Source organism: Electrophorus electricus, chromosome 9 (assembly GCF_013358815.1).
Source record: "Electrophorus electricus isolate fEleEle1 chromosome 9, fEleEle1.pri, whole genome shotgun sequence".
In the NCBI taxonomy this organism is placed as follows: domain Eukaryota; kingdom Metazoa; phylum Chordata; class Actinopteri; order Gymnotiformes; family Gymnotidae; genus Electrophorus; species Electrophorus electricus.
Window position 1 is genome coordinate 4863221 of NC_049543.1, and position 72089 is coordinate 4935309.

Genomic DNA, 72089 nt, shown 5'->3' on the forward strand with positions numbered 1-72089 from the left:
CACTTACACATACACGCTCTTTATCTGTCTCGGATGCTCCCCCTTTCTTTCTCCTAGCTTCAGTTCTTTAGCTTCCAGTCAGAGAAAGAGCAAGATAGTGAGAGGGTGAGAGAGAGAGAGAGAGGGGGGGGGGGGAGGGGAGGGAGACAAGAAGGAGGAGGAGGAGGAGAGAAGGAGAGAAGGAGGGGGTGTATATAAGAATGGTAGGTGGAAGTGGGGTCTGACCGCAAACTTCACCCTCCCTCTCTCTTTCACTCGCTCCCTCTCTCTCTTTCACTCGCTCCCTCTCTCTTTCACTCGCTCCCTCTCTCTCCGGCTGCAGCACCAGCAGGCATCCTGCCTCCGTGGAGCGTTGCTGCCGAGAGGAGAGAGACAGAGAAATGACACAACTGGCATCTGTCTGACGGAAACAAACAAACAAACAAACAAACAAGCAGCCAACACTCACAGGAAAGGAGACACAGACCTTCAAGAGATAACTTGGTGAAGTTTCCGACCATTTGCTGAGTGTCCCGTTTTGATCCTAGAGAAAGAAAACCTCATTCTCTCAGGCTGTGCTACGGGAGAGATTAGGCTGCTCCTCTAAAGGTAAGATCAGAGTTACTTAGCCATTTCCATCTACCTGTGAGAGTTTGCATGCTCGCATCCACTATTGCAGTCACATTCATTTGTCTCTCTGTGGTTGCCTGACTGTTTGACAGTCTCAAGCAAATTAGCATTCTGTGTTTAATTACATTCCTTGCAAAAATCCTAAATTAAATTAAGCTTTTTTTTCTGACTGAGCACACTGTATTTTACAGGTTTTTTTTCGTGGCGGAGTGGGTGATCTAGACTTTGCTAATCAGCTTTTCTAAATGATGAGTGCTCAGAGAGCACTCTCTCTCTCTCTCTCTCTCTCTCTCTCTCTCTCTCTCTCTCTCTCTCTCGCTGTCTTTTGCTGGCTGTCTCACAGTGAGAGACTTTCAGCGCTGCTCCTGATGATCTTCATTATGCCTTACTAAAGGCTGCCCATTATAGTTTATGAGGGAAGCTGTATGTGTGTGTGTATGTGTGGGAGTGTGTCTGTGTGTGAACATGAGTGCGTGCATGTGTGTGTATGTGCATGCATGCATGTGCATATATATAAGTGTGTGTGTACATGTGTATGTGTTTCCCTCTGGGTCCCTGGCAGTCCCTCTGCTCAGGGTCATGCACACCCCAGGCAGCTCCGGCCAGTGCGCTCTGCCGGCTCTGGGCTCACCCGGGTGCGCTGTCCTCCAAAGCGCCTGCTCTTGGCTCAGCCACACTCGCACTGCTCCTCACGCTTCCTCTGGCTCCAGGGGAACAGGCACTGCTGCGTGTCAGCTCTGTCACCTCACCTCACGCACTAGCTCCCACAAAGAGCATGCGTGGGTGTGTGCGTGTGTGTGTGTGTGAGAGAGAGAGAGAGAGAGAGAGAGAGAGAGAGAGAGAGAGAAAGAGAAAGAGAAATAGAGAAATAGATTTTGGGATGGATGCGGCTTTCTCTGACAGACACCCCCAGGATCTCCAGTTTCCTGGAGTTGAAGGGAGATTTCTTCTAAAGGGTATATTTGGAGTCCCTTGACATGAGATTAACATTAAAAACTATTTTGTTTTTAATGTCAGTCTCACATATACATTAAAATTAATTTAGTCACTTATTTCTGCACTGCGTTGCAGAATAGCAATTGTAATGACAGATGCCAACTGCTGAATTACATATTAATACATCTCTATTAATTTGCCATCATTTAGTGAGTGCTACCTTCACTGTTTTTACTGTCATTCATTCTGCTTGAACGATCAGTGGTACACTGTGGTACGATGGCATTGCCGAAGCACATGGTGTAAATAGTGTAAATGTTTTGTGGTGCGGCTCGTCCTCACTGACAGTGCCATTCAGAATAAAGATGAGCGGGAAAGCCGCCTTTGTTTGAACAGCTGTTAGCCTTAGCTGCTCCTGGATTAGTGATTCACTTGGAGCAGCTGTCCGCCTCAGAGTGGGCGGTTGAGGTGGCGTGGAGATTCCTGTCGTCTCCAAGCATGTACGTTTATCCAGGAGCCCCTGGAAAGCACCTGGCCCATGCCGGTAAAAGAGGAAAAGCCCCCTACTCCCTACCCACCCACATAATCACACTTACACACACACACACACATGCCTTTATAGGGATTTCAGCTCACTTGTTTTTATTAAAGCTATGTACTGCTATAGATAAATGTAGCCATAATCTGTAGTTAGTAAACGAAGAACTTTGATCTGTTGTTATTTTCTTTTATCCTTATAGGCTCCAGCAATGTGTTCATGATTTCAAAACTTTGGATTTCTTGCATTTATCATGGAGACAATGGGTAGCCACAAACAGAGAGTAAAAACACACACACAACCACCCACACACACCCACACACCCACACCCACACAAACCCACACACTCACCCAGACACGACACACACACACACACACACACACACACACACACACACACACACACACACGCATACACCACACACACACACACACACACACACACACACACACACACACACACGCATACACCACACACACACACACACACACACACACACACACACACACACACACACACACACACACACACACACACACACATAAAAAGGAGAAAAGCAATATAAAATACATTACCTGCTAAATAATTATAGCTCAAATAAATCTGATCTCACACAATCACAGAATTAAAAATGAAGAAAGCAAATGGATGAACAACAGAATTTGAAAATTAATAACCGTAAATTATATTTAACTATAATTAACTTCTTATCTATTTTTCTTTCCTAGTTCTTTAGGGATATTTAGTACAGTGAGATCAGTCCTTTTCCTCTTGTGCACTTTGCTTGCTGTCCTGTCATTCTGTGTCTGATCAGATGGACAGACATGCAGCTGGACATTAATATGCTCTATAAAGATGCTCTTTTTTTCCTACAGCATTGTGCACAGAGGCATTCCAAAGGTTTTGTGTGAAACAATGAACAAAGTTTTCCCCTAAAACTTCACTGTGTGAATGTCTCATAACTCCAGATGGTTTTAATGTCTATTTGATGCTAATGTAAGACGTCCGACGAGAGTTGCAGGATTCAGGGAGCCATTCTTAATACTGACAGTGTCTATGGCTGTGGCATCCAAGACATGAGCGCATGAGACTGAATCTGCAGTGATCAGATCAGCCGCATCAGCGTCCCCGTGAGCTACAGCGTGCATGGTCACCTGACCAGAGACGAGGAGGGCCTGTTGAGTCCAGCAGACAGTTTAGACTGGGTGAAAAGTCTAAATCAGAACCATAAAGCACGGTCCTGAAGTGTATGGTTCAAGGGTTTCGGTGGATGGCACCCTCCGCAGTGACTCACGCCATGCTCATCAGGCCTCTGCTGTAAAAAGCCAAAACAGATGTCCTTATATCACGGCCAACATTCCTGCTGCAGGAAAATGGGCCTTTATCCTGCCATAAATGAAGGCAATAGTGCTGATTTTGGACCACTGCTTTTTACAGAACTGTATTTCATATCTCAGTTGATGAAAGAAGGATGTCTTAAGATGTCCTTGAGCAACCTCGAAATTATCATATTGTAATGAACCTGATTAGCATAGGCATGCAAGATATGTGATAACTGAATCTTTAAAAAAAGCTAATTCAAGACTATACAGCAGCATGTGTTTTCCATCACTTTTTCAAGCTGTAACCTTTTTTGAGTTCAGTGTCATTCAGGAGGTCCAGTTTCTTCTTATTTTCTTGCCACTTTTGACACAGAATGTATGCTCCATTGTTCTGTATTCAGTAGGTTTCCACCCACGGTGGAGGCAGCTCGCTTTTACTGCAGTGCAGCTAGAATGAGTAGAACCAGGACCAAGGACAGGGAAAGTCCTACAGCTCAGAAATACACAGCCCACAGGTCTGGCCCCAGATCAGTAGGACATGCCATGATGTCCTTCCCCCTGACCACATCCCCATCACTCCCAGGCGGAGCAGAAATGCACCATTATCTTTAGCTGTCGAACAGTTGTTTCACAAACGAGAACTAATTCATCCATGTCCATCTGCCCTTGCATCAGGAGGGAACGATCAATAGCTCTTCACCATTTTGGTGAGAGTGGAGGCCAAGTGCGATGCAGAGGGAGAATTACTTCTGATATCCAGTTATTTGTATTTCCAGCAATTCTCTTGTGTCTGGAACTGCACATCTACATTATGCGTGACAGATAGAACACCACCATGCAAAATTTAAAAGACATTTTAGAGTTGGCCCAGCTGTGGGGTCATACTGATTCACAAAGAACGCATCTGGAATCTTTCCCTCCAGGTGTTCATTGCTCTCCAGGACAGCCATTCTAAACTCCAACTGCTGATCTCCTTGTAAAGAAAAAAAATTACAGAGAACCATAGTTTTTATATGCTCTCCAGGTTGTAAAAGCAAGGATGAGGCTGGGGAATGAGTACTATATGGGTTGTGTTGTTAGGAGCGAGGGCAGGAACAGGGGGTAAGTCGTGTTGTAAAGAAAACATCTGAGGCTGATATTCTCACTCCTCCAGACGTTAGGCTAATAAACATCAGGTCACTGGTGCTGACAGTGTAAAACCAGACTCCTGGTGCCTCAAAATGTTCTTCCTTAATTGTCCCATATGGAAAAATCATGCATAGAGGTGCATGAATCTCAAGTCAGAAAAAGGTTAGCATTGATTTCAGAGTCACAGCTGGTGTTGCATAGATACATTTAACCTAATGTCTAGTGATGACTAATGTCCAGTGATGATGGAGTGTTTGCAGTCACATTCCCTGAGTTAAAAAATTGCACTGCTTCAGCTGTGCCAGACTCAAATATATCCCCCATATCACTTTGGTCAGAATATTCAGATGAGAACTGAGCAGCATTTTATTGCCGTGGTTACAGAATGCTGGTGAAAACAACCAACCAGATTTCATTCCTGCCAAAACTGCATCAGCCCCAGATATTTCGATGAAACTCAAGGTATCTGGAATCAGTTTGGAAAAGGTCTTGAATAAGTACCATAGTGAAAATTGGTCCACATCAAGTCCGCATCTGTGCTATCCATGCCAGAGAAACGTGCCTCTAAACTCCACTTCCTCGGCAATGTCAATCTAATCTGGCTCCATTTAGCCTACTCTGGATGCTGCTATTGTAAGGTGCGGCGATGTCAGCAAGCCGGCGGGCCTCTCGGAGCTGTGTGAATGCTGCTATCTCTGCGCATTTGCCCATTTATCACCCTTTCACACACAAACCCTTCTATCAGTGCCATCTGAGCCCCCAGTATCATTAAAGCTGTATAAATGGGTCCTGGCTTAAAGGAAGGCCAGCATTCCCATGCCAAAATATAGCCTCTTCTGACTTTCAATTATGTGTCCATTTGTAATTTTGTTTTGAGTATGAAAAAGGAAAATACAATCCAGAGTTCTGGAATCATCTATCAAGTATGAAAATATATTTTTGAAATGTATTTGTATCTTGTTCCCTAGGTTTGTGTGTTTTACTAATTAGTAAAAGAGACTTGTCAACCACAGCATTATAACTGTGATTGTAATCACAGTTGAAACATGTTCTCTTTTCAGTAATTATTTTAGAATTGTATTATATAGAAAATTAATATGATGGACAAATATGTTTGCTTAAGCTCTGTTTGGTGTCAGTTTTCACTGCATTTTCACTGACAATATTTAAACCAGGTCCCTGGTTCTGTAGCATTTAAGAGCTCTGTGAGCTTCTCAGTGTGTTTATCATCTGTAGAGATATTAATTTGTTTGAATCTGGATGTTGGACCAAGTCGATGCCTCAAATAACAGGCTTTTGTAGTGTACACCGGCCAAGTAAAAGAAGGAGCCAAGGTGGAATTACTACTTGCTCTGGAAAAGGCTTGTGGGGAGCCAGTGGGCTGGAGCACACACAGACCATTCTGCAGTCAGTGGTCTTCTCTCTGCTTCTGTCATCCATTTAGAGTTAATTCATCAATATTTACCATTTTTCATAGTGATGAATTCAAACTATGTAAAGTAAGGGAGGGCACAGAAAATCCCAGAAAGAAAACTGTAAAAGTCAAGCCAGCCATAGCATCAATGCATCCATCACTCAGAGAGGTGATAACATCACAATTCATTTATGAACCAATAACAAGAGTGAGAACTGCATGTTAGGCCATCAATCCAGCCACTTACAGCTTCTGGTCTATACTGGAAATGTGTCTCTTTGTTTGATTGGAAGACGCAGTCATAGCGCTGGCCTTAGCAACACCTTGGCTGTCTGACAGTGAACTTGGAGTGCAGTTGATCAATAAAGACTGGCTTAGCCTAGGGAGATAAATAGATCTTTCATATCTTCAAGGGCATTTAATTATGATTTGTCCTTTTTTCTAAACATTTCAGTCACCAATCTATTGATTGGTTTTACCTCCAAAAGTTCACCTTGGCTAATACAGATAATGTTTTAGCCAATAGATTAATACAGCAATAATACAGCCAGTGCAGACTTTATTTCTCTCAGTCTTATTGATGTTCATCTCCTAGTGGGTATGTCTTTGGCATATACACTAGCTTTATGAAAAGCTTTTTTTTTTCATAGAATATTTTTTCCCTACTATTACAGTAGCTGTCAGTACATTTGTAAGGCATCTCTGAAGGTGAATCGAGTCTCTAGGCAATACCAGCTCATTCAACAATCTGTAACCCACATTAAGTCTGTGTCCCAGAGAATGCAGCAGCCTTTCTGTCATGGGTGACCTACAAAACTGAGCAAGCTTGATGATTTTATAGAAATAAACTCAAAGAGGGGGAGTGTGAATGTGTCCTGCTGTTCATCCGCCTCGTAGCTTATGGCCAGTGTTACACATATTGGAATGTTTATAATGTTTTGTACGGTAGAGTAGTAACATTACGTATGATTATTTTTGTTGCGTGTCAGTATGTACTTTGTAAGTATCCAAATGTGTCACTTTTGAAGACAACCCTGCAACACTTGTAGAGCTCACAGAGAACATCACAGCACCATAGTCACTAGAATAACATGCACAAAATGCATGAAATATTGCCTCCAATTAATGCTTATATCTTATTATTATTTATTTGTTCATTTATTAATTTATATGTTGTATAAGGAAATAGTTTTCATAGATACAGAAAGAGGGAGACCTCTGAGACCTCTGAATTTCTAGTTCTTGTCTGAGGTATGTGAAAGTGGAGCAAATTCATAATGTGTACTGTGCAAAACAGAGTGCTCTGAAACAAAGGCACTGGTAGAACAGTCACTGTGGGAATTTTTTTTTTTTTTTTCATTTCTGTTGGATATTGACTTGAAATATGTTATGGTGAAAATAATATTGTATCTTTACTACCTAACTTTTTTCATAAATCTTTTTCATCATACAAGGACATTACTGAAAATGTGGAACTTTTGTAGTATGATATGAAAGAAACTAACATTTGAAGGATGATATACACTTAGGAGGCAGACCGAAGTCTGGGTAGGACATGGTCAGTATCAGTTAATGGTAAAACTTGAGGAAGGAACAGAATGCCAGCTGGACCTGAAGTGAATTTACTGAACCAAAATGACACCAGCCTTTCATTTCTCATCAGCGAGTCAGCACACACGCTTAGCATCTGAGGAAGTTTCCGTCTGTCCTTTTCACAAGCTGCTGAGGCATTTCCAATCAAATTTAGAATAGCTATAGGGTCAACGATAATAAAACTGCAAGTGAGACTGATTTTATTTTATCCATGCATTATTGAGCTTGAGTGAAAATTACTCCATTATCTTGTTCTTAGAAAACTCCATTTAAAGTTTTAAACTATGAATCATTTCTCCATCCAAAGGCTACAAATACTAAACTGCTGGCATGTCAAGTGTTCAGTTATTACTTCAATAGAAAAGTTTATCACCATGTTTTCCACAAAATTAGTTTCCAAAAATTCAACAAACTGCAAGTTAAGCAAATCTTTTTATTACACATGGAGGTGGTCAACAGACTTGCATCTAATTAACTTTAATGGTTTGGCACAGACCTAATGACTTATTAAAGTATGTATTTAGTCTCTGTGTGAGGTAGCCTCTCCTTTCATTCAGCTGCTGTCGTCAACATTCATGAATAAGGCACAGCACCAGGCTAATTCAGATCGCTTGTGCTAAATATATTTGCCAGCAGGTTCACTACCTCGTCACCCCACCCTCACAGTCTGCTTGCCCTCACATTAGACACACGGCAGCCAACTGGCTCAGTTAAGTCAAAGCAGCAGTGTGTAAAAAGAGGTGGTTTGGAAAGATGCCTGTATATTGTTTTGCATCTATCTGGAAGTGCCACTAACCATTGACATTAGCATAGAACCCTGGACCCACTTCAGGGTTGATTGGGATCCAAAATGACTATCTTTGTCCACGTCTCTGGGATTGTTGTTGTTGTTGTTGAGGGGAGTGGGTTGGGGGAGGGGCATGACACTACTATTGGTCATCTGAAAATTTTCATGTATAACCACTGGACTGCTTTCCATATTCTAACTCCTTTCTGGCTCAGTGGAATGACTTATTGGCCCCCTTCTACCTGTGTGCTAGATGTCTTTGTTCTCACAGCCATTTTGCTTTTGTGCTATTCATCTGTCAATACAGGTCAACCTTGGGCAGAGGTTTCGGGTAACATTGCCTAATGTGCTCACAAAGAGTTCCTGGGTCCTTCAAAGTGTGTTTTTTCTTTCTGATTCTTGTGGCAACAAGCCAGGCATCAAAGTGAAAAAGCCAGCTATCCACCCAGAACTAAAACCCTCGTGGCAACTCAAAGCAATTTTCTGGCTATTTTGTTGATTTAATCCTTGGATTGATGGGGGTGTGTGGAGATGGGGAGGGAGATACTACCATCCCTGAGCGTCCAGACTGGGAGGTCCAGACCAATAGGACACTTTACCTCTCCATCACATGATCACTCATCCCTGTCTGTCTAATCAGGGTATGGGCGGCTCCAACTGCGGGATTCCTCTCACTCCGGTGCATCTGTCAGGCCTGCTTATCACACACTGAGACAGGTCTCTGCTCACCGCTCTGCCTCTCAGAACACATTACTTGCATGTGACTTCACTAAATGTAGACTGTCAGCCCTTTGCTCTCACTTGGTGACCTTTGAAAAATGATATTCTGTTAGACCGCACTATATCACACTTTTGTCATTGAAGGACATGTGCTACAGGGATGGTTTTAGTCATACAACTATGTGAAAGTATAGTTAGTAAGATGCGCTACAAGAAATAGGACTTTTAAGGGATGTGAAGACTACATATTGTATGTAGTTTCTTTATGATTTCTTTACGATAGAGACATTTGTAATAACTAGAAATTAGGCACATGCTAAAAAATTAGTTTTATAGGATAGTGTAAGAGCATAATAACAGACATTTTAGAATGTAGTTAAAATATGGATCTAATTGTGTTCATGGGACTCAAGCCTCTGAGAACATTTCCATAGAAAAATAGATTCCTGCAGCCTTGCTGGGGGCAAGACTGAAGCCAACCATATGGAGATATAATAAAAATTCTGGTTCATGTTCTCTTTTATAAAATTTGCAAAAAAAACAAATAAAAAACCCCAGACATGACCATTAAACCCCAGACATCTATAGTGTCCCAGACCCACACATTGTGTGGAGCATGAGCATTAAACCCCAGACATCTATAGTGTCCCAGACCCACACATTGTGTGGAGCATGAGCATTAAACCCCAGACATCTATAGTGTCCCAGACCCACACATTGTGTGGAGCATGAGCATTAAACCCCAGACATCTATAATGTCCCAGACCCACACATTGTGTAGAGCATGAGCATTAAAACCCAGACATCTATAATGTCCCAGACCCACACATTGTGTAGAGCATGAGCATTAAAACCCAGACATCTATAATGTCCCAGACCCACACATTGTGTGGAGCATGAGCATTAAAACCCAGACATCTATAGTGTCCCAGACCCACACATTGTGTGGAGCATGAGCATTAAACCCCAGACATCTATAGTGTCCCAGACCCACACATTGTGTGGAGCATGAGCATTAAAACCCAGACATCTATAATGTCCCAGACCCACACATTGTGTAGAGCATGAGCATTAAAACCCAGACATCTATAGTGTCCCAGACCCACACATTGTGTGGAGCATGTGCATTAAAACCCAGACATCTATAATGTCCCAGACCCACACATTGTGTGGAGCATGAGCATTAAAACCCAGACATCTATAATGTCCCAGACCCACACATTGTGTGGAGCATGAGCATTAAAACCCAGACATCTATAATGTCCCAGACCCACACATTGTGTGGAGCATGTGCCTTAAAACCCAGACATCTATAATGTCCCAGACCCACACATTGTGTGGAGCATGACCATTAAACCCCAGACATCTATAGTGTCCCAGACCCACACATTGTGTGGAGCATGAGCATTAAAACCCAGACATCTATAGTGTCCCAGACCCACACATTGTGTGGAGCATGAGCATTAAAACCCAGACATCTATAGTGTCCCAGACCCACACATTGTGTGGAGCATGAGCATTAAAACCCAGACATCTATAGTGTCCCAGACCCACACATTGTGTGGAGCATGAGCATTAAAACCCAGACATCTATAGTGTCCCAGACCCACACATTGTGTGGAGCATGAGCATTAAAACCCAGACATCTATAGTGTCCCAGACCCACACATTGTGTGGAGCATGAGCATTAAAACCCAGACATCTATAGTGTCCCAGACCCACACATTGTGTGGAGCATGTGCATTAAAACCCAGACATCTATAGTGTCCCAGACCCACACATTGTGTGGAGCATGAGCATTAAAACCCAGACATCTATAGTGTCCCAGACCCACACATTGTGTAGAGCATAAGCATTAAAAAATCAACCTTTTACAACCATCCCTATTTCTATACGTTTGTTTCTACCACACCATTGCTCTTAAAAAACATCATGCTTCCCCAGCCTTACAGAAATACACAACTCTGGTGTTTCTCTTTCTTTAATGAAGAAAGAATTACTGCATGAAATCAGACTGAGAGAGCACGTAGAGAATGATGGTTCTTCAGAGTTGCGTTAAGCCTAACTGGTCATGATATGGGCGAGAAGGGGCTGATTACAGATGTGGCCCCTATACCAGATATGAATCTGTCAGCTTGGGTTATGAGCTGCCATGTTAAAGGGTGCAGTAAATTTCCCAGATGCAGGTGTTGCCTGCTTTGTGATAATGGCAGACTGTCAGAGGGGACACTGTCACAGAATTATCACTCAAGCACAAGGTCACAGGTTCCTGCTCTGTTATTAATTAATTACCAGAGTCATTCCTTGGGGAAATATATGTATGAGAAAGTCCAAGGTTGTCTGCAGAGAATCCGTCTCTCCTACTGTGAACCTTGTGGCTGATGAGGCTTTTGGCAACCTGATAATTTATAGAGCTATCCTCTTCTTATAGGCAGTTTTTAAGGTTAATTGCTTTTGTTGGCTGTTTTGATGTTTTGCTATTGTTCTGGTGGGCATGTTGCCTGATTAGCTTAGTTGTCTTTGTTGGAGTTTGAACTCTAGATATTGACAACAGCAAAAACATTTTTTTTTAAATCTTTGCATTTCAGTACCAGTATGTTCAGCCTTGAATCATGAAATGTGTGCTTACGCACAGAAGCATGTCTTTGGTACCTGAGGACTTATGTTCTCTCTTATCTTTCTTTACAGGATTAAAGCTGATACAATACAATAGAAAAGTAAATTCTCCTGCTCGGCGCCAGTGTAAGCCCGAAGGCTTATTGAACACGTGTCACCATGGGGATGCAAGGCCTGCTATTGGCCTGTGTGGCTTTGGCAATTTTGCTGGATCTCACCAGCGCTGGCCTGGTAAAGAAAATAATCAGACACCGACGGGAATCCTTGACACCGCCAAAGGCTGAGAACCTGACGCTCCCTAATCCAGACCAGCCAGTCGTCTTCAACCACGTCTACAACATCAATGTCCCATCTGGATCCCTGTGTTCAGTGGACCTAGACTCACCCAGAGGGTCTCAACTAAAGCCCAAGCCTGTCCCATTAGATCAGCACACTGAGCACACTGTAGATGGGGAAAACCAAATTGTCTTCACCCACAGGATCAATATCCCCAAGCAGGCCTGTGGATGTGACAAGAATCTGCCAGATCTGAAGGATCTCCTGAACAGGCTGGAGATGCTGGAGGCTGAGGTGTCCAGCCTTAGGGAGCAGTGCATTAGTGGGGCTGGCTGTTGTGGGGCCCAAGTTACAGGTGAGTAGGAATGTGAAGCAGATTTTGCAGTCGTACTGGCATTCCCTTTGATCCTGACAGAGGAGCCAGGGTTTTACACTTACACTCTTTGATCTTGACCTCTCACTCTATATCATCCTGTCTGAACTTTCTGTTTGTAGTAAGGCTAATTTGTAGAGCCTGTGGTTGTGATTTTATGACCCCTGTGTTTTTCAGGCGAGGTTGCAACAAAGCCATATTGCAGCGGTCATGGCAACTACAGCACTGAAACTTGTAGTTGTGTGTGTGAGCTTGGCTGGAAGGGGTCCAACTGCTCAGAATCGGAGTGCCCCAATTTCTGCCAGGACCAAGGGCACTGCGTGGACGGCAAGTGTGTATGCTTTGAGGGCTTCGGAGGAGAGGACTGTGGAATTGAGATATGCCCGGTGGACTGCGGAGAGAATGGAGATTGCATCGATGGCTCCTGCATCTGTGAAGAAGGCTTCACAGGCGAGGATTGCTCCATGACCAACTGCCTGAACAATTGCTTGGGCAGGGGGCGCTGTGTAGACAGTGAGTGCATGTGCGATGAGCCCTGGACAGGCTTCGATTGCTCCGAGCTCATCTGCCCCAATGACTGCTTCGACCGCGGCCGCTGTGACAACGGGACCTGCTACTGCGATGAAGGCTTCACTGGGGAGGACTGTGGTGAGCTCACCTGCCCAGACAACTGTAACAACAAAGGCCTCTGTGTTAACGGTCAGTGTGTGTGCAATTTGGGCTACAGTGGTGAAGATTGCTCCAAGCTGACATGCCCCAATGATTGCAGTCGGAGGGGCCACTGCTTCAATGGGAGATGCATCTGTGACCCTGGCTTTGAAGGTGAGGACTGTAGTATCCCATCCTGCCCTGACAACTGCAACAACAGGGGTAAATGTGTGAATGGAGAGTGTATTTGTGACACTGGATACCAGGGTGATAATTGCTCTGAGCTCTCCTGCTCCAATGGCTGCCATAACAATGGACGCTGCATTGATGGAAAGTGCATTTGCAGGGAGGGCTTTGCAGGGGAAGACTGCTCTAACAAGACATGTCCTAATAACTGCCATGACCATGGTGAGTGTGTGGATGGAAAATGCATTTGCAGGGAAGGCTATGCCGGTGTAGACTGCAGCATCAAGACCTGCCCTAATGACTGCCATGGACATGGTAAATGTGTGGATGGAAAATGCATTTGCAGGGAAGGCTATGCCGGTGTAGACTGCTCCATCAAGACCTGCCCTAATGACTGCCATGGACATGGTAAATGTGTGGATGGGAAATGCATTTGCAGGGAAGGCTATGCCGGTGTAGACTGCAGCATCAAGACCTGCCCTAATGACTGCCATGGACATGGTAAATGTGTGGATGGGAAATGCATTTGCAGGGAAGGCTATGCCGGTGTAGACTGCAGCATCAAGACCTGCCCTAATGACTGCCATGGACATGGTAAATGTGTGGATGGGAATTGCATTTGCAGGGAAGGCTATGCCGGTGTAGACTGCAGCATCAAGACCTGCCCTAATGACTGCCATGGACATGGTAAATGTGTGGATGGGAATTGCATTTGCAGGGAAGGCTATGCCGGTGTAGACTGCAGCATCAAGACCTGCCCTAATGACTGCTATGGGCACGGTGAGTGTGTGGATGGCAAGTGCATTTGCAAGCAGGGATTTACAAGTGAAGACTGCTCCATCAAGACCTGCCCTAATGACTGCCATGACCATGGTGTGTGTGTGGATGGAAAGTGTGTCTGTCATGCTGGTTTTACAGGCAAGGACTGCACTGAGCTTACTTGTCCTAACAACTGTCACAACCAAGGTAGCTGTGTGAATGGTCAATGTGTGTGCAACATGGGATTCACTGGAGAGGACTGTGGTGAAAAGACATGTCTCAACAACTGCCTGGACCGAGGCTTCTGTGATGATGGAAAGTGCATCTGCTTTGAGGGCTACACTGGAGCTGACTGCTCAGAACTGACCTGCCCAGGAAACTGTAATGACCTAGGCCAGTGTCTGAATGGCATGTGTATCTGTGATTTGGGTTTTACTGGTGAAGACTGCTCTGAAAGTAAGTCAGATGTTATGATGTTTTAAAGTTATTTGGTACAAATTACAATATGTTGAATGTTGAATGCGGAAATTAGGTAAATACCATAATGTCACCTCTTCCCCCAGTCTCCCCGCCAAGGGATCTCACTGTTACCGAAGTTACCCCAGAGACCGTAGACCTAACCTGGGTCAATGAGGTGCAGGTGACAGAGTACCTAATCACCTATGTGCCTACTGCCCCTGGTGGTCTGGAGTTGGATATTCGAGTACCTGGAGAACAAAGATCTGCTACTATCAGGGAGTTGGAACCTGGTGTTGAGTACCTGATCAGTGTTTATGCTATTCTAAACAACAAGATGAGTGTTCCTGTCAGTGCCAGAGTAGCGACACGTGAGTCATTGTTTGTTATCTTCCTTCAAAAGTTCAGAAATTATTTGGTAGTTGTTATTTAGTTTTGAATAGTGCTAAGGAATGTTAAGTTTTGTCTTTGGATAACTTTATCAGATCTCCCAGAGCCTGAAGGCCTTAAGTTCAAATCTGTGAGAGAGACTTCTGTAGAAGTTCAGTGGGATCCTCTGAACATTCCCTTCGATGGCTGGAACCTCATCTTCAGAAACACAGTGAGTGAACTGCTTCTTATTGCAGGGTACAAACCATATCAAAGTAATGGTGGTTATATTCTGTAGTCAAAACCTAGCATTACACTAAAATCTGCTGTGGCAGCAATAGCATATGTAATATGAAAGGGCCCTTCTGTTTGCCAGTAATTGTTCCGTCTGGGAAGCTGTATGAGTATCCTGTGGAAAATAGTTGAGTGGTGCCAATATGCAAAGGGTGCTGGCTGAATGTCTGGGGTTTTGCTGCACAAAACCTTCTAAGAAGCTTCTGGCTGCAGCTCCTGTGACCATGTGCAACAGGACTGCTACGGTTTTCACAATGCTTTTTCTTTTTCACAGGCTTTAAGCAAATTCAAAAAACTAGCTTCTGAAAACCATGTCTCCCTATTCCCCCCCCCACACCCTTTTCAAAAACAACTTGGCAGCTTCGTTTATACATCAAGTTTTAGGTTGTCCATGCCAAATAAACCCTTCACTTTGAAACAAATCATTCACATCCAAGTGGATACAACTGAAAGTCCTAAGTGTTTACTCTTCAGGATCACTCAAATGTTTTCTGTAGTTCATGGGACTCTTGAGTACACAGAGATTGGAATCATATCCATGGACATTTTTATTTATTTAGTTAGTTTGTAAAACACAAATATAATTGAACAATTACTCTGTAGGCCTACATTCATAAAGACTTATTGTTTTGTTATTGTTTTGCCAATATTTTCTGTAGAATTTTCATACAAATTATGTTGCATAGTGGTGCATGCCAAGGACAGCAAATATTATCTTCAATTTAAAATACAATCTATAACTTCTTATCATTAGGTATAAGTGCTCTAAAATGTTGCATTGGTTTTGATTTTCACTTTTTCACTTGCTAATTTGATGTTATCTTGTCAATGGACATCATTTCTTGGACATGTTATTGTTGCTCATGTATCTTTTTGACTCTACTACTACTACTACTGCTGCTACTACTAATAATAATGATAATAATGGTGATGATGATCATAATAATAATATTGTATACTCAAAATGTGTTGGAACTGCAGGCTAAATAACATTTTACATCTCTGTTGCTGTGAAATACCAGAAAGAGAACAATGGAGAGATTTTGAATTCACTCTCTCCACCCGAGACCACCTTTGAGCAGTCTGGCCTGGGCCCAGGCCAAGAGTACGAGGTCAAACTTGAGGTTCTGAAGAACAACACCCGCGGACCCCCAGCCAGCAAGAATGTGGTTACAAGTAAGAAACTGTCAACAACTATTAACTTGAATGAACGGCCATTTGGGTTTGTTTGAGTTTTTTCAAACTTCTTTTTTTTGGGAGAGAAGTGGGACTGGTTTACACTAAAAATGTATCTAATGCAGCCACTGGTTTACAGGACTAACTAGGGTTCACTTGTTTCACTATGCAACACTTGTTAGTGTGCCACTAACTGGTCTATAATAATAATAATATAGAATATTCTATAATATATTTTGTCTAGTCCTTTTTTACACAAATAATAGTATTAATTTATGAACACTTCCTTGATTCCAGCATTACATTTTACATGTCTGAACATCTTATTAGCAGCTTGGTTTTTCAAATAATTGCAAATTCACCGCAAGATCATCTTTAACTTTTTCATCAGTTTCTTTAGATTCTTTTAGCTAATTGTAAGTGCCAGCATAAATTTAAATTATTTTCATAGGTTGAACAGAAATTATTTTGAGTAATGGGAAATAATATAATATATCTTGCCACATTTTTCAGTCAGATTGCTAGTTTAAGGAAGTCTGTATCTTTTTTGACTTTGACTTTTTGACTTCTTATAAAATATGTGAATGTTAGGCTAAAACTTGCAAAAAACATTTGTATGCTTTAGGTTTGGGACAGACTGTTAATTCTCCACACAGAAAGATAAAAAAATTTTTTTTCTGAGATTAGAAATGAGGTCAATTTAATTGATGGTGTTGCCTAGCTGTTGTTCCATATTTGTGCTCCAGCAAAATGCTCAATAAAGTAAGAAATGTGTTTTCACATGTCCTTCAGTTTAAGCAACTGGCTCACTCCTTCAAAATGTAGAGTTTAAAAATCACTAATGGTCTGCCAGCATAAACAAAAAGCATAACTGGAAAAACTATTAGCCCTGTGAATTTGCAACATTTTTAAATGAACCTTGTCTTCTTGAGATTTATACTTAGCTTGTAAAACAGTGGGTTTGCCTGGAAGTGTTCCCCTTAATTTCTTATTTCAGGATAAAATTCAGTTGCAGGGAAGCACATTAAATACCACAGGAAGACACAAAAAAGAAAGTCAGCAAGAACACGTGCATTTCATAGTCTATAACATCGAAGGCCAGTGCCTCCTCATATAGTATTTGCAGCATACGTTGCATCCAGTAGTGGGCTGTCATAGGCTCCGCTGTCTGAGGAGACTTGCGGAAGTCTCACAGCATGGTTCTGACTATGTTTCTGAGACATGAGTGAGTCAAGAATTGCTTGGGGAGGGGACACCAATTGCTGAAAGTGAGCTCAGCCTCTCTCCACTCTTCAGTTGTTGAAGAAGCACTCTTCCCTCAAGAGCACTGGAGCCTCCCTCGCACACAAATTTGCTCCAAGCTAAAAAGCTGATTTTTGTGAGGGGTTTTATCTGCTGCTCACAGGAAGATGACCTCTCACCACAGTGTCCCAAGTGGCAAACCAGTTTCCGCCCCAGGAGTCTCTTCTCATTCCCTAGGAATACATGATCTAAGCAAATTACAAATAATCCAATTCAATGACCTTAAATACACACACCATAATTCCCAAACAGGGAAAGCGCTTCACTCCCAAAGCAAGTTTTTTTTATTTCTCTCAGCAGCATCTTGGTTAACTTTCTCATTGCAGAGGAAGTACCCATTTCTCTGCAAATGCAACTTACGTATTTGTAATTTCTTATGCGTTTGAATATCACTTAACTGTTTTCTCCCTCACTTCAGTGATTGACGCTCCCAGCCATGTGCACGTGCAGGATGTGACAGACTCAACTGCACTAATCACCTGGTTCCAGCCTGTGGCCCAGGTGGATGGGGTTTCAATCTCCTATGGCCCGATTACAGACTCCTCAGACATGAGCATGGTGCAGCTGTCAACGGTGGACATGCAGTACCACCTGGCCGAGTTGTACCCAGACACTGAGTACAGGGTCTCTCTTATGGCCCACCGTGGGGAGACGACCAGCATGCCTGTTCATGAGACCTTTATGACAGGTCAGACATGGCAGTGACATTTCCAGATAGGAGCCTAGATCAGAAAATTTGACAGCAAAGTCAATCATTTCCTATGACGCTTCCAGTGTTTTACCAGAGTTCCTATTTGACGTACTGTTATCACTAATGTTATCTTTTAAACTCACCTGTGACCAGTGTTCATGTGTTCCAGACCTGGATGCTCCTAAGAACCTGAGGGCAATAGACCACTCAGATGAAAGCATCACCCTTGAGTGGAGGAACAGCCAAGCCAATGTGCCCAGCTACCGCATCAAATACGGGCCCCTAGCGGGAGGGGAGCACGGAGAAATGACCTTCCCCACAGGCCCAGAGGACACCACGCAAGCCAAGATCACCGGTACGGGTTACCTTTCCATGAAGGCACTCAGATCTCCTAAACAAACTTGATAGACAAAAATGTTAAAAAGCTTTTCAAAGCTTTGGGAATTTCTTTTAATTTTTAATTTAAAAGGCATATGTATGCAGAAAATCTGTGACTGCCACTTTGTTAGTTATGTAAGATGAGCCTATACTTTCTACAGAAATTTTTTAAAAAGCTTTTTACTTTATAAAAGTAATTTAAAACTGCTTTGGATGATGGATACTTTTACATCCTAACAGCATTTTAAAGTGCAGAGATTTCACATATACATGAGTAATTATATTGCCATTGAGACAATAGCTGTTTTTTCTGTTGTTTTTTTTTGGCAAGTAACACTGCTAGTTACTGCTAGATTTTCAATATTTAATCAAGTGCAATTATTCTACATAGGCCCCATTAATTCTATGTCATGAAACATGTGCTACACAGATAAACCCTGCATTATGTTCAAATGGCCAGAAGGACTCTGCATTCAACCCTTAACCAAAATAATACTGGTACTTGTTTTGGTGCGAAAATCCTGGTCAAACAAGGAATGTAGGGTATTTTTCTCTGCTTGGCACTGCTGCTATTGTACATGCTGCTTTGAGGCAATTTCATTCACTAAGTCCATGTGCCATGTGCTGCTGCAAGCAGGGATTAACCAGACTGAAGGGAAAATATATATATATTCAGAAGGTGTAATAGATTCTTTGTCTGGTTTGTTCCTTTGTCCTTGGGAGGCCCTTTCCATACATAAAATAGTGAGTCTATTCTAATAACCGAGTCTTTTATAACACATACGCACACAAACACACATACACATTTCACTACTCATCTTTATCACGTAGCTATTATCTGTAATTGCCGTCACGCTTGCGATTTTATTGATAATAAGTTTCCTCTGCGTTAGGTGTAATTTCATGCTGGAAAACACCTGTGCAGTGACCTCTGTAGAAGCCAATAGAGGCATTAAGAGGAGAAAATGTTGGGATTTTGGCTGAGGGCCCTTATCAGCGGGTGATCTAAGAGCCTCTTGTAAGACAGTAAATATTGTTTGTGCCCTGTGGAAAGAGACATTTTGATGCACCACTAAAGACGATATGATTGCAATGGTGTGCAGCTAAAATTTAAAACTGATTAATGGTGGTTAATAAAATTGGAGATGCTCCAAATACCAAAGAAATCCACAAGGAAACGTAAATTCTTTCATCCCTAGGATCTTTATGCTAATCCTGTTCGCTTTTGTTAGTGAATGACTGAAGAGTATTAAGAGTATTTGAGAGTATCAAAGAGTATTTGATAGTTAATTAATTAAAGTAAACTTTAGTTAAATCTCTTCTGCAGGACTCCATCCTGGAACAGAGTATGGAATGGGAGTGACAGCGATCAAGGATGAGAGGGAAAGTTTGCCTACAACCACCAATGCTGTGACTGGTGATATATGGCTCCCACATACTTTAATAAGCCACATTCTTCATATTTTTCACGTTGAATCACAATTGAATGCAAATTGGCCAAACTTCATTAGACCCCAGCAGATCACAATCATATTTAGTTCTGAATGTAGCTAGTAAGCTTACCTGAATGAAACTGAACGTTCCTTCTCAGATCTTGATGCCCCTAAGGATCTAGAGGTGACCGAGAGCTCAGAAACCATGCTGGTGCTGAAGTGGAAGAGGCCAGTGGCCAAGATCGACATCTACAGACTGGTGTTGGTGTCTGCCGATGGCCACAGGGCCGAGATGGAGGTCCCAGGGGCTACCAGCACCTACACCCTGATGAACTTGAGCCCTGGCATGCTCTACATCATCAACCTTACATCGGAACGAGGGCGGAAGAAAAGCGCTTCAGCCAGCCTCAGAGCATCCACGGGTCAGTCCTTTACACTTTACAGCTCACTAATATGACCACTTCTCCACTGCTGAACCTATATGTAGTGCTAAATGTTTTTCCCTTGGATAGTTGTGACTTAGAGAAATGTGTGTGTACTTTCTGTGTACAGTTATGTTTGTGTAGAACAGGCTTTGATCTCTGGCCTAAGATCTTGACCATAAAGGGTGTTGCATGGGCTACTTTGTTCATCTGGTCACCAACAACTGCAGATGAAGAAATTAATTCTCCACCAAAATTATCATCTTATGGAGGGTGCAGGTAGCCTACACAGAGCTATGTCAATTGAATTTTAGCTTCTCTGTCTCTGAACCCCTTCGCCAGGGAGATCTTTTCATCCATATAATCAGTTTGTCGCCATGCACCAAAGCCAGGCTGAAGAATGAATTGAATTCTTTGTTCAAATACATCTCCAGTGCCCCCACAGTCCTTCATTCACAACATGTGGAATTATTTTATGTCTTAGAGCACCAAGGGAAAGACAAATACAAATGATTGACATTTTTAAGATTCTGCAGTTGAAGTTTTGCTTGAACATCCAAACCAAATTTTTTTTTGCAAAAAAATTACCCTTGTTATGCAACTTGGGAATCTCAAATGGAAAATGGAAAAGAACAAATACATTCACTTTTTGAGAACTGGCTGTTGTAGGGGGATAGATATGGACTGTGCCACACGCACACAAAGCTCATTCATGTGATGATTGTCGAAACGAGGCCACTCCCCTCTGGTTTTGTGTGATTTAACCAGAATGAATGGAGGGCCGGGGTAATAAATAGGCCCCATGGTGAGGCGCCTGGTAAAACATTGTCTCCAAAATCAGCAGCACCATAATCCCACGGATTCATTTCTGCTGCCATTATTGGCCCCGGACACGGAGTACAAGCATGGATCGTACACTGTACGATGGGGGGAGGTGAGTGCAGGATTCCTTTCGATCTGGGCCTTTTCTCCCCATGGACACTCACTTGGGGCCTCAAGAATCAAGATCAAGAATCATGAACCTCAGCTCAAATGTCTAGTATCATGAACCTCAGCTCAAATGTCTAGTATCATGAACCTTAGCTCAAATGTCTAGTATGGAAAACCTCAGCTCAAATGTTGAGACACCTGCTCTTTGTGGTCAGCAAGGGACATTCAGCAGAGTGCATTTATCAGAGAATCACATAACTGGGTCTATATATATATATATATATATATATATATATATATATATATATATATATATATATATATATATATATATATATATATACTTGTGTGTGTGTGTGTGTGTTTGTGCGTGTATATATGAATATATGTATGTGTATGTATATGAGTGTGTGTGTATATAATATATATATATATATATATATATATATATGTATGTGTGTGTGTGTGTGTGTGTGTGTGTGTGTGTGTATATATACATACACACATATATGTGTGTGTATGTATGTATGTATGTATATATGTATGTATGTGTGTGTATATGTGTATATATATATATATATATATATGTATGTATGTATATATATATATATATATATATATATATATATGTATATGTGTGTGTGTGTGTGTGTGTGTGTGTGTGTGTGTGTGTGTGTAATATAAAATACAATTATTCTTTCCAGGTAGAAAACCCAGCTTTTGAGAATAGTGATTTTAAAATATGTCAGTAAATGCTTACACCATGTATTGTGGTGAAGACTGCAAATAACAGAGCAAAACCCCTTGCATGAACAGAAGAGGGCCTTGGTCACAGTGTTTTTTAGATAATTCTGGCTTGTCATAAAAAGCCACTTCATTCCATCTCTATTTATCTATACCTGCATGTGGAGTGAAGGCCTTATCTTCAGGCATACGGAGCTGAGTCTTGCGTTTACAACGACGAAAAGGCAAAAAGGAGCTAAATTCATAGTGATTCATTCATTCAAAAACATCCCAAGGACTACCATGGACAGTGATTAATGCGATAATTCCTCTAATTGAAAGTCTCCCCTATGAACTTAGCTTTCATAAGCAAATTCTCATCTGATGCCTGGGAAGACCATTCATGCCATTCTTTGTCTTTCATTCCATTTGACCATCATGTTTGTGCCCACTTTATTGTGCACTGAGGGGATAATAGCAGGCTCTTGGGTGTCTCCTCCCGAGCTATGTGCTCCACTCTCTCCTGCATGCTAAAGGAGTGAGGTGATATTCAGCTCCAACTTGTCCACCCTGCATGGCTGCCTCCTGCATTTGAAGTGTTCAGCGTACTTCTGCTCCTGCGGACTACGCAGAAACTTCAGAAATTAATGGCTTCTATTGGAGCCATTAATACCAGAGCTGCCTTAGTCGGGTGCATGGCTGTCGTTAATGGGTGTAGACCAAAGGGCAAGTTTGCGAATGGGTCTGTTTTATCACTGCAGACTTCAGTAACGTTATGTGCCACTGCTTCGTTGCATGGGCAGATGTTCACTCTGCATGGAACAGATGGAGCTGAATTGGATATCAGCAGACATTTATTACACCTTGCTCACAGAAGGGACAAGGTACTCCAGGATAATTTGAAATAGTTGGCTTACAGAAGTGGACTTAAAAAAAGTTAACAGTTGATCGAATCTTTCCCACTGCTTTTGCCTAATCGGAATGTCCATGTGGTAAGAGGTTTTTTTTTTTAGCTACCAGAGATCTAAAATATCTAAAGGGCAAAAAAGAGATTTTTTTTTTTCTTTTCTGCTGATGTAAAATAAAAATGGTAGAGCATTAAGGAACAGTGTCTTCATGGTATCAGTGGTAAGTGTTCACCCAGTTTTTATTCACATAGGTTTTTTACTTGTTCAAGAATGTCTGTAATATTTTATGAGTGTGGTACCACACGAGCAATAAAAACAGAACACTAAAGTTGAAGAATTAAGTGACAGAATGGACCTGACTTCTTCCAGTGACTTCCTCTCCTACCATCTCTGCAGATATTTTCCTGATCATCAGTTGCCCAGGCTCATTCGCTTAACCTCTGCTCAAATTCCCACCTGCTTAATCTCTGCTGTTTATCACCCAGACGATGAAAAGCCCCTGGTGGGCAACGTCACCATCTCAGAGGTATCCTGGGACAGCTTCAATATTTCCTGGGAACTGGAGAGAGGGGAGCTTGAAGGCTTCCTGGTGGAGTTGGTGGACCCTGACGGCCTCTCTGAAGGCCAGAACCACACCCTGAGTGGACAGGAATTCAACTTGGCAGTCTATGGCCTCTCTCCCAGCACCTTCTACAGGGTCTCTCTGTATGGGCTGTACAGGGGGGATCTCTTAGAGCCAGTGTTTGCAGAGGCCATTACAGGTACCGTCGTTCACTAGATGCTGGAGCGTCTGGTCTCCTTCTAGCACCGTTTCCTTGATCCATCTTCCCTACAAATTAACATATTCTCAGGAAGCCACTCAGTCTAATTCCTTTTACCTGTGTATAACATACTGGATACAATCTAATATTTTACCATTTAATATTTCATGCTACAGCAATTAACCTAGCAATGTGAACTAAAAAAAGCATGCATAAAATAGACCTATATCCAGTCACACTAAAATAAGATGCAAAAGCGCTTATTCAAATGATTGTCCTCAAAAATTGTATTACCACTTTTTTTGGCTATTAATGGGGTTTTCACTGAAAAGTGGAAACCCACCCAGATTTTTGATGTATCTGCAGCTACACGAACAATGCAGCCTAGGTGAGCAGAGCTTTTTCCAGCTCTAATCCTAATGTTTTAAGGTTCCAACGCACACTTCTATAGCCACATACGTGCTGGAGCATGCTCACACTCGACGCACACCTGCAGAAGCATAGGCTAATGGACCCTCCACATTCTGACGTGTCTTAACACAGTCAAAGCCTGCAGGTGCACAGGACAAACCCTCTCTATGATCACAGCCTTTACACATATTTACACATATCAGCCAAAGTCAAGTCAAGCTAATAAAAGCCTTTTATTTATAATGGGCTGCAGTCTACAATGCATGTTGTAAGCATGCCAGTGCACGGTGTTTTGCATTTAAGTACTAACAATATGGCGGACAAAGCTTGACTTTCCAAGGATGGAAGATGAATATATTTCCAGCAACACAGCTGTGATGGCGCCACTGCCCACCACATTATGTGTTGACGCTGGCCGTTAGCTTCCAGTCGTAGTTTCGCCTTTTGACTGGTTACTCAGCGAATAATACTGCCTACTGGGTAGCAAAGGCCTGCCAGGGACGTGATCCCAAGGAGTTTTTGTCATTTGTTGTGAAAGATCTCGTCAGTATGCAGACCCAGTTTTCTAACTCCGCCACTGCCTTCATTCCCAAGCCTCACTTTCACACATTTTCTTGGCATTTATTAAGCGGCTGCTGCAGGGGAAGCAGTGGCGGCAAGACTCTCAAGTATGCATGCTAATAGGTGAAATGAAAAAGGCAAACTGATTAGACTGAAATTAGTCTAGCTGCTAAGCATTATTCACCCCAAAGCACGCCCTTTTAACTCATTCCTGTAAATGTGCAAGAGTGAGTTAGAGAATCAATGGCCATGTTCTTAGTGGAAGTGTCTGCTGATATTTAACTACACCAGCCAGGCTATAAGAACAGGCAGAGAAATAAGATGCTCTACACAGCCCATCAGGTTAGTGAGCTGAGCGATTTCTGATCCAGCATTAGCGCCTGCGGACCTCAGTTCTGCAGGTTAGCTGGCGAGCCTGGTTCCTCCCCCACAAACAGACAACTCTTTGTCTGAGCGGAGACACTTTACAGAGACCAGTTCGATGAACGCGATCTGCAGTTACCAAGTTAGCACTCCTAAAACACCCACACACAACCCCCCTCCCCGACACTCCTCCTAACAGTCTCACAAGCTAGCGCTCTATGCTAATGAAGAGTGACAGCTCCACAGGAATTACGCTCTCATTTCCAACCACTTCTCCTCCTCACAACAAATAGCTTGCGAGTCTCACGTCATCTGTGACCCGAGAGGAAGAAGAGGTTCAGTCCGGTCAAGTATGTTGAGGCCCCATCTTTGCTGAACTGAGCGGATAAGTTAAAGCAGCTTCTGAATAATGGGTCTGGTTTAGGAGACCAGTGGTTTTGCTAAGCGCTGTGTTGACTCGGTTGGATGGTACTCTGTTGGTGTCATCCAGCCATAGCTGGTCTTCTTACCCTTGCCTTCTTCCACAAGATTTTTCCCTCAATTAATAAGAGGCATAGTACAGACAAACATCAGCATATATTAGTGCTTTCAAGCATTTGCTTATATATTGGTCCAGTGGGGGATGGTGTTTTTGCTTTCCAAACATTGCTGCTCTCAGAAAGACCATGCTTATATCGAGAGGTGATATGGTTCGTGAGACAGTGAAATGTTTGTGGGTCAGGTGGCGGTACTGTTATAGCACTCTATATTTGTCTGACATGGGAGATTAACCTGCCAGGCTTCTCTTGAGGATGATGGTGAGTCTAGTAATCCGTACCAAACAATACATAGAGATGAATTATGGATTACTTCAAAGGATATTTTGTTACACACACTTTTTCTTTGTCCATTCATGCATAGAAGAAAGCTTATGGTAAGCTGGAAAAAAAAGTTGTTCCACAGATCAAACTTCATGTGGTCATGACCTTAGATGACTTGGAAAACAGCAATTGTACAGACTTTGTCTGTGTCTATGGCTAACCACATTTACGTGGTGGTAATGACATGACATGTTTTAGAAAACATGATCGTTTTTTGATCAGATCAGCCGGAAGGGTCTAAAAATATTCTTAATGTTATGTACTTGTATATCACATTTATTACAGCATGTGTATCACATTGTCTCTGAGGATGCTTTTCTGAAAATTGTTCAATACATTCATGCTTTTGAAGCTTTTCTCTTTGCATGTTCTTCTAATTACAAAGTTGTTCAGTGGCATAACAGTGTTGATGTCTGCACTCACAGAAATTTACACCAAATAACAATTCACCCAATTAAGCATGCACAGTGATTAAGTGTGGTCTGGGCCTTGAAAAAATCTAATCTGCTCCTGCTGCTGCTATAACCAGTTGAGAATATGTTTGGAGCCCACAGAAGGGAGAACATCTGTATTGCTTTATCCACCTAGAAGCAGAACCCGAGGTGGAACATCTCTTTATCTCCAATGCCAAGCCGGACGGTTTTACGCTGGAGTGGACAGCCCCAAAAGACATCTTCGAAGCATTTAATATCAAAATCACTGATTCGAGCGGATTAGGCCAGTCAAAACTTTTGAGTGTGTCTGGCGAAAAGAGATTGGAAGAAGTCTCTGGTCTCACTGAGGACACCGAGTATGAAATTGAGCTCTCTGGGATAATTGCAGGACGGAACTTCCAGCCTATTTTGGGCATGGCTCAAACAGGTATTTGGACATATTTTGTACAAGCAGTCGCTGCAAGCCAGCAATGGCAACACCTTGACCTAATCAGTCCTTGTTCGGTATCTCTTCACAGTGTTCTATGCTTCTCACAGAACGTTGTCAACACTTTAGAGGTTTTGTCCAAAACCTAACCTTGTTTCTGTAGTGGTTTCTTCACATCACCAACAGCTGTTGCATACATTGTATTTTTCGCATACCAAACCAAAATGAGCCTTGCGTCAGGTGCACATCTGTTTGTGTGTCGTATCTGTCTTCATGTCATTTCTTTTCCTAGTCCTGGGTTACACTAATGACCACAGGCCCGCAGGCTAGTGGATAAAATGGCCAATCCTAACCACAGTTTAGAATCGAAATGGGGTTTGAATCCACAGAGTTGTTGATGAGACTCAAACATACTAAAATCTTTTTCCGCCTGGCATCCTGTTGCTTTTTTCTCGTCACGCTCTCTGTTGCTCTCTCAGTCTTCCTGCCCTGTATGCCTTTCGCCGGCTGTCCTGTTGGCCAGATTAAACTGCTCCGTGTTCGTCCTGAATGTGTGCCTGTCTCTGCTTCTCCGGCTCTGTCCCTGGGGGGCCTCTCTTTCCTCTCCAGTCTCACGCTGGCATGTCTCACCATTGTGCCGCCGTAATGGGGGCAAGTTAATCTCCCTGTGTCTGTCACACAAGATTCTGTGGTATGGCACTGACAAATGGCTACAAGGTCTGTATTTTTTTTGTGTGTGCTTGTCTCCCGACGATGTTTTTTCCTGTCTTACCCTCTCGATGTTAACCTCAATCCTCTTATCAGTTGTGATTATTTTAAGAAGTGTCATACCCTGCTTAGCACTAACATCTCACTTTTGTGCATTACTGTACAGGCTGCTTGGACTTGCTCCAAACACAGCTGTCCAGCATGTGTCGATACAGACTCTAACGCTTTGTTTTTTGCCCTGCTTGTTTTGTCTTATGATATGGCATCACCTGCAAGGCCTTGGAACACCAAAGGGCATTCGCTTCTCTGATGTTACCGACACCTCAGCTACTGTTCACTGGACTGTGCCCCGTGCCCGTGTGGACAGTTACCAGGTCACCTACGTGCCCCTCCAGGGAGGTAAGTGTTCACTACACAGCATAAGTGTTCTGCCTCACTGCCTTGTGCTATTTGGCCTTCCACAGAGAATCGTATTTTCTAAAGCATAAGCGCTTCTCCACGTGAGGTTTGGTATAAGCTGGGCTAATAGAAGTGCTAGATTCAGATCTGCAAACTCATCTCGGATCAGCCTTTTTCTCTGCAGCTGTTGCAATTTAACACAAGAAGCTTACAATATTAGACAAACTAGTTTTATCCACTTGACTTCTGTTAATGTGGAATTTCAGGGTTTAATTTGTTTGTGTGGGATTTATGAAGTTCAGTTTCTTATATAAGAAACTGGCATGATGTGTGCAAAAATGTTAGGTCCTTAAACTCCCACACAGTTACAGAGTGTCCTTTTTGGCCAAGATATTATCTGCTCAACGTTTCGGATCATAAGAGGACACAAGCGCATCCTCTGTTGTGAGCCTTAATCCATAAAATCAGCCTGTTTTCCTCATCAATTTCTTTCTCTGTTTGCAGCCTAAAGTCCTTACATAGTGCTGCCCTCTTGTGACAGTTTGCATCAAATGCATGAATTAAACACCCTCCATCGCAAAAAATAAAAAAAGCTGGATATCTGTCGCCCCCTCCAGGCAGTCCGATGACAATTACAGTGGATGGTGGAGAGTCCCAAACTGTACTGTCCAACTTGACCCCTGGGGTGACCTACCAGGTGACCATCACGGCTGTGAAGGGCCTGGAGGAGAGTGAGCCAGGCTCTGATAATGTTACAACAGGTACAATATTCACACACCCACACGTGGGTTTGATTTGTCTCACTACAGTAATATATTGGAGTATATCAAAGTCATAAAGGTGATAAATGAAAAGATCAATCTGAAAATAAAAATAATAAAATCCTAAATCAATAAAACAATCAGCTAAAAGAGTTACAAACTTTAATTACAAAAATTAACAAATGGGACTAAGAAGTCCAATCTTACATTTCTAAGTGTTACACAATACCTTGCACTATAGAGGTTGTGCCAGCAGCAGATATATCATCTTAGAACTTGTTTTACTGCTTTGCCATTTTTAGATGTGCAGTTCTGGGAACTGATGTATGTTTGTTTGTGTGTGTGTGTGTGTGTGTTTCCTATCAGCTCTGGACAAGCCTCGGGGTCTCATTGCCGTCAATGTCACAGATACTGAGGCGCTGCTTCTCTGGCAGCCTACCATTGCCACGGTGGATGGATACGTGATTACCTACAGTGCAGATACTGGTAATGTTATACTATAGTTCACACCTGCGTTGGCATTCCCATTGTAATACATGGAATTCCATTCTAATAGATAGAATGCAAGCTTGCCAGGCATGCAGGATCACTACAGCACTGTTTAGTGTTTGAGTTTACCACACCTGAGAACCATTGGCTAATTACCAAGTCCTTTATTGTGAAGGTAAATGCTAAACTGTGCAGTATATAACCGGCAAGCCCCTGAGTTTATATAAATGGAAAATGTAATTCCTCTGGGAATTCTGTAGTGGGAGTTAAATTTCAAGCTCAGTTAAATCCTCTCTTTGATCACGGCACTTGTGTGTTTTGCTTTTGTAGTTCCCCCAGTTATGGAAAGGGTGTCTGGAAACATTGTGGAGTTTGAGATGACCTCTCTCAACCCTGCCATGGACTACACCGTTAAAGTCTATGCAGTGAGAGAAGCCGCTAAGAGTGCCGCCACCACCACAGAGTTCACCACGGGTAAAACACACACACACACACACACACACACACACACACACACACAAGCACAAGCACCTGTGAGAACTCAGGGTAGTGCAAAGAAGAAAGATAATCTTTGAAAACACGTGCTACATTTGTAAGTTATATAGCCATTCAGATTCACTTATAAATGAATTTATCCACATGGCTAATCCCTGGAATGGAATGCCAACATTTGGAATGTATTTTGCCATGCCTTTTTCATTTTCAGTTTACTTCTAGATCTCATTGAGCCCCATGTTAATTCAGGCTAAATTATGACACACTTTGCTGCCTTCGTTTCCCCTGCGTTGAGGAAAGTGTTACTCTATCTTATGCCAAGATGAAGATCAGGTATGATGCCAGTCCCAAATGTGTGTCTTCTCCTGTAGCTGTGGATGCACCTCAGGACCTGGCAGCCAGCAACATCCAGACAGAGAGTGCCATGCTAACATGGAGGGCACCACGGGCAGAGATTAATGGCTACATCCTCACCTATGAATCTGCAGATGGTACAGTCCGGGTCAGTGGAACACAACAGCAGCCCATCTGGTGATGTCTGAGATTCAGGGGTGTTCTAGTCCAGAGAGATTACAATATGTACCCAATATTTCAGAAAATTGTTCTCCGATGTTGTTTCCCAGTTTCACTTTGACAAACCTAAATGTTTAACCTGTTTAAGTTTTTAAAAATCGGATTTTTATAAGTCACCCAGCGATACCCAGATGGTTGGGTTGGAAAGTGCCATGCTGTAGTTGACTGTGGTGTCCTGTTACAGGAGGTGGTGCTCAGCCCTGCGTCAACGTCTTACAGCATGGGCCAGCTCAGCGCCTCCACCCAATATGCTGTTCGCCTGCAGGCCATCTCTGGGCCCATGAGGAGCCGTATCATCTCCACCCTCTTCACCACCAGTGAGTCAACCCCCACGTGCCTTCCTCAGAGACGAAACAGTGAACACGCTTGTTAATGGCCACTTGATGCATCCATCCCTATTGGTTACGCTGAAAGCTTTCAGTTGTTAGAGCGTTCTTTGAGGTCTTAGATATGCATTGCTCAGAAAGACCTGTGCAAGCTCAATTCATGCCATGCTGTTGGAACAGTAAGACCACTCCAGTCAGTACATGGCTGGTTCTGAAGCCATTTAAATTAACTGATGGATTACCACATCGCTGATTACTACATGCTAACTGTTATGGCACGTCATCAGATCCAAATGTCTATTTGCCCTCTGAACTCTGCAGTAGAAAGCTGTGGACTAAAGATAATATACCTTTGTTGACATCATGAAATGTTGTTCATATTGCTTGATGACACATAATTAACTCTCTCTCTCTCTCTCTCTCACCCACACACACACACACACACACACACACACACACACAGTCGGAGTGCTGTACAGACACCCCAAGGACTGCTCGCAGGCTCTGCTGAACGGAGACACCACCTCTGGTCTGTACACTATTTATCTGCGTGGTGATGAAAGCCAGCCCCTGCAGGTGTACTGTGACATGAGCACAGATGGAGGCGGCTGGATGGTGAGCACACCGTTTGCTAGCACTGATTGATCATATTGGTCCATTTTATGAGGAATGTAAGACACACTCAGGGGGTTGTGATCAGGTGGAATTAACCTGGTATTTGGCTGCAGGTATTTGTCAGAAGGCAAAGTGGTAAACTGGACTTCTTCCGCAACTGGAGGAATTACACTGCAGGCTTTGGGGACATGAATGATGAATTCTGGCTTGGTATGGACCATATAAAAATGCCTGCACAGGAAAATCAGCAGCACTGAATTACTGAATGTTTATTTTCTGTCAAAACCATGGCATGAGCCATAATATAATGCACTGCATGTTGGTGGACACAATATAACACGGTGATATTGAGATGAAACTCTTACCTCAAGGGTTTAGATTCATGTTGTTCTCCTTGTTCCGGCCAGGTCTCTCAAACCTGCATAAGATCACGTCTCATGGCCAGTATGAGCTCAGGGTGGATCTGAGAGACAAGGGCGAATCTGCCTATGCGCACTATGACAAGTTCTCTGTCTCAGAGCCGCGCAGTCGGTACAAGGTCCATGTTGGTGGCTACAGCGGTACTGCGGGTAAGCCTCCATTATAAACATGCATTCCGTTTAACACACATGCGCAGAAGTTTTGTTTTTACATGTGAGCAGTAATGGGCACCACAGTACCTGAAAATATATAAAGACTCAGTTTCACCGTGGACTGTAGGTTCTGTTATATTTTTTTTAAGTAGAATGCCATTCAATTAAATACAAAATAAAGAAATTCCACAGCAAAATCTGTATTTATTTGCCTCCTGAATGGAATCGTAGTCAAAGGAGTATAAGTATACTGAGGGATTAGCCCTTTTCTGTGTGTAATGATGATCAGTTTCCATTATAATAATTATACTTTGGTGATCCTCTTTCCCAGGTGATTCAATGACCTACCACAATGGCCGTCCCTTCTCAACTTATGATCACGATAATGACATTGCGGTCACAAACTGTGCCCTCTCATACAAGGGAGCCTTCTGGTATAAGAACTGTCACCGGGTCAATATCATGGGAAGATATGGGGACAACAGCCACAGCAAGGTATGACATGTGAGACATTGCAAGTGCTCATCATCGGAGCAGCCCAGATGGCACAGGGATGAGGTAGAATCCTCGAGCCCACCCATATTAGCACTTATGCTTGTCTTTTTCTGCAGGGCGTGAATTGGTTTCACTGGAAGGGTCATGAGCACTCCATCGAGTTTGCTGAGATGAAGATCAGGCCGGCCAACTTCAGGAATTTTGAGGGCAGGAGAAAGCGGTCGTAAAGCAACTGCGTGCACACACGTGCGCGCACACACACACACACACACACACACACACACACACACACACACACACACACACACACACGCGCGCGCACACACACACTCTGTCATCCTGCCCCTATTGCATCAGCTCAACTCCTTCAGTTACCAAAGCTCTTGGCAGAAGGATGGACCACGTTCTCTCTCTCTCTCTCTCTCTCTCTCTGCCCCTTTGCTTTTTGCTTGTAGTAACCCAGTTTAAAATAGCGTCTCCAATCCCTTGTTCCCTGGTCCTGTGTGCAGTACCAGTTCCCCCTATCCCCACTCAGTGCTTAACCAATCAACTCTTAGACACTCCAGTGCCGTGCCAATGTGTCCTAATAACATGCACCAAAGACTGCCGTCAGACTCTCCGTGCCACACATCTGAAGCGACAGTGGTGGGAGGCGTGGCCCTGAGTCTCGCTTGTCACTGTCAACTCTGAGAACAAAATATGACATCTTTCTCCGTAGTCCGTCTGGCCATGGTGTTTCCTGTTTGGTTTGATAAAAGAGGGCTGATTGTATGCATGTGGTCTTGTCCACTGTCTGGGAACTCTACAGTGGTTTGCATTACAAACGAACAGCCTTTCATGTTTCAGTCATCCAGCAGGAAGGTCCAGAGCATTTTTTAAAATCTGTATTATTCTGTGTGATGTATCATAACTACTCCCATCTTCCCCTTTCACCCACCCCTGCCCTGCCTGGTGGCATGTGCGGCCCATTGTAAACATAGCTGAGAACTACAGTGATGACACAGCTTGGATTTCACAATGGACTGCTCCACCATCATCCACTTTTGTTTGGTAAATGTTTAGCCTAGTGCACACAGCAGTAACGTAATAGCGCCCAGTGGATTCCCGCACAATGTACATTGGATTCGCTTACGAGAGTACAGGGGTTCATTCTGTGCTGGTGATTCTGCGGTACTGTAACTGAACTGATTATAAGTTTTATTTTTATTTTTGTCAATTGTTCAAAGGTAAATTGACAACAGGCGCAAAAGTAAAGGCAGGACCTATATCAGTATATGACTGAAGTAAGCAAGCTCATGTTGGCCAGTTATAAGAACATATAACGATTCAGAGTCATAAGGTAATATTGTTCAACAGATGATTACTTTAAAAGGCCATTTTCATTGTTTAAATCAACATTGTACATTTATATAAAAGTATTGTACACAAAATGAATTAATATACAGAGTGAGTCTTTGTGTTCCCCCCCCAACATCTTCCCTGCTATAGACTAAACCACTGATCCCTATGGATTACCTGTGTAAATTAAGTCACTTGTTTGCTATTTGAATATTTTTGTTTGTTTGTATGTTTATCTGTCTGTTTTAAACTGGGTGAAAAACAGGTGTTTCTCTGTAACCCCATTACAATAAAATTGATTCCGTTTTTAAAAAAAAAAAACACGTTATAGTGATCATTTAATAAACTTCGCCTGTTTTATATGGAACGTTTTATTACCTTAAATTTTACAACAGAGAAAATGCTATATTACGTGAGAATGCAGAATGAATTAAGAGATGACTGTGCTGAATCCCACAGGAATTACTACACACAACCGCTTTTTCATCTGGCGTTTGCCCGGGAACTGTCGTTCGGCGTAGGGCGCTGTTCGTCAGTCCGAGCCTGCGAGTTGGTATGCTCTGCCCGGCGCGACGACACCGAACATGTGTATTTACGGAAGCTTTGGGAGTGGCCTGTTACTAGTTGCAAAGAGACAATATGAAGGTTAACAGGCTTTGTAAGGTCGGAAACGACTGAAAACTTACTCCGTTGGCTTTATGCAACAATGGTCTGGCACTCAACTCGAATCCTAAACCTAAAGATTTGCAGTCAGTGTCTAACGTTTGTATACGTTATAGGTTTGGCGCGCTAGTGACTTGGAAGTTTCGTTTCAAAGACTTTATCATCGTTCGTTCTAACGATGCTAAAGATTTTGAAGTGTGAGCTGCTTAAGTACTTGATGTTTGCTAGTATAACTGCCGTTTTAATTTATCTGTTTTTGAAAGAAGCACCTGGCCCTTCGAAGCGGCTGACTCCTATAAGAAAAGAGCTATACGAGGTCATCTCGCCGTCAACTTACAAACATATGCTCAACCAGCCCGAGCTATGCAAAGTGACACAGCCTTTTCTTGTGCTCATGATTCCAGTGACACAGGAAGACCGTCAGTCGCGGCTAGCTATCAGGGGCACATGGGGTCAAGAAAATGTAGTTCGACACGTGAACATTGCCAGGTTGTTTTTCATCGGGGAACCACGGGAGCCCAACAAAAGTCTGCAGCGGGATCTTCTCGAGGAGAGCCGGGAATATGGTGACATCATCCAAATGGATTTCCTGGATACTTACCATAATCTAACCATCAAAACGATGATGATGATGAACTGGTTGGCTACATACTGTACTTCAGCCCGATACGCCATGAAGATCGACGCTGACATTTTTCTCAACGTGCCTTATCTTGTAGAGTACCTTCACAGCCAGGCTGAGAAGCAGGATTATATCACAGGCTCAGTCATTACTGACGCTCGGCCTCGCAGGGATATACACAGTAAGTGGTACCTATCCGAGGAACTGTATCCCGAAAACAAACTTCCACCGTATGTGTCTGGAGCTGGCTATGTCTTTTCCATTGACCTGGCTCGGAAAATAGCACTGGCGTCCAGATTTGTGCGTCCGATTCCTTTGGAAGACGTTTATGTGGGATTGTGTCTAAATGTCTTAAATATCCGTCCCATATTCTCATGGACCCTGTTGCCTTACAGAAACCTGTTTGAGATCCGTCGCCTGGAGTACGACAGATGTACTTTTGCAAAACGCATAATCGTTACGGGCTTTAGACCCAGTCAACTTCTTAATATTTGGGACGATTTTCAGCAGGCTGGTTTCTCGTGCTGACGCAACAACACTGCTTATCTGGACAGGTCCCGGTTGTCACAACATTAAAAACTAATCTCAGTTAAAATATTCCATATTTTAATCATAGAACCTCAGGTCATCGTAATACACGTTGTCAAATTAATTGGACTGAATGATTTCCACTTGTGTGCCTTTTTACCTCAAGAGAATAATCTATTGAAAGCCTATAAAATAGTTTATTAAATTATTTATTGTTTTACAAGTTTTGCACAGCATTTTACCTCAGATAAAGATATGTTGAATTATATAGTATACATCTGGTGTGAGGATGTGGTGGTTGTCAAACCGCAGAATCTACAGTAGTTCAAAAAGGGGAAAACTTCTTTGCAACTGTGGATATCCAACAGGTGGAGGTGCTGTTCACTCAGAGGTTTTTATGTGACCACTTAAGATCAGGTGGGTGTTAGATTATACATGATAAAGTAGACGGCAAATGTATACGTTGATTGATGACATACGACTGTATTGTAAAACAGTTGCTTTATGATTACGTCCTCATATGTGTTCGCAGTTTAAAAAAAAGCCTACTAAGCAAGCTTCTACGTAGATTAAAAGATACAAAACTACGAAATATCTTGGTGGATTAGTAAAACCGCATTCACCGTCAGTCTGAACAGATGGCTATCACGCTCAGTCTGGGCAATCCGATGAGACCGTTTTTTCGTGTCAATGTCATGTTTCAATTACTTCTGTTGGGTTTTGTCATAACAGTAGTGTTGCAATTCACTTGCTCTCCTAATCTATTCTGGATAGCACAACAAATGTGTTTATTCTTGAGGTAGGTTTATCTTCTCTTTAATATTTCCTCCTAATCAGTTTCATACGGTAACGCAATCGCTGATCTGAAATATCCTAGAGTATTTATTTCACAGTTTGTTTGTTTCAGTTTGAAATAAAAATATTTTGCAAGCCACACATAAGGTTGTAACCAGTCAAACTGACTGGTAGTATAAACTGGCCGAGGCAAGTGCACCGAACCGAAATAACCTGAGGTCGCTACAAATTGTTCCTACAAAAACCTATCAAACACATTTCATAAACATTTCTTCACCCACGCCGTCGTGCGCGCCCCCTGGTGCGCATGTGGCAGGACGAGCACGTTCATGCGCTGAGCGTGAGAGGAAGAAAACGTTGGTGTATGCAGTGCTGCTGAAGCGATGCTACGGATCCCCTCCTCTTGCTGCAGAGTGTGTACCGTTAATCAAAAGACTCGTGTATAAACGGATATATGTTACTTCATTTGGCTCCGTTTATTTCCACCAGAGTTATTTTCGGTGTAGGAGGACTCGTGCAGCTGAACTTTACTGTGAGTAAACACTATTTTGCTTTATCGGTTCCGTCTTTAATTTCCAGTTGTGACGCTAGGATATTTGCATTAATCGATTAACCGATTTGAATGAAAATGTGCATCATTTCATTCTAAACTACTGATATGTCGTGGCGTCCATCATCGGTTTAAAAATTGAAGCTTTTTGTAAATTTCGTAGATTTTGGACATTCTTCATGCTTCTAGAATTAGTTTAAAACATATTTTCATAAAGAACTACGAACATGTCGAGTTCAACAAAGGCATGGGTTTGCAAAAAGTTTGTAATGCGTGTCCACGTCTGATCCGCACATTAGATTCAACCGATCATCTTTGTGTCATCCGGAAATGGACACATTCAGTCAGATCAAGCTATTCCTTTCACTGTACATTGTGTGTACATTTGCGTACGTTTATTACTGTTTTGTTAGTGTAACAATAGGATTGTGTGTGTGTGTGTGTGTTCTGTCCTGCTGCTCAGCATGTGTGTGCACTCTCATTGTCGTGTGTGTCTGCTTTCCCCCTCTCTTTCAGTAGGACTTCACCATCTTCCCTCCTGTCTGTCTGGTTGTAATGCTCTGACGGACCCTTCCTTCATCTACCGTCGAGATGAATATGAATAGCTTATTAAACCAGTGGAGTAAGTAATTAATTGCATTTTAATTCAGAACAATTAATACAACGTTTACAAGACCTTAGACCTCTCATAAAATTAAAAATCTTTGACAGGGATACGACGTCTCTATAATAAGCTACACTTGCACTTAGAAGTGCGTTTGCGCTGTTTTTCCCCTGCCTCTGTTCATGTGTGCGCGCTCGGCAGCTGTCGTTCTAGCGTGAAATGTGTCAGAGCAGAGTCAGCACTGGTCTCTTCTAACCGTGCTCAAAAGTGTCGTCTCAGTATGTTTCCAGCTATCATATCCTGTGCGGGCTGTCACCGATATCGTATTTAAAGAGCCAGGTAGCTTTCTGCGACAGCTCAGAGGCTGATGCTGGAGATGTAGCAGCTAGAGCGTCGGTAATATTGTAATTCGTGGCCAAGATTAATATTTATGGGCATGGAAAATGAAGTATCGCGAGGGATAGAGTCATCATAATCTATTTTGTTTGATTCCTATACATCTATTCAAGTTATGAAATAAGAGACAGAAAGAAACTGTTTTAAAGAACCCCAGTATGTCATAGGACAATATGTGGATGAAAACAATGATTTTTATTTACATATGTATACAAGCTAATTACAGAACTAAACTTGTGAAATTCAGTGGGTTTAAATGATCAAACTAGTGGTGTCTGAGTTTGACATTTCTGGGTTTTGTCTCGTTAACACTGGGCAAATTTACATGCTGCTCATCAGACTGAGCCACACTGTAACCTACAACTGCCCAGTGAGCCCTATCACTCACCCCTTCTTTCATTCTCTCTGTCCTTATGCACACCTGCTCTCTCTCTCTCTCACACACACACTCACTTTTCACATTATTGTTCACTCGCTCTTTGTCTCTTGTTTAATGAAGGAAAATTCCCCAAATACCTTTTACTTGACCAAGTACTTTTACTTCCCTTTTATTTCCTAGTGGTGACATAATTGGTGAGCTCTTTCCTGTTCTTTCCTGCATGAGACAGGGAAACACACTGTCCCTCCTCCCAACTACTCCCAACATTACATCTCTCTCTCTCACACACTCACACTCTCTCTCTCACATACACACACACACACACACACACACACACACACACACACACCTTCCAGCTTCTCCCAACATTACATCTCTCTCACCCACACCCATCCACCCACCTCAAACTCTCACCTCCCATCTTCTCCAAACATTACACCTCTCTCTCTCACACACACACACACACACACACACCGATCCACCCACCTCGCCCAAACTGTCTCTCCTCTCATCTTCTCCCAACATTACATCTTCCTTACACACACACACAATGATCCCCCCCACCAGACACACAGTCTCTCCTCTGGTCTCCTTCCAACATTACTTCTCTCTCTCTCTCTCTCACACACACACACACACACACACACACACACATGCACAAATAAACACAGAGAACTTAATGATGCTTATGTAATTACAAAAGGCCAAAACCAACCACAGCACAGGACAAAGTCACCTTTTTACTCAAGGACTGACCTGAGAACTGTTTTGTGCCAGTTTTTCATGGCCGCTTCACTGCCTTTTCTAGGGACTTTGTAAATGCCCTTTCCATTATCAGTTAGAAGCCTTGATAAGACTACCTTTGTTCCCAATATGAGATTTCAGATCTGCTGTTTCTTCATATAACTGGAACATGGAGGTCCCTGTAGTTCCTGCTCTGCTAACAGTACACCTTTTCTGTTTTGCTTTAGCAGCACATTGAAAATGCATTAATAGCTCATAGTGTTTGTGAGAGCAGACGAACTGCAATTGTACGTCACTGCGGAAAAAAAACCTCTCCCTAAAGTCATTACAGCAACAGAAAGTACGGAAAGCAAAATTGATCCCTGATGAGGAAGAGCTTTTACAGTGATGGGACTGGCTTCTGTGTAGGCAGGAGAGAAGTAAGTGTGTGTGTGTGTGTATATGTATGTGTATGTGTATGTGTATATATATATGTGTGTGTGTGTGTGTGTGTGTGTGTGTTGATCATGTCAAAGGGTGCAGCCCATGAGAAATTTTACTGTTCAAATATGCAGATATACAAAAGCATCTGATATGTGGCAGGGCAGATTTAAGGTTTTTGAACTGAAGCGGAAGTGTCTTAATGACATCGACTAGCTCTTTTATGGACTTCAGACCAGTCCTGGTCCAGTCCAAAAAGAGCAGAGCAGATGGAGTTCGAGACTCATTAAGGCCAAATAATCAAGGGTTATTATTCACAGACAGAGAATGCTATGTTCTTCTCTGGCCTATTGGTACCTGAATAGCAAAATCACATTTAACTGTACCGACTGCTCCCGCAGATGTTTGCTGACTGAGGGAGAAGCTACATTGCCGTTATATCACATATACTTATGTCACTTCAGGGTATTATGGCGCAAGGCTGGCTCTGTTCAGATATCAGCATGAATAAACATACATGCGTGTACTATCATTAAAGAGCACTCATTAAACCTTAATTACTTTACAGTTATAAGGGTGACGTACAAAATCTGAAGCAGTCGGGCATGCAGCGTGGTCGAAATGCCCATAATGCTCTTTAGAATGAAGTTAGCCTTCAACTAGGAGCAGTGTTTTGCAGTAAACAAGCATGTAAACAAACCTGCAGGGAGAGAGAGAGTGAGGGACTCACACAGTGGGAGACGAGGGGCAGTCCAAGTTTGGCACTGCTGACAGGAATGCCATGTTACCCACGGGTTTGTGTGCTGTGTGCAGAATAGGAGTGGGAGAGAATGTGTGGGGGAGCTGTCTGGGCACAGGGCCAAAGCACTCTCGAACAGAGCTCATCCGAACCACGCCACATCAACCCATCTTTCCACTGTTGGCGCTGTTTAGAGGCACAAAGCGCCGGTTCAGAGACAGAGGGTTCTTCACTGGTATTTTGACAGAAACGCCACCTGTGATAAATGCACAAATGATACAATAATCAAATCCACAAATTTATAACCTGAAGCTTCCAGAGAAGAAGGTAAATTCTGAAATCTCTACTTCTGGGGTGCTTTTCTAGAAACATCTTGGCATGGACATGTATTGTGTTTGTCAGATGTCCTTGTGACGGTTTCTCAGATGTCCTTGTGATGGTATAGGTCTATCTGACTATCAGTCCTGTATCTTAAGCACACATCTCAGAATGGGAGACTGTTAGGAGGCTGGGTTACATTTTGGAGCAGCAGACGCCTCATCTGAGCCTCATGTTGATGTTTAGTCAGAGCGCTCACAATGATCAGGTTAATGATGAAGTTGGAGAACACAAGTTTAACTGGACGTTAATTATTGCCCTGATAAAGGTTCCAGAAGGCTGTTTTTGTTCAGGTGAAAGGTTGAAAATGGTAAGGTGTTTTAGAATTGCATGATGTAAGACTAGACAAGTAATTTTCCCAGTGGCTCTGATTGTTATCGATTGAAGCTGTTTTTGTGGGCGACTGTCTGAATGCTCTTGATTGGTCTTTCCTCTTTTACTGTGCACTTGCAGTTGTATATTACAAAACTACTGCCAGATGGTCCAAATTTGGCAAGTGAACAAAGCTGATGGGGCCTTTTTCTAAAGAACATTTAAAAACAACAGGATGGATGATGGTGTCACATTTGAAGGTTCAGGTGGCAGACTTTACAGTTGAATTAATTTTGTTAATTTTTGTTTCTTTTGTACAACTTGAAAATTAGTTTTCTCTAGTAATAAATATAAGATCCATACTACAATTCAAAGCCAATAGATACATTTCTAATAGTACTGATTTGTGTGTGTGCGCGTGTGCGTGTGTGGGGAAGTTCAGACTGCATCAGAGGTCTTGTAGCAGTGGGCACTGTCCAGCCAATCTCCAGGATGTCTCTCCAACATCACTGACATTCAAGACCAAAGAGCCCATCAGAAAGGCAATTAGTTTTTCCATTTTAAAAGGAAATTACATTACCGCATTCACCCTCAGTAAAGTGCTAGGAGCACGATGAGCCTGTGGTTGAGTTCATTAGTGCCTCTGGCCTCTGAGGTACTGCCCTGTATCATTGTGCTATGCCTCTCAATTCACCAAATAACCAGAACCAGACGCACCAACTGGAGGGGAAATGGATCTGCGTTGTTCATGGAGAGTCTGCACATGTGCAGGCTGTTGATACAAACAAATAAGACATTATGTTCCCTGATTCATAGCGTAGCATGGTGGGGACATGACGCTGCTGTTGTCTTCCTTCGGCCTGAGATGCTGGGAGGCCATGGCGTCAGGACCACACCAGAGGCCTGTGTGGACGACCTGGGTGGAAGGCTGCTTCCCTGCCTTTTGTGTACTTGTGAAGTCTGCCAATCGTCTGCATTCTTGACTTCAACCTGTAAATATTATGCTTGCAGGCCTCTGAGCTGCAGAAGTGCTCCAGCTCTGCACATGCTCTTTCCCGCACTGAAGATGACTTTTGGATAGCGTCCTGCTGTTTCAGACGTGATGGGGACTGCATTTTCTCCCAGGTGGAATTTACTCGCCCCTGTGTCAATTCTCTTCTTTGCTGAGAACGGGGGCTAAAACGTAAGCCACTGGCGTGGCTTCACTTTAACTAGTGTGTCAAGTGCGCTGGTTCTGTGTTAGAATGACATGTGAAGTCACACCTTGGTGTGACAACATGCCATTGACAGGAAGTTACTCTTCTATGATATTTAAGCTTTGTGTTTCAAGTTAGTAAGTGTGTTTAAATCAGGAAAGATTGGATTTATTAGAAAACATGGCATTACCAAGTGTATGCACAGAGAGCTTCTTTCATTCTCAAAAGTGAACTTGTTTATAACTTGTTTTGGAACTAGTCAAATATGTTTGTGGTAAAGGTCATAGAGGAAGTCCTTGTTTCCTTGTATGCGTATTAGGGTTTTTGTTCCTTTATACGTCAGGGCATTCAGGGGGGAGTGCACGTGGGGGAGGCAGAGACAGAGATGGGGAGAGAGAGAGAGTGTGTGTGTGTGTGTGTGTGTGTGTGTGTGTGTGTATACACGTGTGAAAGAGAATATAGAATAGAAGAGCAAGTGAGGCAGACAGCCACACAGAAGATGGCTGTAAGTACTGTAAGTATTTTCTAGAATCTGGCTGAGTTGTATAGCTGTAATTGTTTCTCTGGGGCTGGAGAAACAATGCATGTGTGTGTGCGTTTGTCTGGTGTAATGCATGCCATTGGTCATTTCCCCCTTAAACGGCTGCGACGGACGAATCATGTGAGTGCCAGTCTGTGCTTTCCTCTCTGGTGAGCACGGGTATGCACCTGCCCTCTTCCACACAGCTGCTCCACTCAGTGTGTCGCGGGCATGCACGTCAGGGCCCTCCTCCACTGGGCGTGCACGTTCGGGCCCTCGAGAGATCAGGCTGTGCTATCCTGGGGCCGCACGTTCACGTGCTGTCGGGATGAACCTGAAAATGAAGGCAAGTGACCACTTGCCATAAAGCACCTTAAGAAAACTACAAACTAAACAGGGTCATCCTGGTCCGCTCTGATAGCAACTGATGTATATTGTGGATTTAATTCATAGCTTCCTAAGGGCCACACTGAAATACAGACAGCTATATTACACAAATGGACACACAATATTATTTAATGACATATAGCTGACACTTTTTAGCAGAGTGGCTCACGTTGGCTGACTGTTAGCACAGATGCCCTTGAAGCCCTTTAGATGAAGTGCTTTTCTGGGGAGTCTAGTGCAGTTGAGACGTAGGGCACTGTCAGTTTGAGGGGGACCTCTCTTCATACCACTGAACTGCTGCCATTTGTCCATTGGCAGACTGTTTTTGTTTGTTTGTTTGTTTGTTTGTCAAACAAAACAGCAGTCCTAGTTGTTTTTTGTCAGTATTTTAACCACCATTCCAATAACTAACCAGGCCTGCACATGTAATGGTAACTGAAATTGCGATTTTGGCCTGCAGTGAATTAATGGTATACAGCTGCAGTTAAATACAGGCATTCATACATCATCACAGGGGTCTTCCTGTGAGGCTGCAGAGATTGTGCTGAAGCAGGCCATGTCTAAATCAGCCACACCCATCCCTTTCCAAGTTCCACGCCCATCCAAGTTCCACACCCATCCCTTTCCAAGTTCCACGCCCATCCAAGTTCCACACCCATCCCTTTCCAAGTTCCACGCCCATCCAAGTTCCACACCCATCCCTTTCCAAGTTCCACGCCCATCCAAGTTCCACGCCCATCCCTTTAACCTTTTGTCGTTGACATTGGTACGTTTATTTGGGATTTAACAAGGTTGCTTTTGATTTGCTCAATTGACGGAAATGTTACATGCTGGGAGAAGGTGTCCATCCTCAGTCCTGCTCTGAGCATTGGTCACTACTATTCTAGAACTGCATGATTGCTCTGTGTGTGGCCTAGTGGACGTCTTCGGCTCCTCATTGAGCTAATTGAAATCTCCTGAGATTGAAATCAGGCTTTTGTGTGCGTATCCTTTCATCTGCACACACGTGTACGTACTCGATTGACCTGCTGGCGTGTTGAATATAATAAATAGTTGAGCCCAGTGTTGCTTTTTAAATGTGTGGTTGCTTGCAGCTCATGTTCTTAGGTTAAATGTTTCTGAAGCATTTGTGTTGCAGTGGGTGGTGTAGTGAAATTTCAGAAGTACTTCATGCTACCCATTTATATTCAGGAAATGGAGGCTTTATATTATACAAAGGTATTTCTGCATCCTACAATGAAAGTTACTTTGAAACATGATGGGTGCAATGTAATAATACCCTGCTAGTTATGTGTTTAGGCCGGTGTTTACAAAGTTCTCTGTGTGTGTGTGTGTGTGTGTGTGTGTGTGTGCTCTAGCTCCGATCCCCAGGATGTGCGAGGTAGACGTATCGTCTGAGCCTACCAGCCCTACTCTGTACGCCGAGTCATCGGATGCGTACTACCATGTGGACCGCTGGCAGAAGCTCCGCACGGCCGTGCGTAAGCTGGAGTTCTGGGAGAACTTCAGCCATGAACTCATCGGAAGTGGATTCTTCTCCAGTGTCTACAAGGTACCGGCCGTGTTCTAATGCTCCTGAATCTCCCTTTGGCTTTTGGCTTGTGTTTTAAAGTCATCCTCATTAAACTGGTTAGAACTGATAGGTGTCTAGAGCGATTCCCCGTGATGCTGTCTATTTCTATTTAATTTGTTACAGTTCTTAAATTGAGTTCTATTTATGTACTCTGCAAGCATAATATGCCGTAACCTTGGTTGGGATCTACATCACATCACAACCCTTGTTTCTGGCTTGTGATTCTCTGTAGCTTTCTTCATCTTGCTGTTACTTTATCAAGGGAAGGAGAGCAATCAGGTCTTAATGGATCTATTGTGTGATAGCATGACTCAGCCTGAGGGTGATCATGGGTATGAAAGCCAGTTTCTGTGTTTCCATGTGTGCTTCTTGTGGGCTGGTGGGTAGGTCGGAGTTTGTGTATGGGTGGGTGGGCATTGTGTGCTATGATGCTTCATAACATTGGATGCTTTGTATTCTTATTAATTAGAACATATTTGGATCAATGTGAGGCAATCCCAGGGGCGAGCTATTCTGGGATACTCTAATGTACAGATTGCATAACCCTGTTAAACCAGAATTCTACACACCTATACTGAAGTAGTGTGACCCAAATTTCTATTATTTTCTAGGGGATTAATTATGTGTGTGTGTGTGTGTGTGTGTGTGTGTGTGTGTGTGTGTGTGTGTGTGTGTGTGTGTGTGTGTGTGTCTGTTCAAGAAAACCTGGGAAAATCAAGGAATATGTCAGGACCTGCAAAGTGCTTTTTAAATGTGTGTTTTGATTAAGGTTGAGGTTAGGCTTAAATTATTCTACATATAGGTAGTTGTATAATACATTTGTGACATATGACAAGATTTAACAAGTGGGGCAGAGGTAGCTACAAAAGAAAACTCAGCATTTAATATATGGCACGTTTTAGATACTTCTTTATGATACGTAAATTTCACTTTGCACTTTCTGCTGTTCCAGGCTGTTGAGTGCAGATGTCTCGGGTGTGTGTGTGCTGTGTCTTTCAGGTGATGCACAACAGCACATGCAAGGTGATGGTGGTAAAGATTTATAAGAACGACGTGGACCAGGACAGCATCGTGAGGGAAATCAGCCTCCTACAGAAACTCTCACACCCCAATATAGTCCGGTACCTCTCACTCCGTCAATGAACTGCTGACCATTCTTCAAAAGTGCTAAGCCCTCCCTGTCTAAATGTTTCATGTGCGGTCATCAACGGAACTGGTGTAATAAGACTTCATCGAGGCCTCAGGTTGTGGTGCCAGAAGGGCAGGTCAAGATCTCAAAACACAATATGCAGTGACTTCTTTTCGTTCAAAGGTTCAGTTGCCTTTGGGTTTATTTGATATACGGTAACAAAGACATGTTACATCAGCCGGGGTATGAAGTCTAATGCAGCATTGCATCATGGAATCATGGTTATTTGTCTAAGCTATCTCAAGGTAGCCTGTTCCTGTGCTGTACAGAAGGACAAAGTGTTTATCAGAGTGCTTTCTGTGTCAAAAAGATATAAAGATAAGATAACCCACTGCTACAGTTACCTGATATCCCAAACAGACAAGCTGTCAGAGAGTGATGTTTTTTTATACTGTGCTTAAGAAAATTCTTAGCGGTCATTCTTAATTTTTAACAAGCATTCATCTGCTATGCTTGTTTTGTTACGGTATACCATTTAAGAACAAGAGCATTGTGCTCTCAGCCTGGTGTAAGAGTTAGTAGAGTGAAGTTGCCTTTTGCAAATGGAGACTCATGAGGGTCAAAGCATGAGAAGGGTAGTCAGTAGGCAGCATAAATTCTTTAAAATGGTAGAGAGGTTTTAAAATGGGAGAGTCTGGCTGAAGGTACTTATATAGGCACTGCATTTTTTCTTTTCTTTTGTCATTATTTTAGGTATCTGGGTATCTGTGTGAAGGAGGACAAACTGTACCCAATTCTGGAGGTTAGGTGCATTTCTCTCTATATATTTGCATTCTGTTATCTTTCTCTGTCGTATGGGTGGATTTAACACTTTCCTTCATAATCAAGAAAAATGCCTGTTACTGGAATGTCTTATAGGGATGTAAACCATTACCGTTAGGTCAGCGTCTCATTAAAATAGCTTTATTCTGTGCAGCATTCATGTTCACAGCCTCTGTGTTTGTCTTCCCATGTCTCCCTTTTCCACTGTTCTCTCTCTCCCCCCCTCCCTCTCTAGTATGTTAGCGGAGGGTGTCTGGAAGAGCTGCTAGCTCGGAAAGATGTTCCTCTCTGCTGGAGGGAAAAGGTGGATCTGGCCTCAGACATCACCAGAGGAATGATCTATCTCCACTACAAGAACATCTACCACAGAGATCTGAACTCCAAGGCAAGCCTGGGCGACTGCAGCCTTCTCTTCTCTGTCTTCCACTGACATGCGCCTTAAATTAAGGCCAAGCGTTGGACGATTATTGCACTGTTTAGTTTATTACAACAATAAAATGACAGCCAGTGGTCATTGGGTAAGAGGAAGCATGTCTGTATATGGCTGTTCTGAGTGCACAGAACTAGACGTGACATTACAGTCTGTGTGAGTGGGAGGGTCATTGGTTGCCAGGATTCACACAAGTGTACACCAAGCCTCTGATGATGCTGAGCAGAGCAGAAGCAGCAAGGATAGTCCATTCTGATGCTAATACACAAACTCCATCTCTGACACATATATAGACTCTCTTTTTCACACATCTCTCTCTCTGTCTCTCTCTCACTCACACACACATACACACACACCAGTTCCCACACCATCTGCAAATGCATAACACGTACGCACGTACTGAGTGTACAGGCCAGGTTCATGCACCCACCCACTGTTTTTGTGATTCCTCTGCTCTGGTTCGACCCCGGTGACCTGTTTGTCAGCCGTGTGGATGTGAACAATGCCCAGAAGCGGCGCTAACCCCAGCCCACACACAGAGTTCAGCATACCCGCCACACTGCTCTCCATCATCACCAATAGGGCTGTCTCACAGAGAGGTCTGTGTGCTCACACACCATTGTGTTGAATTGGGGAAACCTGTGAATGTTGGTGAAATCCCTCAACTTGTCCTCAAAGCTTTAAATGATCATTTTTGAGCTTCTCTAATTTCTTATTAGGTCTTTACGTAGTTACAAATAGCCATGGACATTTTTTTCTACCTTTTCTGGCCCGTGATGTTAAAATTTATTGAGTCTCTTTTTGATCCTGTTAATGAAATCAAAGGTCAGTATGGCGACTCATCACTTTCCATTTCTTTCTTTGTCTTTTCGACTGAGCTGTTGGCTCTCTCTTCTTCAATTCCTAACACCACCGTTCCTGTGTCACAAACAGCTATTGCAAACCTTGGCTTAGGTGCGAAGTCTCTTGCTAAATGTAGCATCTGCGAGGCCCCCGGGATCAGGATGGAGTGTTCCCCCATGTACGCCTCAAAGCTGTAGCCCCAGCCTGTGGAGCTGGACAGGTAGCAATTTGCAGTGGGGCCTCTAATGTGGACCAGATGCTGAGGTCACAGTTTGCTCCATCCATCAGTACTTTTGGCCCTAAAAGGTCCACTGGCTCTTACGTAAGAGGCCTCAGGCAGGACTGGAGTTCCCCTCTAGGTCTTGCCAACGTCTGTGCCACCTCATGAGGGTGAATGATATTTTGCTTCTGTATGAGCAGATTTAAGGTCAGTTCGTTTCACACGCTAATGTTGATGTTGAAGGTGTGGCACTGGAACTACAAATTTTTAAAAAAAAATCAGGATCTGGGTGCCAAAAAGTCTTTGATGCGTCTAGACATGCTTTTAATGCTTCATGCAGGCAAACGATGACTTGGTGTGCTAGAACAGCTCCCCTGTCTTCACTGCTTCTCATTTTTGTAGATTGAGATGAGGTCCTGTGTGAAAGGTCTGTGGCTGCTATCCAGACCTCTCCAACTTTCCAGTACATCTCTATGGTTTACTAAGGTTTTTTTTTTTTTTTTTTTTTAGGAAACAGTGATAAGTCCCAGTACTTGTGCCCCTGTTTGATCTGTTTTTAATGATCAGAATGTATTTTTTTCTGTAACGTCCCAGTTGTGCAAGCTTTTGTTTCATCATCGTGTTCGGGTAAGCGTTGTATGTGGGTGAGAACGAGTGTTGTGCGTTGTGAAGTAATCTTTCTGGGTTACACTGCCCTCTTCTGGCAGGAAAAAGTGTTCAACTAGTTATAAAAAGAGAGTTTCCAATGATGATATTTCCAAGACAATTAAATTAATATGTTACTTGGGATTCCTTGACATCATGAAGGAAATTATGCAGTTAGGTACATGTAAAAGTGATCTTGTTTCTTTTATCATGAAATAATTGTCTCATGTCACATGATGTCTAAATATTAAAAGTAATATTACTAAGATTGTATTGACAAATAGTGCTTACTCTTATTTTGCTCTGTTTCCACAGAACTGCCTCATAAGGGTGACTGCCAGGGGAAGGGAGGCCTTAGTAACAGACTTTGGCTTGGCCAGGGAGGTGGTGGAACTTCCTGCCAAAGACAGGAAGCTGTCACTGGTTGGATCAGCCTTCTGGATGGCCCCAGAAATGCTGCGTGGTGAACCATATGACCGCAAGGTTATGACATCACTAGCACATCAGCATAGCCTTCAGTTAATCTATTTAGCAAGATGTTACATCATCCAATGGCACATTTACAACATGATAAACAAACCACCTTGAAAAATGAGATCGCTGTCTGACTCTCAGTTCACTTGGTGTTCTTAAGGAGCTGTGCATGGCTGGCTGAATTGACTCTCTGTGGTATTGTAGGTCGATGTATTCTCCTTCGGGATCGTATTGTGTGAAATTCTGGCCAGAATCCCAGCAGACCCAGAAATCCTTCCAAGAACTCAGGTAACCTGATAACACGACTACTGGAATCAGTATGGCATGGGGATGCCATAAATTTCACATGATATGAACACAGAACATGATTTGAATAGCTCAGTACAGACATATTAATCTCTTTTAGGTTTCGGTGTGCTGAAGAGTAGTTTGTTTTGATAACTACGGGTCTATGGTGTGTGTGTGTGTGTGTGTGTGTGTGTGTGTGTGTGTGTGTGTGTGTGTGCGCGTGTATCAGGACTATGGTTTGGATGTGTCTGCCTTCAGGCAGATGGTTAACGGTTGTCCTGCACGTGTGCTGGACCTGGCAGCGAGCTGTTGTTTGGTAGGTACTGTAAAACAAACCCCAGCCCCATGGGACATACCATATTATATAGACAATATATAGATATGGTGTATGGATTAATGATGCCACTCCAAAAAAAGAAAAACAGACACTACTGACAAACATGTGATGACAGTTATTAAGATCAGAACAACTAACTGGCCACTTTATTACATAGACCTGTCGTATACATGGATCTTACAGGTATATCTCATATCAGTCAGATAGTGATTATTGGTGAAGAGTTGGAGGATGGCTTACATGATTGGTGCATGGTGTCACATGGGCTCCAGTCTCTAACTTTACATCTGCAGTGTGTTTAAAATAAATAACATTGATTTTGTATGTGCTATATTTGTGTGTGTATATATACACTCTGTAGATCTGTAGGCCTGTTGAGTTAATAGCCGTGGTCTTCCCTCTTCTTCTGTCAGTTGGAGGCGTTCCGGAGGCCGTCATTTGTGGAGCTCCTGGATGAGCTGTCAGAAGTAGCAGAGACTCTGGAGCCGCCCCCACAGACAGAGCTGACCAATGGCTGAGCGCTGTCACGCCCTCGCCACTGTTCCATCAGCCCAGGGTGTGGTTCTGTACATAGGCCTAGAGGAGAGGGGTGGAGAGCAATGTGGGGGATGATGGGTGGCACCTACAGCTCACTTTATAGAAAGTCTTCTCCCAGAACTGGGCAGGATGGATGGGCAGGGACGTTGCAGATCGACCCACAGATCTTTCAGGGCTGCAGTGCAGATGCTCCTGGATGACCTCCCTGACCTTTCCGTCAGGCTTGGGTAGTAGGAACTGCATAACATAGAATGTTAAGCCAGGATGCCAAAGGGCGAACCTATCGATTGTTCAAGGGAGAATTGTGATCTGCTTCCTGCTCCCGGTTTGCACAAACATTTCTACAGGACATTTGATTTACAAGTTGTGTGTGTGACTTGTCAGAGTCAGCGTCTTTGGCCTTCAGAACTTAAGAAATGCAGTTAGGCAGAAATAGATATAGCGGAGCCAAAGCTTCGTTGATGCTTTATTCTACCGAGCTCAGAACTGCAAATACTTCATGGACAGTATGTACTAACTTTCTCTTTTGCAGTGTGTCAGGGTTTTTATTGTGTTTTTACCCCATGCCTTGAACAGCCGCAATTTTTGAGACTTAGCTGCACCAGTTGTACTGAATAGATTTGTATCCTGATTTTTTTTTTTTTTTTTATAAATCTAATCCAAACATAAAGGGCTGCAGACTATCTAGAGAAATAATGACGATCTGATAACAGTAGTTTAAGGCTAAAACCTTAGGTGAATACATATAATATTTTTGTATATTTTGTGCATAAAAGACGTAATGTACATATGATAAGTATTTTGGTACTAAACCTCCATGTAGTTTTAGTATCTTGCTTTTTAGATGGTCCTTGCATTTTCTTCAAGTGTAGTTGTTGAGTTGTAATAGGTGATCAGAAGGGTTACTTTTCCTTTTACTACTTATACAAAGTCATAAAAATGTCCAAGGTGGAAATGGGTCCTTTGCTGTGGCCTGGGGTGTGGCTTCAAGAAAACTGACCTGGCACAGGAAGCCTCCTGTTTCCTGAGGGGAAGGCCTTCAACGCCTGTTTCCATGATCACCAGTGTTTGGGTGTGCTGGTGCGGATGGGATACAGGCACAGCCGGTTTTCCATGACTTTTTTCCATTTTTTCTTATTTTGCTTATTGCTAAGATCATCTGAGCTCCTGTTTTAAGTGGTTCATGCTTAAATATACTGCACATGGCTTAACTGTGGTCTTTGCTTGCTTATAGAGTTCTTATGATAAATGAATTTCAGATATTTCAGATATGTACAGCCACAGGAAAATTGTCTCTGTGGATTTGGAAGATTGAACGTGCCCAGGGTGTGTTCAAAGCCACATTTGTTTAGTACTGGAACTACCACACCACTGCGCTGAGACTGAACAACTTTAATTGAAACTTCCTGTTATGGACACTCAGTATCAATGCTGCTCATGCTGTGTTTTTTTCCTCCTATTTACCATATGCAAACATACTTTAAATTAAGGAATAAATTGCAGTTTGGAAAAAAATGCTGTAAACAAACAGTGCCAGAGTCAGTATAGAACTGCACTGGAACCTCATGATTATAGAAAGTGTTTAATACAATTCAGCTGTGGTGCAAAAAATTCTGTGCATTCATAAAGATATATCTGGTTATTAGTAATGGCACACCACTTACCACATCATACCACTTGTTATATACTATCTTAATAAAAGATTGCCACCTTTAAAAGTGTGTCATCACTTTCTTCAGTTCTAAGAAAGTCCTGAACTACAAAATGTCATAAATCAGTGAAGTCATGGGCTCATGTTACATGTTCAAAGGAGCACTTTGGACAAACAAACTAATGCAAGGTAATGCCTCACATTGACCTGACATAGGTGTCACTCTCCCAAAGAACACAAAACAGTAGTGACCTGATCAACTTTACTCTTATGCACAACTCACAGGAGGATTGGAGAAGTGTAGTGTGCATCTGGCTTTACTGCATTCCAAGCTTTGTTTATGCTTCACACTATACAGCCTACTAGACAAGGGAGAAACTACAGCAATCTATAACGAAGTTACTTACACCTTTATGCCCCAGAATTGCTGTCATTGATCAGAAGTCATGTCCATCTTAATGAAAATCTGCGTACACAAAATGTTCTAGAAAAAATGAGTACCATCTGAACTGTGGAAGCAACAGAATGTCTTATCTCTTCTCCAACTAGGACTAGTATCCTTCAGAATCAAATAATGTACTGAAAACATTACACACAAAAAATGACACAATATTACAAGTATTCTGCAGCAACAGCAACATATTTTAGTAAACGTACTTTTTGTAAAACGTGTCTTGATGATGGTCTTGGCTTTAGAGAGTGACTAAAGGCCTATAAGAATAGAGGTCAAAGGACAAGGTTCAACTCTAGCGTTGTTCTTGCATAAGCATGTTTGGAGCATTAAACCTCTAATTTACCCAACCTAATTTCATGACTTTGTCCCACCACCTAGCAAAATACAGGATGCAAAAGTGTCTTCATAGCTAAATGTCAAATCTCGACTTGTGTAATCTGTCTAAAACAAACCACACACAGACTAAATCTTTTCCATGCATGATTAAGGCTTTGTCTAAGCATGTCTAAGCCTAATCTATAAGATGCCTCACTGGAATTTTGTGCAATATTAGTGACATATATAGAGCCTGATGTTTATATAATCAGTTTATCGTTACTGCCTAATTGGTTTTTAGACATTCATTTAGAGAGCCCAACACCTTTGTCTTATGTTTCAGTTCTGTTGAACTTTCTGAGAGGTCAGTGTACTTTTGTATTGTTCAGTACACAAATATGAAGTTAATTGTATATTTCAATGTAAACCCCATAACTACAACATTGTCTTACAACAATACAGTTCTAATTTCTAACTTTGGTCTAATTGGTCTAATTTCTAACTTTTAATTTCGAAAGAAAAGGTACAGAGTGATTCTGAATGTTCAAGCCCTACAATCTTGATGTATAAATTTTCCACATTTCTTTATTAAAAAAAAAAAAAAAAAAAAACCCTGTGAAAACGTACGAGCAGTTGTTTAGCTCTTCTGTTAATCAGCTCCATCTGTCATGTGTGGCTGGACTAGATGATTTATAAGATGAATAAATGTTGTACAGCAGATATGAATAAGGCTCTCTCTCTCCCTAAGTGTGTCTCTGTGATCTTGAAGTATGACAGCTATTTAACATGCCTTTCATGTTTGGACACACACAGAGTCTTGCTTGCTTTCATGTATAGTTTCTTTCTCCAAGTGGACTCTTGGCCATGCTAATTGCTGACTAATCTAAGCTTGTATTTCTTTGAAGCTTGTGTGTCTGGACCACTCAAGGCAAATTGGTGGAATCATCATATAGATTACCAGAAGTGTAATCTCTTTGGTGATAAAATGGACTATTACATAATACATTTATAACAAAAGTCCATGGTTTTTTTTTTTTATTTCTCTTTCAAGGTTTCGTCATAAGGAGCCAATCTCATTAACTTTGTAAAGGAAAATCAGACAATACTCATAAGACATTTTTTTATTATAAGACAAAAATTGGCTTTATTCCTGTTTGGAGCATCAAGACTAATTTTTTTCCCATCACAGAAATTCTGTAGAGACCTCAAGGGTCCTTGCTGTGTTGCTGTGCCCCTTTATTCGATGGTCCGAGACCTGTTTTGCTGTAAATAGCTAATATAGTTCATGTAATGATTTGGTTTAGGATTTGGCTAGTGGCTACAGGTCCTGCATCAGACGAGCACTATCAATAACTCTTCCCACACACCTCTCATCCCTCTCCCCACCTGACAGGGATGAACATTAAAAGGCTACGGAGGCTCATAAAGGAATCAGCAGGTCCGTTTGGTGATTACACAATCTCCTTTCCTCTCAGCCGCTATTAAAACACTGAATAGACGGGGTGAATAATTCATCAGGTGCAACGTTTCTTCATCAGCTTCCTGTGTGTAGACCTTTGTAACATGGCCCGCTGCATCAAGGGCCCCTGTGCGGGCCCTCCTGTTCAGTCCCTGCAGGTTTAATTAGCAGCACTTTGTGGTAGCCCATCTGAACTGTGGGCACACACAGTAGTAATCTGGATGTAATCTGGATGTTGTTCAGTATACTGAGACTCAAATTACTGAAAAAGGATCTTTAAAGCAGACTGAACTAGAGACAACTAGATCAGTTTAAATCAGTTACAAGCAATAATTGGCATTGATCGTGTTAAACATATATAAGCTTTGTGTTAGTAGTGGTAAACATTGTTTACAGGCTTAAACTGTATGGCGTCGCTAAAAGCGTGTTGTGTACTTTTCCACTAGATGGCAGTGTTTTTTAAGAGTATCGTTAGCAAGCCGTCTTCTTATGCTGCTTTTCAAAAGCTCTTCAAGACCAACTAGACCAACATTTTGATATTCCATTAGATTTAATCTGTTCCATTCAATTGTAATCCATTTTGAATTTACTCCAAGTAACGTTCAGGTCATTTATGGAGAAGCCAAAACACAGTGTAGTGCCTTATGGGAATGGTGCCTTTAGCTACCCTCTCAGGAGAACATTGAAAACATCCAGTCCTAACAGCAGAAAGAAAAAGATCTTTGACAGACAATGATTCTCACTTGTGATAATTGACAGTCATCCCCTCTTGGGTTTATACCTGTTTAAAAGTGGCACGCTGCATCAAGAAATAATTCATCATGATTAGATATTTGGCTCATGAAAACAACAGAAAAATGAGAGAAGCTGCATGACCTCAGGGTGTACGGGTTGGCAATTGGTCTGCGTTATTTACGTCTTTGGGGTTTTACTAGAGGAAGCTGAGGCGGGAAGAAAGCTCCCACTGTTACGCCATTATCTTACAAAACCTTCTATTCTAGCTATTGTTGTCTTTCTGTCTCCCACGCAGAGCCACTCCAAACACAAGCTCTCTTATATTAGTATCACGGATATTCAAAAGGTTGTGGATGTTGTAGAAGGGATGTTGTGGCAAGCCATTACTGAGAAAGACATCAGTGACCGAGTGATTTTGCTTACCTCTAGTCTAGGCTTTGGTGAAGCAGGGTCTTTGGGTACACATTTAGGCCTGAGGCTGTGCTATATGTTTGCGCACTGAACATCAGGAGGATTAGTGGTTTGGGTATTTGCTGGATGAGGTTATGCAATCCATCCAATCAATTGCGCAACAATGGGATGTAGTATGCAGCATACTGATGTCCGAGTTAATATCTGTGTTTTAGCAACAGCTTTGTGTCTGTGGAACTCTGACTCTCTGAGCTAGTTAAATAGTAGTCAGATGAGACAGTCCATGTGGTCTTCAGAACTGCTGGAGGTAAGATTTTGTTTGTTTTAAAAGCTAAAAGAGGTACATAAACAAGCAGTTTCCATTTTATGAGGTTGATATTTACAGCATCACATTCTGTTTTGTTTTTTGTTTTTATATTACTTAACATAAATTTAACAAAAGGAAAAGTGCTGCAGCATTTTAAATGGCTACAATACGAAAGCACATTTTGAACACTGACAGCCATTTGTCCAGGACTTATTGCAAGAAAAACTGCTACCTGGCTGGATCATGGATGGTGCTAGAACGTCAAGTGCATGATCATGCCAACAAAGAGAGAGTAATGATGTTGTATTCAGTGGTAAGAGGTGTGAGAACAGTCTATCCAGAGTATTGTGCCCTCTCTGATGTCAGCGCAGTTTAAATGCACGCAAGGATGGGCGTGGCCAAGCGTTGAGGCGACTGAATATAAAAGTCGATGACTAGAGTTTACAACTGCGCTTCCCTACCACTCTGATAGCTGTGCTCTGCTAGCACATCAGCTTGCCAGGGGTGTGCAGCCTGCACAGGTTTAATTTAGCATGTCCGGCAGGAGTGATAATGCTCCGACCTTCATTCGGCTCTGCGGCAGTACTCGACCTTCACTGGGTTTTCTCCTCCTACTTCTGGTCCCTCTTTCACTTTCTCTGTACCATCCCTCCCTCCTTCCCTCCACTGGTCAAGGTCGGGGGCTCCTCTGTGGGGGTCCGCCGGCTCACAGGAGACTCATGAGGAAACTTTATATATTCCAGTGATGCAAAAGATCAGCCCGGAGACATGATAATGCCGAACGAATCCCGTTGCAGGAACACGTGGAATGAGAGGCGCATGACGACAATAACTTGAAATACTCTAAATGCTTGAGGGAGGAGAGAGAAATCAGGGTTGTGTGTGATGTCTGGAGGAGCAGCTCATATGCTGGTAGCTCAGCTGGATGATGTGGACAGTGGAGTGTGTGAGGAACGGCTTGAAAAAAGTAGGTCATGGTCAGTACCGAAAGGCCAGAGGAGGAGAGGTGCTCTGGATTTCTGAGATGATGTCAAGGTGAGGCAGTGTGCTCAAACACATGGACCTGTTTTTCCCAGATTTAAGCCATTTAGAAGGCGAGGCACAAAAATACATTTCTTCCATCACAGAGCTGATGGGAAATTAAATTAAATGATCAGGTTAGTGAACAAGAAAACAATAGCCAATTACCCTAACAAATCTTCACTTCATGTCCTCTGATAGTGATACATTTCATGGGGATTTTTAGAGTTGGACGGTGTGACCTTGACCACCCATTAACAGCACTGATTTCACCACACGCTTTCCAGGAAACTTAAAAAAAAAATACATTCAGCAAGTCAGCGATGTGTTTCGTGGACGGATCCTCAAACCCCTGGGGAATGAGGCTTATTCATTTCATGCCTCAGAGATGACCTCCAAACCATTTAGACTGCCGCAACACAAGCAATGCACTAGCGATAATAGATACTGCACAGAACAGAGACGACAACGTGCAGCTAGTGGTTTATAACTTTCCATTCCTGGCCTTCTGGAAAGGTTCTTCTGCACTTTTATGTAGGTGTAAATGGGGTCATACGTTACTATTGTTTTCAGTAATTGAAGTGCAGAGATGACAAAGGATTTATGATTTTGCCAATAGTAGGTGTTTGAGGATGGATCAGAGCTGGCAGACTGCACCAGACTGGATGACAGGGCCGTTTGTTACGTGATGACCACTGGCCAAGTCCTTTAAGGCTGTGCTCAATTGTAGTTTTAAGTAAAATGTGAGTAAAAAAGTACCGAGACCATGATGAAAGAGTACTTGGTACAGGTGAGGTAATTATTCTGTGAGAGAGCGGGCTGAACCAATAAAAAAAAAAAACATCAGTGGAGTTGATTGAGAGAACTTTGCTTTTTTCATGTGGGTGAAATTTGTTGTACAGCCTGGAAAACAGGTATGTTATTCACACAAAATGTACTATTCAGACTCTACTCACAAACAGTAAACCAGTACACTCTCTTTACAATTCAGTTCATGTGCCTTTTTGCCAATTGCAGCAGTAAATGAAGATGCTCTGGTCGTTTAGTTGTGGTGACCAGTACATCTCTGTGCTGGATAATAATCTAGGCAGGGCATAAGGTAAAATGAATGGCTGGAGCAGTGTTCTAGGTCTGTGCTAAACAAATGGAAACATTCAAAGCAAGAGCACACATGCTGTAAATGAGTGCGCTGGTTTTCAGGACCAAATTGATGTCAGATGGATACAGAGACAGGGGCAGGAAGGATGCGGAAGTGGATCGGTGCTGTCTCCTGCCCGGTGCTTTGCTGGTGCTGTAATGGGTGGGCCTGGGATTTAGGATGCTGATCCTGTGGCTGAAGGCTGCCAAATGAGCTCAGGAGGCAGCAGAAGAGGGCCTGAGACAATAATCGCTGCTAACGCTGCAGTCCCAGCAACCCTGGTACCGAAAGCCCCCCCAGAGTGAGCAGGGGCTTCTGCCAGATCCTCTGTCATGTTTGCAAGGGCTCCAGGCACACTTAAGCCCTGTTATTGGGTTAAACCCTTTTTGCACTTTTTTTTCCCCTGCTGCTAAAACTCTGCTCTTTGTGATAAATGAGGCTACTGAAAAGGTCTCTTTCAAAGTTGCTGTAACGTGGCGCGATCACAAGGCAGACGCATTCACTGAGAAGAGAGAGACTTATTAGGGGCAAATCCTAAATCGAGGTGGCTAGAACGGTCCAAGGTCAGTTTACCAACACAAAGTGTATGGGAATACACTCTAAAACACAACAGGAAACAGGCTATAACAACACAACTAGACTTACACAAGCAGCAATATGAGGAAAAGGCAGAGGCCAGCTGGGACAGCGGCTGTAAAGTATTAGCTAAAAGAAAACCAACTGAACAGGAAAGTTAGCCAGTTACCACTCTCTTGATCATTTTTATTTATTAGAGACTAATAAAGGGTCTATGAAAGATGAAGAATATAAAGCTTAAGGCATATCAAATATCTTGTAGTTCACCTTGTGAGACCTGCTTCTGTGATTATAGTTTAATTTTCATTTTAACTGAAGCTGAAATAGATATTAGCTATATTGCAGATCCCCCAGTATCTTTTGCTTTTTCCCACTAAAATGATTTTAAAAAATCCTTCCAGCCAGATGCTGCAAATCGTATGTATAACATTACACATTCATTTTTAAACCTTGAATCCCAACATTAAGTTCAATGTTGGACAGTAGCAAATTGCTTTGTATTCTCAGTGGGCCAGTCCTGGTTAGTAAAGATATGTACCACAACTTTGCAGGAACTGCTGATAAGAGAACTATTAGTGTTCACAGAAAACCTATCCAGTAAAAAAGCAATGCACTAAAGTAATGAAAACTGTGGCACAGGCACGCCGTGCACTAAATCACAGCATGTTTTCATATCTTCTTTCTGCGGCAGACACGCAGAAAGGGGGGGGGATACATAATGGAAGAGAAAAACATCAGGAAGGAACTTCAAATGACAACATCGGTGATGAAGGCACCACATCCTGGGGCGAAAGACGGAGATTAGAGGAGGCAAAAAAAAAAAAAAGAGAGGTGGGGAGAGAAGAATGGTGGAGGGAGCGAGAGAGCGCGGGTGATAAATCCAAACAGCTGGAATACACTTTTGGCTCATGTGCTAATGGAGTGACGAGCTTTAGGATTGGGGAAATAGTGTGATAAAATAACAGCTGTCCCGTTTCCTTGCCTGTGTGTGGGTCGAGCGATAAGATACGGTGTAGAATCCCATCTTCACTGCTACATCAAAACAAGGATAAAAGAGAGAGCAAGAGAGCACATGCAACATAGAAACAGAGTACCATCCAACACCTACCGCATATGCCCTAATATCATATTCTTTGGTGAAAGCGTCATTTGAAAATCATATTGTGGTGGTGGGGTGGGGCGGAGGGGGGGGGGGGGGTAACCTGGGGCTCTTCAAAGCGAAGCATCTAAAATGGAAAACAGGAAGGCAGCAATCCCATTCAGGCCTCCAAGCAGAGAGAGGCAACATGTCAATGAAGACTGATTCACACAACCCTGGCCTAGAGTAGAGGAGTGGAGGCATACCATGCACTTAGCACCACTGCATCAGACCTGTTAAGAAAAGCAGGAGAACTCCAGCTTCAGAAAGCTATTATTTCTATAGCATTACATCTGCCTTAGTCTCCACGGTTAATCTGTGCAAAGACATGAGAGACCAGATCTTGCAATCTTATATTTTGTCACTTCCTTGATTACCTCATCATTGATTACCACTGTTTATGTAAAACATCAAGTTCAAACAGGCAGGCCTGTAATCTATTGCTTCAGATAACATGAGGCTATGGACTTCAACTCTGAGTTGTGAAAAGGCTTGAATGCTTGGCTTCTCACCCAGCCTCTTCCGTGAGCAGACGTTGAAGGGACCTCATCACACCTCTGTCACTTACTGCTCACAGCTTCATGCACATACAGGCAATCACTCTAATGCAGCCAGAAGCGGTCTATCACAAATGCCAAATCAGGTCAATGTAAAAGGCCTCCTGTTTTACAGCTTTTTTAAAAAGTTAACTGAACTTGAGCGCAGCAGAGTTCACTTGGACTTCGACTTCTTATTATCAGGATCAGTAGCTCTCTGCTGCATGTTCAGTGGCTGAGATAAAGTATCTCTTACCATGGAGGCTGCCCTGTGTCTGCCAGCAGCACCAGGGACAAACATTCCTATACTTAAAGCCATCATGTGGGAACATGAGGCCTTGAACTACACAGTGCATTTCCAAGGGTGTTCTCCCAAAATCAATACTCTGCACAGCCAACTAACAGTGTGCTGACAAGTGGAGAGCAAGAGTGACCAATGGAAAGATTTTGATTATATGGAACTCAAAACTGGATGGGGAGAACAGGTCTACATAAACAGAATTCGTAGGGAACTGTAAGTGATTCTTCCAAGATGACTGTGCATGACAGCTGTTGTCAGCTGTTCTGGAACACTTATGTGGTAATTCCACAAGCATATTGCATACGCTTATAGTCCACCCTGCTCCAGCATCGTGTGGAGCATACCAGCGAGCATGTTCATTTGCAGTGGGTTTTGCTGATGTTCCACCTCAGGGCAAGGTTCCACCAGCCCTGTCCAGCAGGCATGTGACACACCATGGTGTACCAGGGGGCAAGAGTGTGACAAACTGAAGACAAACCTTGAGGCTTGGCTTTGTGATGGCAAAACATCACTTCCCTAGCTGCCAAACTCCCTCCCCAAGCCATGTGAGTCGTACAAGCTGTCACTCCCTGTGAAGTGGATGTCAATGATAATTATGCCTGATTTAGCAATGGTGGGAACAAACCGAATGACATGTGACTCATCTTTCCTTAGATTGTTGGGTTCATGGGGAGCACACACAGCAGAACAGCCAAAGGCAATCAGAATTCTGTGCCATTTAATACAAATACCACTTACATAAGACCTCCATAGCCTTCTTATATGTAACAGAGGTTCTTGCTACCAGACACACAACAGAACAGACTTACAAAACTACCGTCCCTAAAAGAAACAAGTCAAACAAAATACAAAAGTCTTAGCTAAATTCCCTACATCCAAAACATGTAGGAAGAAGCAAAGACACATAATAAAAGGCACTCAGCCCTACAATTCCATGTGTGACCCAAGCTACAATAAAGAAGTATAGGGTCATAGGTCCTGAACAATCACTAAATCATGTCATAGCCCTGTAATAGCTTTTGGAGCTCTAGAACAAAAACAGCACAAACATAAACAATGTCAATTTTTCAATGACATCCCACGGGCCCCATGGCCCCAATGCTCTGGGCCGGCAGCTCACCGTCGCTATCGGTCTTTATCGAAGCGCACTCTTACCTCAGCCAATCACGGCATGCAACGTAGTATGTCAGCAGGTGCACAATCACGACCTACAGCAAATCAGAGACAAGGGGAAAAAAAACAAAAACAAAACACAGAACAAACGAACCAAAAGGGGGCAGTATTAGTACATTAGCGCGATATTACAACATAAATACGTCTCAGATGTAACATATATTATATAGTTGGGTTGGGGTAACTATGCTGCTTATGTTATTAAATAAAATTAGCAGTGTCTTGGACACATTAATGTGTACTAGACTAGAAAATACAGAGATGCACATTTTTGGAGAAAAAGCTATTTCTTTCACATTGATTGCTAAAAAACCCCAACAGATGCTGATTTTTGTTGATTTTTGGACCTATGTCCAGCAGTTGTTGGAATGGCGACAAGTTTCAGAGCAGTTTATAAGTATCAAGAATGTTGTACACCTATGCTTCAGTGTAAAAAAAAAAAAAAAAATGTATTGATTTTTTTCTAAATATGTATTCTTAGATTTGTTTTCTATCTAGTAAAAATAGCAGAGATGTGTGAACATTTTGAAAAATGTGCGTATCATAAGCAAGATGCAAATCATTGTTAAATCATGATAGCTATTAGACTATACACAGTGAATATTAAAAGTTTTGATAGCTGTTCAAGTTTCCTACATTTTTGCATGCTTCAGATTCATCTTAAAATCAATTGAACAATTTTTTTAACTCTTCTATCTATACACAATACGCCACAATGATAAATGATAAAATAGGTTTTTAGAATGGTTTTATGTATATTCATTAAAAAGGAGAAAGTGAAATATTCAGATCATTTACTTAGTATTTAGATAAAGCACATTTGGCAGCAATATCAGCCTTGGGTCTTCTTGTAAATGGTCTTACAAGTTTGGCACAGCTTTCTTTTGGAAGTTTCTTTTAATCTTCTTGGCAAAAGCATTCAAACTCAGCCAGGTTGAATGTGTAGTGTTGGTGTACAACCACTTTCAGGTCTCTCCAGAGTTCAGGACCTCCAACACTTGCAGAGAGCTTTCCCAAAGACAGTACAGTGTTTTATTGGCAGTATACTTTGTCGAAATGTAAGCCTTCTCCCCAGCCTGAGATTTTGGGCACTCTGGAAAAAGTTGATTTCTATTTTTAAAATGTTTGTACATGCAAAAACAAACTCATTTTACAATTTTACAATGACATACATTGTACAGACTATAGACTGTGGACTTGTCCCATGTTTTTTTCATGAAGATATAAATAGAAAAGAAATGTAAAAGAAATGTTTATACATGCTTTAATAAAGCAAAAACATTGCATATTTACAGTATTTCCAATAAAAATCCATTGCTCTTCAGACCCAAAACTGACGCACAAAAAAAGGTCTTACTTTCACAAAATATTTTTCACCAACACATGTATATTCCAAAAAACTGTTTATTTATATTTTCTCTAATTTGGAAATGTTTGCACCTGCTGCACAATTCCATTTTTACAATGAAATCAAACTTAACCCAAAATTCTGACAATACTAAGGACTCTTAATGATCATACATAAGGCTTATGTTCATGTCAGATTTTTGCCTTCAAAAATGCCTTCATAAGGAACACATAACTTCAAAAGAATCTTCCAAAAATAAGTAACTTTCTTATTTTAAAATGGATAAAAATGGTGGTACATGCCTTAATAAAAACATTTGTTAATTGTTTATTTATACTTTCCCTCATCTGGAAATGTTTGTACATGACTCAATAAAAGCAAAAACATGCCAGTTTTACAACAACTATCATATTACACTTTTGAGCCAAAACTCTGACATTATACAATGCTATAGCCTTGCATCCATGTGGGACTTTTCAACAACATGCACTGAAATTAATATTCACAAAAATGTTCAGTTTTACTTCCTCTCAATTGGAAATGCTTGTACATGCTACAGTAAAAGCAAAAACATTCTAATTTTACAATGAAAATCACACTGCACTTTTGACCAGAAGCTCTGAATATGTAAGGCGATAGTCACATTTCAAAACAATTTCTCTCATTTGAAAATGTACATGCTTTAATTACACAAAACATTCCAATTTTACAATGAAAATCATATTGCACTTTTGACCAGAAACTCTGACCATATATATGACTGTAACTTTACCTTCATGTAATATTTTTCACAAACAATTTTTGCAAATCTTTGCAGTAAATTGTATTTCTACATTGTTTTACATTTCTACTTTGTCTCATTTGGAAACGTTTGTACATAATTCAATAAAAACATTCAAATTTTATAATGTTGCTAATTTATATCTAATTTTATATAACTCACTAGACTTTCGACCAGAAACTTCAACCATACATATAGCCATAACCATACTTTCATGTAATAATTTTCACCAACATATGTATTTTTAAAAATACTCTATTTTCTATAATTTGAAATGTTCGTACATTGTAACATCATGCATTCATACATTTTTGCACAAAGCTGAAAATACTTTTCCAAAGTCCAGTAGCCAGGTGTCAAACAAAAAAAAGCTTGTAACATAGACGCAAGAAGAAATTTGCAAAACAAACCAAAAAACAGGATACAAATGTTTATGGGCATATAGTTAAATGCTGGGAGTAATCTAATTAAGGTTGGAATTTGCATTTACAGAATTTATCAGACGTTCTTATCCAGAGCGACTTACAAAAGTGCTTTGTCATTTACGCATAGAATATCCTAGTACAGTACAGTCTGTTAGAGTCCAACATATCAATAAACTAGAATTGTAACGCGTGTGGCCCGAGTACCGAAGGGCGTGGAGCAGGACGCACAGACTTCCTCAACAAGGGCGAACATTTAATTGAAACATATAAACACAATGGTACTCACACGTATTACAAACAACGAACATGAAACGGTTAACAATAAACAGACACGATAAACAGGAATACATGCGATAACGAAGACGCTAACATTTAACATTAATATGCTACATTAACATTGACGAATGATAGTGCACACACTAACAAGGGATCAAATATACAGACAAGACAAGGTGCAGGTGTGTTCAGGCGTGGCCACAAACATATCCTGCAAAGTCACGTGGCGGGCCAAATCCCATGACTCGCAGGAGGCGAGCATTCCGTGACAGAACTCCTTACCGCGGGGCGCGGCTCCCGACGCGTCTTGCCACCGGGACTTTGGGCAGACCCCTCCAGTCTCGCTGGTGAGTCCGCTGAAGTGAAGGGACTCGGGCTTCAGCTCTGCCCTCCAGAGATCCCTCTTTCCGGTCGGTGTGGTGTCCTACAGTCCTCCTCATCCCAGGCTCAATAGCCTTAGGTCCCCCCAAGAAATTCCTGGGGGTGTTCCCCTCCACCTCTGGAGAGGACATGGACAGCGGTCGCGGTCCTCTCCCCAGTGTCCTGGGATCCCAGCAGCAGTGTAGGAGGTGCCTACACACCTCCCGCTAGGAAGTCCATCTTTTGCCGCAGAAGCTTGCGGTTGGTGGCGGTTGGTCATTCTGTAACGAGGTGGCCTGAGTGCCGAAGGGTGTAGAGCAGGACACAGACTCAATCAACATGAACGAACATTTATTACATACAACATAACGGCACTCACATATAACACGAACGATGAACATCAATAAGTTTACAATAACGAGACTAATCTTCACATCCACACACTACACCAACAATGACCAACGATACTGCACACACTAACAAGGGTTTAAATACACAAACAAGATGAGGTACAGGCGTGGCCACAAACATATCCTCCCAAGTCACGTGGTGGGCCAACCCCTGTGACTTGCAGGAGGTAAGCGTTCCGTGACAGAACCCCCTTTCAAGGGGCGCGGCTTCCAACACATCCGTCCAATGAACCTGAACCTTTGGGTGCCGTGTACATGTAACCACAAAACACATAACATGGCCAAGCTGGGTGCCCACCCAGTACCAGGTGGGCCAGGTGCCACCAGCAAGGGAGACCTCGCAGCGAGAGGGAGAAAGGCAGCTTCCCTGCCTCTCTCAGGGCAGTCCGGTACACTCTATAAAGACAAAAGGCGTAAACACAAACACAATAGTGCCCACACACAAACATAAGGCGCCGTGACGTGGCGTCTGCCGTCCGTACAGACGCCTCAAATGTGTCCGTGGCCTCAACGGACACACGGGGGTGCGCGTCCGCAACGGTTCCAGACGTGCTATTCCCCCCAATGGTCCTCCTCTTTTCCGCCGCTCTAGGAGCATCCCAGAGGCAGTTTGCCTCTGGGGCCTTGGGCAGGCCGCTCCAGTCTCGCTGGCGAGTCCGCTGAAAGGAAGGGATTCGAGCTTCCACTCTACTCTCTGGAGAGCCCAATTGCTCCACCCAACCACCCTCTTTCTAGTCGGTGTGGTGCCCTTCGGTCCTCCTCGGCCCAGGCTCAACAGCCTCAACCCCTCCCCCCCATCCCAAGAAATTCCTGGAAGTGTTCCCCTCCGCTTCCAGAAAGGACACGGACAGCAGTTGTGGTCATCGCCCCAATATCCTGGGATCCAGGCAGCAGTCCAGGGGTGCTGATACACCTCCTGCTAGGAAGTCCGTTTTAGTCAAGAGCTGGTGTCCTGTGGTGGTCGGTCATTCTGTAACATGTGTGGCTCAAGTGCCAAAGGGCGTGGAGCAGGACGCACACACACAAACATATCCTCCCAAATCACGTGGCGGGCCAAACCCCATGACTTGCGGGAGGCGAGCATTCCATGACAAGAATACTGTAGAATACAGGGATCAATGCTGATACATAGAAGTACAAAATACATAAGGTCTAGCTTAAACAATGATATGTGCAATAAACAATAAGTGCTAGAGTGTGCTAAAACAACATAAACAATACCCTACAGTAAGTATTAATTTAGTCAGTCAATATGGGAGCAGTGTCAGTTGTCCTTGGAGCCAGGACAGAAAATAGTCTCAATGCTTGTTGTCCATGAGACCAGAAGCAAGGTATTTCAAGCCGAGCCGTACTTGAGGTTTGATGTACTCGAGGTATGGATCAGGCTTTGACCATTGACCTCATGTATGAAGGGACCAGTCCATTTTTGGCTATGTAGGCAAGCATCAAGGTTTTAAATCTGATGCATGCAGCAACTGGCAGCCAATGAAGGGAGCACAGCAGTGGAGTAACATGTAAACATCGTAAAATTGAAGACCAGTCATGCTACTGTGTTCTGGAAAAGTTGTAGAGGTTTGATGGCTCCTAGAGGAAGACCAACAAGTAGCAAGTTGCAGTATCTAGCTTTGAGATCACAAGAGACTGCACAAACACCTGGGTAGCTTCCTGGGAGAGAAAGGGTCAAATCCTCCATACGTTACAAAGGAGAAATCTACAAGACCAGGATAGATTAGAAACACGAGTTGAGAAAGACAACTGGTTGTCCAAAGTTATGCCCAGGCTACGGGCGGATGGTGATACCAAGGAATTCTCAAAGTAAACAGTGAGGTCATGGTAAGGGTTGGAAGTAACTGGGATGAACAGAAGCTCGGTTTTACTGGGGTTGAGCTTCAAGTGGTGGTCTGTCATCCATGATGCGATGTCAGTCAAGCATGCTGAAATATGTCTGGAGACCTGTGGGTTAGAGTGTGGAAAAGAAAGAAATAATTGAGTGTCATCAGCATAGCAGTGGTAGGAAAAACCATGAGAAGATATTACATCACCAAGAGAATGAGTATACAAAGAGAAGAGAAGGGGGCCCAATACTGAGCGTTGTGGAACATCAGTGGTGTTGTGGAACACCAGTGGATGTGAATCCTCTCCATGTCACCTAATAGGACCATCCCTCCAGATAGGACTGAAACCATCTCCAAGCAGAGCCAGTCATACAAAGCTTGGAGAGAACAGAGAGAAGAATGTTGTGGTTCACTGTGTCAAAGGCTGCTGAAAGGTCTAGAAGAATCAAAAACAGATGACAGTTTGGCAGCTTTAGCAGCATGAAGTTTCTCAGTCACTGCTATGAGGGCTGTTTCTGTAGAATGTGCCGGTTTGTAGCCAGACTGATTGGGATCATGCAGCTGGTTCTGAGAGAAAAAGAGACAATTGATTATAAATTGCTCATTCAAGGGCTTTTGAGAGGAAAGAGAGAAGTGAGACCAGTCTGTAGTTGGTAATGCTGGAGCTGTCAAGTGTGGCCTTTTTGAGGATTGATACCACCCTGGTGGTTTTGAATGAAGTAGGCACATATACAGAAGATAAGGAGTTGTTGATGATGACAGAGATGAAAGGATGCAGATCTCCTGCAATTGTCTGGAACAGAGCGGAAGGAATTGGATCCAGCGGACATGTAGTTGGATTGCTGGAAGTCAGAAGTTGAAGAATTTCATCTGAAGAGAGAGGAGAAAGTCAAAGAGTTGGACGTTGGGGAATGCACACTGGTTGGAGGAGTGGGAACAGAGGAAAAGGACTGGCGGATTGCTGCAACCTTCTCCTCAAAGAAGCTGATAAAATCCTCTGGAGTAAGAGATGCGGAAGGAGGGGGCGGAGGAGGATTAAGGAAAGAAGAAAAAAATACTGAAGAGCTTGCGTGGATCGGATGCTGATGATTCAAATTTTTCTCTGTAGTTGGATGTCTTTGCGGATGTTACTTCCATTGAGAACTTGGAAAGGAGAGACTGGTATGAGCTGAGGTCTGAATCTAGGGGAGATTTCCTCCACCGCCTCTCTGCAGTCCTTAGTTCTCTCCCGCGGTAGCAAAGTGTTTCTGTTAGCCAGGGGGCAGGTGGCGAGGACTCAGCAGGTCTAGAGGAGAGAGGGCACAAAAGATTCATTGATGAGGAGAGTGTAGAAATGAAAGAATTAGTAACTCTATCCAAAGAGAGGGAAGACAGAGAGTCAGGGTGAGGAAGGGTGGACAAAGCAGTAGAAGTATGGGAAGAGGGAGTGATGGCCTGCAGATTGCAATGGAAGGAGGAGGAACACGTTGCGAGGACTGGATGGAAAGAGAAGGAAGGGAGAGAAGGAGGTGGGGGGGGGGGGGTGACTGCAATGTCCGACGTTGTAGTGGTGCGGGTGCAATCATGTCTAGATCATTGCCCGTTTTGTGAGTCGGAGAGTGGTTGAGGGTAAGGTTGAATGCTGTCAACAGCCAAAGGATGCAGGAGGAATGCAGCTATTTCATATATATATATATATATATATAGTCACGATTAGTCCCTCCCATCTTCCGTGCTCCATGTATTGTGTATTTTAGTTCCATGCCATAATTTCGTTTTCTCCGCCTCTTGTTTGATTGCTTACACCTGACACTCGTTTATACCTTCCTTGTTAAGTTCATGTATTTAAGCCCTGTTGTGTGCCCTGAGTCTTGGCTGTTTGTTGTTTGTTTGAATGTGTGTGTTAGGTTCATTGTGTTTCATTGGTTTAATGTCTGTATATTTTTGAAAGCCCGTCTCTGTATCCCCGTCAGTTTGTACTCCATGTGTCCTAGCCTTTATGTTTCTTAGCCCTGAGTTTTCCTTGTATCTGTTATAGCCTGTTTCCCCTGTTGGCTTTTGTGTGCTTTGGTTGATCATGTATCCCCGTGCTCTTTGTGTTGGTAATATGACCCTGGACTACTATAATGACTCAGATTTTGTATTTGCCCATAATAAATCTTGCTCTTCTCTGCACGTGTCTGCTTCCTCACCGCACACTGTTACAGAATGAACAGCCTAACAAGGACGCAGTGAGAGAGAAACTCTGGGAGGTGGTTGTTCCGCTGGGATGACACTCCGGCTGTTTCTACACAGTCCGAGTTTGTTACGTCTCAGCGCCACCAAACCAGAGACAGCAAATCTCCTGGCACTGCGGGTACACGGGCATCTCATCGTTCCCGGAAAAAGCAGGATCACATTTATTTTGATGATGACGAGATCCCAGGTAAGCGCCAAGAGTCTGCCCATCTTGACCAACGCTGCAAGGGGGATTGGCCTGCAGCACAAGACGTGAGTAGGTGGAGTGAATGCACAGTTAACCTGTCTAACGTCACTCGGGGGCCACTCAAGCACAAATGCGAGTTCTCCGTAGTTCGCCTTGTATCTGTGTGCTCCTCCAGGGTCACCCCACCAGTGCCTGTGGCTATCCTGAAAGCCACGCAGTCTGATCTAGTTCCCGTTCCCGGCGTGGAGGACGCCGCCCTTCCTGATCCAGTTCCTGTTCCCGGCGTGGAGGACGCCGCCCATCCCGATCCAGTTCCCGTTCCCGGCGTGGAGGACGCCGCCCATCCCGATCCAGTTCCCGTTCCCGGCGTGGAGGACGCCGCCCATCCCGATCCAGTTCCCGTTCCCGGCGTGGAGGACGCCGCCCATCCCGATCCAGTTCCCGTTCCCGGCGTGGAGGACGCCGCCCATCCCGATCCAGTTCCCGTTCCCGGCGTGGAGGACGCCGCCCATCCCGATCCAGTTCCCGTTCCCGGCGTGGAGGACGCCGCCCATCCCGATCCAGTTCCCGTTCCCGGCGTGGAGGACGCCGCCCATCCCGATCCAGTTCCCGTTCCCGGCGTGGAGGACGCCTCCCGTCTTGATCCCATGGCTAAGCATCTGGACCTGTCAGGCCTGCCTCCGCTGATCACTCCGGAACTCATGGCTGTGGGCCATAGCTGCTGCATTGCTGGACCCCCAGCCAGGCTCTGTTCTCAGTGTAGAGGAAGCTGTTCTGCCTGTCCCTGTCTCTGGTGCAGAGGTTATTGCCCTACCAGTTCCTGTTCCGGGTGTGAAGGACGCCACCTAGCCTGTTCCTGGCATGGAAGATGCTGTATGTCCTGTTCCCACTTCTGTTCCTGTGGCTCAGAATCTGGACTGGTTGGACCCATCGCTGGACACCGCAGCCGTGCTTGCAGACCCGCTGCCACTCATTGCCGCAGCCGTGTCCCCAGACCCGCCAGTTCCTGTTCCTGGAGTAGAAGAAGCCACTCCACGAGTGCCCGTGCCTTGTGCCAGACCCGTCCCTGCGGTTGCTCCTTAAAGCTCTCCTGTGCCTCAAAAGGCTGCCACTGCCATTTTGCCAGACTCCTGTGTCCACAGATCTGCCTACGTATTCACAGGCTTCATGTTCCCTGCCCGTCCCACCTCGGCCTGTGTCTCCTGTTCCCCGTATGCCTCCTGTGCCTCCGTGGTTGTCTGTTCCTGGTTTTTTTACATGTTCTTGTCCATACATCTATGCCTGTTTTTGTTACCATCATGAGATCTTTTACCTTGCCTTGTAGGCAACAGTGTTCCGTTACCTGTACCCATGCCCGTGGTGTCTTTTGTTCCTCTGCCTGTCTCTGTTGTGCTGAAAATGCTTACCTCGGTCTTCGCTTCTGTCCCTCGGTCTGCTCCAACTTCTATGCCTCTCTGTAGTCCTGCCCTTGTCCCTACTTCTTTGTTTACTCCTTGTGTCCCTCAGGTTTCTGTGTCAGTTCCTGCTCCTGCTCCTGGTTCTTGTCCTGTTCTCTGTTCCGGTTGCCCCGGTTTCTGTGTCTGCTTCTGTTATGTCTTCTTTTCCAGTGCCTGTTCCTCATCGTGCCCCATGTTCCGCTCCTGCTCCTGTGTCTCATCTGGGTTCGCCTCCTCACCGTTCACCATTACATATCACTTTGAAGCGCTTTGTTTGCACAGCTGATAAAGGACCTTTGTCTGATACCTTCTGTTTCTCTGGAAACTACAATTTTAATCTCTGTATGTATGTCAGACATTTGGGTGTGCATTGAATGAGGCATTAAAAAAACTTTCTATCTGAAGTCGGTTGCCAGTTTAGCCCAAAAGCTTAGGGTGTGCTGATTAGCCAAATGAGGAGAGCAATTAGAGATGGTAGTGCATGCATAAGAATGCCCATGCACAACCTGAACCTGTTCTGATTACATTAGGATTCCCGGAATCATATTAATTCAACCACCTGCTGTGATGAACACTTGGAATTATAATTAATCAGTTTGGATGTGGCAGGAAAATTGAATCAAAGTAAACAACCCAGTGCCAGTATGTTGGTGTGCAGAAGGAGCATTGTCCTTACTCATCCTATGGACTTTAACATTTACAATACTGCTAACCAATAATGTCTCTTAGAATGTCATCTATTTTTAATTATAATTACTCCTAATTATCCTTTTTTTTATCATTGCTCTATTAATTAACCTAATGATCATTTATTGAGACAAAATTATAATTAAATACATAAATCATTAAATAATTGCATAATTATTTGCAGTTATTTGGGGCTAATTGGTACTGACAAACTGCAAAACCACAGCCAATACAACTTCAAAGTGTAGCACATCAATTTGGACAGCTTTCCTTTTGTATCTTGCATCTATATATGAGGTAATTACTGTTATCACAAACTCTGCTCTCTTTGGCTGGTACATCTCCAAAGCACAGTTCTGTGCCAAAGCAGGATCTCTCAATCCAGCAGTAGCGAGAAAGTGAACCTGAGCATGGTGCCGTACAGCATCAGTAGGAGGAAAACTGTCGAGTGACATCCACATCACCTCGTGTTCTGCTGTCTGTAGACCTTTGTCTAACACTTCAGAAGGAGTTGTGCTGATGTACTGTACTGCAGTGAATAGATTCTATTTTGGACAATTACCAAAAGAAGATGCAGGAGTGCATGTACACATTCCAGAGCGTCAGTGTTCACAGAGGGTTTTATTGTACTGCAGAAACATGCCCCAGTTGCCCTAAAATCCCAACGCGCTTGGTGCTTTGTATAATTTTGTATTTTCCCTTAACCTTATTTATAATCAAGCTCTTTGTGAGATCAAGGAAGCAAACAAACTTCCTTGAGCTCACAAACTGAGAGTAGGTAATTAGAAATAACTTGCACAGGATCA

The 72089-nt window shown here is 43.0% G+C and overlaps 3 protein-coding genes across 10 annotated transcripts; all 3 read left to right on the plus strand.

The window, feature by feature from the left end:
• Window positions 1-226: 226 nt before the first annotated feature.
• Window positions 227-33457, plus strand: tnc (tenascin C). Of its 3 annotated transcripts, XM_027010842.2 has the most exons (23): window positions 227-588; window positions 11737-12295; window positions 12491-14362; window positions 14470-14733; window positions 14848-14963; window positions 16048-16201; window positions 17922-18191; window positions 18364-18549; window positions 19900-19989; window positions 20164-20427; window positions 23474-23749; window positions 26533-26805; window positions 27790-27912; window positions 28530-28673; window positions 29040-29159; window positions 29493-29636; window positions 30029-30159; window positions 30415-30547; window positions 31020-31171; window positions 31285-31381; window positions 31579-31740; window positions 32075-32238; window positions 32355-33457. In XM_027010842.2, the coding sequence occupies exons 2-23, from the start codon at window positions 11824-11826 to the stop codon at window positions 32463-32465; spliced, it is 5718 nt and encodes a 1905-aa protein (XP_026866643.2). In that variant the 5' UTR covers window positions 227-588; window positions 11737-11823; the 3' UTR covers window positions 32466-33457. The 3 variants fall into 3 exon arrangements, with proteins under 3 accessions (XP_026866643.2, XP_026866644.2, XP_026866645.2); XM_027010843.2 differs by lacking the exon at window positions 26533-26805; XM_027010844.2 differs by lacking the exons at window positions 23474-23749; window positions 26533-26805 and having other exon boundaries at window positions 228-588.
• A 758-nt stretch (window positions 33458-34215) lies between these two features.
• Window positions 34216-36413, plus strand: si:ch73-195i19.3 (beta-1,3-galactosyltransferase 2). Its single transcript, XM_027010871.2, has one exon. It carries the CDS (start codon window positions 34418-34420, stop codon window positions 35387-35389), a length of 972 nt encoding a protein of 323 aa, XP_026866672.2. The 5' UTR covers window positions 34216-34417; the 3' UTR covers window positions 35390-36413.
• A 126-nt stretch (window positions 36414-36539) lies between these two features.
• zgc:162952 (PKc_LIMK_like_unk domain-containing protein) lies at window positions 36540-50771 on the plus strand. 6 transcript variants are annotated; one of them, XM_035530140.1, is made up of 10 exons: window positions 36540-36716; window positions 37198-37356; window positions 44168-44361; window positions 45382-45503; window positions 46265-46313; window positions 46569-46718; window positions 48787-48954; window positions 49150-49233; window positions 49463-49549; window positions 49984-50771. In XM_035530140.1, exons 2-10 carry the CDS (start codon window positions 37326-37328, stop codon window positions 50086-50088), a joined length of 990 nt encoding a protein of 329 aa, XP_035386033.1. In that variant the 5' UTR covers window positions 36540-36716; window positions 37198-37325; the 3' UTR covers window positions 50089-50771. The 6 variants fall into 6 exon arrangements, with proteins under 6 accessions (XP_035386033.1, XP_026866679.2, XP_026866680.2 ...); XM_027010878.2 differs by having other exon boundaries at window positions 37251-37356; XM_027010879.2 differs by having other exon boundaries at window positions 37254-37356.
• Window positions 50772-72089: the final 21318 nt, after the last annotated feature.

Excerpts from the sequence above, each read along its gene's own strand:
- zgc:162952 (XM_035530140.1), top strand. The coding sequence starts at position 37,326 with ATGAATATGAATAGCTTATTAAACCAGTGGA. Across the intron at positions 44,362-45,381 it reads TCTTCTCCAGTGTCTACAAG|GTGATGCACAACAGCACATG; the intron begins GTACCGGCCGTG and ends TGTGTCTTTCAG. Across the intron at positions 45,504-46,264 it reads TCACACCCCAATATAGTCCG|GTATCTGGGTATCTGTGTGA; the intron begins GTACCTCTCACT and ends TCATTATTTTAG.
- tnc (XM_027010842.2), top strand. The coding sequence starts at position 11,824 with ATGGGGATGCAAGGCCTGCTATTGGCCTGTGTGGCTTTGGCAATTTTG. Across the intron at positions 19,990-20,163 it reads AACCACCAATGCTGTGACTG|ATCTTGATGCCCCTAAGGAT; the intron begins GTGATATATGGC and ends GTTCCTTCTCAG. Across the intron at positions 30,548-31,019 it reads CTCCACCCTCTTCACCACCA|TCGGAGTGCTGTACAGACAC; the intron begins GTGAGTCAACCC and ends ACACACACACAG.
- si:ch73-195i19.3 (XM_027010871.2), top strand. The coding sequence starts at position 34,418 with ATGCTAAAGATTTTGAAGTGTGAGCTGCTTAAGTACTTGATGTTTGCT.